At 32.1% G+C, this 72,089-nt stretch overlaps 2 protein-coding genes, 1 long non-coding RNA gene and 1 other non-coding gene across 11 annotated transcripts; 1 reads left to right on the top strand and 3 right to left on the bottom strand.

Moving 5' to 3' along the window:
- Positions 1 to 2,090: 2,090 nt before the first annotated feature.
- Positions 2,091 to 3,646, bottom strand: LOC102631326 (ornithine decarboxylase 1B, chloroplastic-like). The gene is made up of 2 exons (XM_052439845.1): positions 3,590 to 3,646; positions 2,091 to 3,361 (listed from the first exon to the last, which is right to left on the bottom strand). The coding sequence occupies exons 1-2, from the start codon at positions 3,644 to 3,646 to the stop codon at positions 2,189 to 2,191; spliced, it is 1,230 nt and encodes a 409-aa protein (XP_052295805.1). The 3' UTR covers positions 2,091 to 2,188.
- A 22,049-nt stretch (positions 3,647 to 25,695) lies between these two features.
- LOC127902004 (small nucleolar RNA R71) lies at positions 25,696 to 25,799 on the bottom strand. The gene has a single exon (XR_008054409.1). It is a non-coding gene; the product is annotated as a small nucleolar RNA R71 (small nucleolar RNA).
- A 14,422-nt stretch (positions 25,800 to 40,221) lies between these two features.
- Positions 40,222 to 54,131, top strand: LOC102631121 (uncharacterized). 5 transcript variants are annotated; one of them, XR_008054009.1, is made up of 6 exons: positions 40,222 to 40,367; positions 42,316 to 42,410; positions 43,469 to 43,528; positions 48,518 to 50,868; positions 51,441 to 53,074; positions 53,288 to 54,131. It is a non-coding gene; the product is annotated as an uncharacterized LOC102631121 (long non-coding RNA). The 5 variants fall into 5 exon arrangements; XR_008054008.1 differs by having other exon boundaries at positions 51,433 to 53,074; XR_008054010.1 differs by lacking the exon at positions 43,469 to 43,528 and adding an exon at positions 48,351 to 48,402 and having other exon boundaries at positions 48,518 to 53,074.
- DEMETER (transcriptional activator DEMETER) lies at positions 43,634 to 56,511 on the bottom strand. Of its 4 annotated transcripts, XM_052439227.1 has the most exons (21): positions 56,351 to 56,507; positions 54,983 to 55,923; positions 53,288 to 54,175; positions 52,100 to 53,074; positions 51,627 to 51,980; positions 50,737 to 50,827; positions 49,246 to 50,644; positions 49,050 to 49,129; positions 48,873 to 48,957; positions 48,691 to 48,782; positions 48,543 to 48,611; positions 48,382 to 48,418; positions 48,209 to 48,291; positions 47,500 to 47,937; positions 47,090 to 47,126; positions 46,955 to 47,012; positions 46,567 to 46,706; positions 46,398 to 46,463; positions 46,108 to 46,222; positions 45,973 to 46,011; positions 43,634 to 44,021 (listed from the first exon to the last, which is right to left on the bottom strand). In XM_052439227.1, the coding sequence occupies exons 2-21, from the start codon at positions 55,695 to 55,697 to the stop codon at positions 43,906 to 43,908; spliced, it is 5,877 nt and encodes a 1,958-aa protein (XP_052295187.1). In that variant the 5' UTR covers positions 55,698 to 55,923; positions 56,351 to 56,507; the 3' UTR covers positions 43,634 to 43,905. The 4 variants fall into 4 exon arrangements, 3 of the variants coding, with proteins under 3 accessions (XP_052295187.1, XP_006492174.1, XP_006492173.1); XM_006492111.4 differs by having other exon boundaries at positions 52,100 to 54,175; positions 54,983 to 55,868; positions 56,351 to 56,511; XM_006492110.4 differs by having other exon boundaries at positions 52,100 to 54,175.
- Between the last annotated feature and the right edge of the window lie 15,578 nt (positions 56,512 to 72,089).

Below are 72,089 nucleotides of genomic sequence, written 5' to 3'. Positions count from 1 at the left end.
TATGATAATCATGAGTATTTTTACTTCGCTTGATTTATGAAGAAAATAATCATCCTGTACTTTTTCCTTCTTTAATAACGTTAATGATCTCAATAATTGAGTTCTAATTGTTATTTGTCATTCATCTATTGAATAATAAATTGTATAACTAGTAAAATTAATATTTTACATGAAATAGATAAATTAATGGCACAACAATTGGGTGACTCAACTCATAGGATCCCGAGCGTTACTCATACCATCAATAAGGTACCACTACCTTTGACTAATTTACTTACTCTCTGTAAATCTCAACTTTGCACCTCTAACACCAACGATAACATCTCCAAAGACCGACTAGTCATATTAGTAAATCAGCAACCCTAAAGGAAACAACAGATGTTAAGTAACATATTTTATTTTAAATGGCGACATCCCTAGAACTCAAATCCCGAGTTCGAGTCTCACAAGTGTGCATATTCTTGACTTTTAGACTTTGTGTTAAACTTTCTTATATTATATTACCATAATACTGAATTTGGAATCCAACGGATAGCTTGCTTCACCATCTACCGGGAATTAGATCGGGATTAAGAACTGCCATTGCAGATTGCACTTTTAAATACTATCATATTGAAGTAAATCGCTCTCTCCACTCTCCTAGCCCATGTGTAATTTTCTCCTTTAAGTATTTATTTCTCGTCTTTGTAACCCTTTCCTAACGGAGTAATCAAGCACTCATTTAACACGCTTAATAATTACATTAACTAGAACATGCATCTTTAAACTAGAGATCTCCAATAGGGGTACCAGCAGCACTGCACATGTCTGTATAGCACCGCACAACATGAGCACGCTTCCTCAAGGCACGTGTGACAGCACGTCATACAAGCCATCTAATAAGTTAGGTTTAGATATCAAGCACTCATCTAACATACCCTTAGTACATTAATTTCGACGTATACTCTTTACACTGGAGTTTAGAGATGTCTAACAGGTCAAGCTCATGAGGCATAACACGAGTACAACACGCATACATGTAGCATAGCACGGCTCATTGGACATCTCTAAAAAAGGAAAAATTATCTTGTTATTTAAAAAAAAATCAATATCATCTTAGAGAGGTTCATTTTAAAAAAAGAAAATTAACCAATAATTCCTAGGTTATGTTTATTTATTTATTTTGTAATAAACTTGAATTATTATGAATTCTGAATAAACTTGAATGTTTGAATCTAATATATGTATATAGTCTGAATCTCTGAAAATAAATATTAAGATGTTTGTTTTTTCAACTTTAAAAATTAAAAACATGTACTTTTACATTTGTGTCTTTATTAAATTTGAATATTAAATAAATAATATATTTATATCTCAAAGACATAAATACTATAATATTTTATCATATATAAGCAAAATCTCGTTCAAGTGAATATATAATGATTTTGGAATTATAATATATAAAATACCATAAGTTTCAAATTTTATCACAATTTCTCACTATAGTACATAATATAAGGAAAAAAAACTAATAAGATGCTTGCAATAGTTGTTTTGCCATTTAATTTAAAGGTTATCACATGAAATTTTTATCTTCAATGGTTGAAGAGTTGCTAGCATTAGTTGTTTATTTTGATTGCCATGAAAACTTTCTAGCTCAACTTCATCATTTACATATTGAGCAAATAATACATCAACTACTGACATTTTTCAAAGAAAATTACGTATTTACATGTATGCCACCCCTATTTTTGTCTGTGTATTAAATGACTATGGTTCTTTTTAGAATTGGAAAACAGGCCTTTAGCACACCAAAAGTACATTCAACAACATTTCTCAATTTACCATGGGCATGTTTAAATAAAGAAAGAGATTATTAATGGATACATGTGTACGGATGAGTTTTGGGATAGGTATAAAAAATAAATAATAAAATAGAGATATTTTTTACATTAGAAATTAATTGGTTTATTTAAATTTCTCCACTTAATAAAAAGTTAAAATTTTTTGATTTATTTTATTCCATGAAAATTATTTTAAAAATCTCGTTAAACGATAAAGACAAACACCTCCGATTGACTTAACCAGTTACATTAAGTCACCTAAAGCCATTAAATGAAAAAAACACACTCTTAATCATAGAGTTATATATGCAAAGCTGCAATATTTGCCTTAAGACTTCACTAGCTAAATAGTCACATGCATTCTATTAGCTAGTAGGATCCGAGCGGACTACGTAAGTTGGAATGGCAGCAGTGTTAAATCCATTGAAATTGGTTCCACAAGCAGTCGTATAAGCACCCATATCGGAAAACACTAGCCAATCGTTCACCTCAAGCTCCGGTAATTGATGACCTGTAAAAACCTTATCGACTGCAGCACACGTTGGCCCAAACACCGTCGACCTGTAGGTCCGATTATTACTATGAGAGGCGGAAGCAAGAATATGAGCACCGCACTTAGCAATCACTTCCTCGCTTGACAGCCATCCGAATGATCCGTATTTCCCATCGTTAATCCAGTACTCTCTCAGTTCATCTCGGACGCGTTTCCCTATAACTTTAGTAGCTAGCGTGAAAGCCGTGTCTGCCAAGAACCGGCCCGGCTCTGAAATGACACTCAAGTGTCCAGCCGCTGTTTCGTTTGGGAAATAAGTTTGAATAGCATCTTTTATTATTGAAGCCGCTTCATGGAATCCTGGGTTGCATGCAAAGCCGCCACCAATATCCAGGACACGCATTTTTGTCATTCCAAGCCGAGCAGCCGTCTCAAAAACCGTTTTAGCCTCAGCAATGGCTGCATGAAATGCATCTAAATTTGTTGCTTCGCTTCCTATATGGAATGCAACACCAATTACAGCAAGCCCCGAAGCCTGAGCGGCTCCGAGAAGATGGGCGACTTCCTCAGGATTGGCACCGAATTTGGAATCCAACGGATACCTTGCTCCACCATCTACGGGGGATTTGATCCGGATCAACAACTCACATTTCGGATGCCACTTCCGAATCTTGTCAAGTTCCTGTATCGAATCAAAAGTTGTCAAGTTGACTCCAACACTTGCAGCATATTTGATATGAGACACTGGCTTACACGCATTGGCATAAATAATGCGATCGGGTGAAACACTCAGGGCCAGGACAGCTTGAATCTCCGAAGGGCTTGCGCAGTCGAAGTTAGAGCCGAGAGCAGCAAGTGTTTCGAGGATAGCAGGTTCGGGATTGCACTTGACGGCGTAGTAAGGGTGAACCATCGGGAGGTTGGAGATCAACTGATGATAGAGAGAAATCACGACACCTAAATCCAGTACGTAAAAGGGTTCATCGAGTTCTTGTCGTTTCAGAATTATTGACTCCATGAACTCAAGGAGCCTACTCTCTTGCCTCTAACAACTAGTGCCGGAGCATTCAAATCCAATGTGCATGTAATTTCCTTAGGCAACGACCCCATCTGATTAATATTGTGTATGTTGATGATGTGTATGTTGTGTGGCTATTTCCATCATGGACAGCTTAAATTAATAGAGAGAAATTGAGGCCTTAAGGTGAAAATTAATGACGATAGGTGGCCTAAAAAGTTATGGGACGAACACGAGATATTGTCACGGAAATACCGTTCTCCAGACTCCTTTCCCTTTCCCTTTCCCTTTCTCTAGTTCCTTCGTTCCCATTTAATTTTAAAGTGTGAAATATTGCTCATTGGATTCTACATATATATATATATATATATATATATATATATATAATTCATCTCTAATGCGGACGCCCTCATTTTTTTCCATACAAATACGGCTTAGTAAAGTGAGATTTTAATGCTATTAAACCACATGACTTTATAGTGCATTAAAAAATAATTCCAATAAGTCACATGTTTAACGGCGTATCTGTATTAAAAAAATGAGGGCAGTTGCATTTAAAAATTATTATATATATATATTAGTTTCTTCATTTATTCAATATCATGATCCAGATCCTCTTATTGAGAAATTTTATAATACAATCAATTGATGCATGTATGATGTATATTTGAATTTTATATAATCAATTAACCATCAATTCAAAATAGTTCTTTGAAATAAATACACAAATATCATAATATATTTACTTGTTGTATAACTTACATGGTATCTTAAGGTATTCTAAAATTTATCCCTCTTTAGCATATATATATATATAATAAGACTGGCTCTTTGGAGTTAGTAGATTTTATTTTTAATCATTATCTTTAGTAAAATGTTAAAAAGTGCTGAGAAGATTGTAAAATGACAAAATAATAAGTTGATTTAAGTCCATCTTAACCATATATGAATAAAAATACATATGTATTTTAATTAACTAAATAAGTTTACATCGGTCTTATTTTCTGAGCAAAATTAAAAATTTCCACTGAAATTATAGTTTTCAAATGGGTTATAGTCTACTTGAGGTTTTGTTAACAATATAGTGAGCAAAATCATAAGTTTTCTTAACATTGCCAGTTTCTCTGATTGTTTATTATGCAATTTAATTTCAGTGGAATATGAAGAAGTAGCTGGCAAGGACTGATATGAGTGAACACTTGGCTTCGTCCCTGCATCGGGTGATACCTAATTACTACTATGCTTCCTTCCGAAACTATTACTATTGCTGCTTTATGTACATTTCGAAAGCAGTGTATGAGCGCAAAGCACTGTGTTTTTCAAGAAATATGTCAAACAATCCCATTGAGGTTATTCTTTTTCCCTTGGCTGCAATTGTTTTGACATTGTCCAGTTCATGCTATCGGTTAGGCTAGCCTTGTGAATGAGAATGCTCATGTATTGAAGCTAAGTCAAATTTTACTTTGATCATATGCGTATCGAAGCTTGTTTGTGAATATCGTTTTTTGATTGATTGAGCTTTTTTGGGTAGTAACGGCTATAATAATAAAAATAATATGGGCGGTGAGGTTTGGACTCTTTTAGGGATGGCAATGTGCTAGGGTTTGGTTTTGGTGGGTTTGGTTTGACCCACATGGAGATGGGGCTGAATCACCCCATGCTACATGTATGTGTGTGTGTATGAGCCTGCCAGGGTAATGGGTTTCGATTGTGATGATGTTTTGTGTTGTGTGGTTGTAATTTAGGTAGCGTTTACTTTTTGGATTTGATTGGGAATTCTGAGGAGTGGGAATCCTAGGATTGGGAGTGTGGAGTGGGAGTGAGAATGGGTTGTTTACTTACACTGGAATGGAAGTATGAAATAGAGATCAGAATCCAATTTATGCGTTTACTTTGTCTTAGATTGGGAGTAAATAGTTTTAAATTACAATTTTATCCTTATTTAAAGAATTATAATTTTTAATTACAAAACTAATAAAAAATATATTTAATGAATAATATTTATTTTATTATATTTGTAAATTTATTATAATTATTAATATTCTTAATTATGAACAATAAATTATTAATTTTAATATAAAATGAAGCCTTATTTTATTTTATTTAATATAATTATATTAAATTTATTATTATATAAAATAATAATATAATATTATTTAGTACAAAATTAATATTTTCTTAGAATAAACTATTTATTATTATTAATATTAAATAAATATAGTACTATTATTTTTAAAATAAATATAATAATATTATATTTATTAATTCTCTATTAATATAATAATATTATTTTAAAATAATTTTAACTTATAATCAATACAAATTATTATTTAGTTAAATATAATATTATTATTCAAATAAATATAATAATATTATTCAAGTAAATATAATATTTTTTATTTTATTTTATTAATTATAAAATATTAAATTAAAAAAATAAAAGGGTAAAAAAGGGAGAGGTGGGAGTGGATTCCCACTCCCACTCCCCACTCCAAAAATGAGTGGGGCCCACGGAGTGGGATTTCCACTCCCTTCCCATTTTAAGGAAGTAAACGCTGGAGTGGGAGGAATCCACACTCCTCACTCCCACTCCAGCAAGTAAACACAGCCTTAGTGGAGCTAGGTGCATGAATTGGGGACACGTATTCTTGTTGATAATAAAGATATCATCATGTGCTCTGCACTATTAGCAAAACGACATCAAGTGAGATATCATTATGTGCTCTGCATTATCAGCAAAACGACATCAAGTGGTGGGAATTTGCCAATAAACAAACAAATATTCTATGTTTACAACTTGTCCGTGCTGACATCTCTATTAAGGATTTGGTTATGTTGGAGTTGTTCTAAGATAAAATATTTTGTATAATCATATAATTAAAATTATAATAAATTTATTATTATTTATCACTTTATATGTGTAGAAAATTTATGCTACATCGTAGATCTGCTCCAACATAACCATAGCCCTCTCTCAATTATGAAGTAATAGTTGAAACAAACAGTATCATTTAACTTTCGCCATTTTGGCAAGCTGCATTGCAGAGGATAATTGGTAGGCCCGTATTGATTGAAATCTGTCTAATATTTGACAATACAAATAGCGCGCATTACATCTGAAAACTTAGTGCTGCATATGCCGCATTATGGAACCCATCACGCCCCTCAGAGTTATGCCATATGGTATTAATTTTTAAACATAAAACTTATTTAATTTAGGAAAAATAATATTTACACACTCAAAATTCAGAAAAACAGTCATATAGATCTTCATATTTTCAATAAAGAATATCAAGATCCTTTTTTTTCTTATAAAAAAAATTGTTTGACTCTACTAACTCAAAAAATTGACTCCAATTTTTATACTAAATATAAGTACAATATTAAAATAAATGTAACAATATATATATATATATATATATATATATATTTATTTATTTATTTAATATTTAAAAATATTTTACTAGTTTACGATCTTATGTTATATTAAACTAAATTTTGAAATAAATAGAAACATAATATTAAAATAAATATATAAAAATTAAATTATTTTCAAATTATATAAAAATAATTTTAAATTATTAAGACATGAGATATATATTGTTACTTTAAAATCTATTTAATCCAAAGATTTATTTAAAATTTTAATATTTACAGCTAATGAAAGCTCCTTTTCCGATGATACATGTATAATTGTATAGATTCGACGATGATAATTCCAATGGTAAAAAAAATGATTGTCAATAGATGTTAAAATGTGATCGGAGGCAATGGTTTGTGGGGGCCAACGGTGTGTATTATACATTTTTTTATAAAATTTAAATAACAAATTTAAGAAAACAAGAAAAAAAATTGTAAGATATTAATAATTACAAAAATAATTTAATATAAATTATTATTATTTATATAATGTTATACAATGTAACACTAAATAAGTAAATATCGTATAGTCTTAAAATAATACAATGCTAATACAATATACTGTAATGCAATATAGTGTGCCAAACACAACCAATTAGTTAATTAAAGCAACTTTTGCTTTTCAACAAAAAGTCTCGACTACTACTATTATTAGTTATTGAAGGAGATAGTTGTGCCTCCTAACAAAAAGTCTTGTACACACCATTGCATACATCAAGCTGCATTTGAATATGGAACTTGCAACATGTATTTTTGTTTCGCATTTGTCGAATGAGATAGTTGTGCAAAAAGCTTGAAATGAGAAGCCAACAGAGTACTCACAGATTTTGTCTACTCAATCATGCTAAACTATTAGAGTACTTTCTTCAAATATTGCTTCTGAGAAGAGCTAACTTTGCCATAAGCTATATCTTTGCATATCTCCCAGCTATGAATCTTTTTACCTTAATCTAGTTCTTTCATCTCAAATTCTTGATTAAGTTAAGTTTTCAACTTCTCAATCTCGTCTTTGCTCTTAGATTCTATTAACATCCATCAATATATAAGAGCAAATATACGAGGCATCCCTTTTGTAGTTTGCAAAAATACACACAATGATCAAATTTATTTCTTGTGTACATTTACCTTTTATAAACCGATCAAATCGCTTATACCATTACCTCGGAAATTGTTTCAATCCACAAAGAAACTTTGTCAATTTACAAACTCAATTTTCTTTTCTAGCAACTTTGAATCTATCTGGCTAAGTTATGTAGACTTCCTCTTCCAAATTACCATGTAAAAATGCAGTTTTCACATCAAACTAAACTAGTTCAAGGTCAAATTGCGCAACCATGGCTAGCAAAATTTGAATAGATGAATGTTTCACAACTAGAAAAATACTTGATTATAGTCTATTCCTTCCTTATAAGTGTAACCCTTCACTATCAATATAGCCTTGTATTGAATTTCATTCTTATCAGAAAATCCTTCATTCAATACGTATACCCATTTGCACTAAATTGATTTCTTTTCTTTGGGTAGTGTAACTAACTCTCAAGTTCTATTTTTATAAAGAGATTACATTTTTTCATCTATTGCTTGCTTCTACTATACACTTTCAGGATTACTTACTATTTTTTGTAAATGGCAAGAACTTCATTATCTATAACTAGAAGTGCATAAGCCACCATATCGACAAAGTGAGCAGGTATACGATTATATCTTCATGGCCTTCTATATACAAGTGAGCAGGTATACGATTCAATTCAATCTTTTACTCAAGGATGTGCCTTTCAATTTTATCGATGAGTGTTTGCAGGCTTTTAACACTTTGAAAGAGAAATTGATTTCAGCGCCAGTTATTATGGCTCCAGATTGGGATCTACCTTTTGAGGTTTATGTGTGATGCAAATGATTATGTTATTGGGGCAGCGAAATAAAAACATGTTGCATGTTATTTACTATGCAAGTTGAACTCTGACAGACGCACAATTGAATTATGCTACTACTGAGAAAGAGTTTCTGGTCGTAGTGTTTGCACTTAAAAAATTCCACTCATATTTGATTTGCTCCAAGGTGATAGTTTACATTGATCATTCAGCTCTCAAGTATCTATTCACAAAGGCAAATGCAAAACCAAGACTGATCCATTGGGTACTTTTACTACAAGAATTTGATTTAGAGATTTGGGACAGGAAATGATCTGAAATGATTAGAGCAAGGAGAGTGAGGGGAAAATGTAGTGGTTTCAATTACCGAGGAATTTCCTGATGAAAAGCTATTGGTCCTTCAAACTTGTGACGCACCATGGTATATAGATTTTGTGAACTATTTAGCGAGCGCCATTATTCCTTCTGATTTATCATATCAACAGAAGAAGAAATTCCTCTCATATGTAAAGTATTATCTTTGGGAAGATCCGTTCTTGTATAAGTACTGTTCAGACCAAATCATTCGACGATGTGTCCCGGAAGAAGAGATGAGAAGCATTCTACAGCACTGTCATTCTCGTGAAGTTGGTGGACATTTTGGCACAACCAAAACTGCAACAAAAGTGCTTTAACCAGGTTTTTATTGGCCCACTTTATTTAAAAATGCTTATGCTTTTGTTGCTGCTTGTGACCGGTGTCAAAGAACTGGTAACATTTCAAAGAAGAATGAAATGCCACTAACCAATATTCTTGAAGTAGAATTGTTTGATGTCTGAGGAATTGACTTCATAGGTCTGTTTCCATTTTCCTTTAAGAATAAATATATTCTGATAGCTATTGATTATGTTTCTAAGTGGGTCGAAACTGTTGCTTTGCCTTCTAATGATGCTCGGGTTGTTGTGAATTTTTTTAAGAAAAGTATTTTCACATGGTTTGACACTCCAAGAGCAATTATAAACGATGGTGGGAAACATTTTTGCAATCGGCAATTTGAAGCCCTCTTGAGCAAATATGGAGTCACACATAGAATTGTAACCCCTTACTATCCACAAACTAGTGGCCAAGTTGAAGTCTCTAATCGAGAATTAAAGAGAATTTTAGAGAAAACAGTAAATGCTTCACAGAAGGATTGGTCGACAAAACTAGATGATGCACTCTGCGCTTATCGAACAACTTTCAAAACACCTATTGGTATGTCTCTTTATCATCTAGTATTTGGAAAGGCATGTCATCTACCCATTTAACTTGAGCATATGGCATATTGGGCTATGAAGATTTTGAACTTTGACATGCAAGCAGCAGGAGAAAAGAGATTATTGCAACTTAATTAAATGGATGAATTTTGCAATGCAACTTATAAGAATGCTCGAATCTATAAATCTTGCACTAAATATTGACATGACAAACATATACTTAGACGTGAATTTCAGGTTGGCCAAAAGGTTTTGTTATATAATTCTCGACTTCGACTTTTCCCAAGCAAGTTGCGATCCCGTTGGTCTGCTCCTTTTACAATAACACAAGTCTTTTCGTCTGGCGTGGTCGAAGTTTCACATGATACAAAGGGCACATTCAAGGTTAATGGTCATCAATTGAAGCCTTATTTGGATGATGCTTTTAATAAGCACAAGATAGCTATTGAGTTGTCTAGCTCTGAATGACGGCCAGAGACAATCAAGATAATGACTATAAATTAAGCGCTTCTTAGGAGACAACCCAAGCTTTCTAAACTTTATTATTGTCATTTTTTTTATCTTTCCTTATTTTTTTCTTTTCTTTTACATATTTTATTTTGTTTTAGGATTTTGCACAAGTTTGGGAGTCGATGAACATTAACTTTCCACAGGCCTTTCAACGACTCAGCTAGAACTTTACAGTTTCAAGTGCAAAATTGGGGGAGTTTCTCTTTTCCTTTTCTTTTTCTTTATATTGAGGGATAATGTTTATTTTAAGTTTAGGGGTGGGAATATTTGCTTTCATTTTTTTATATATATAAAAAAAGAGATTTTAATGCCTACGATGAGTTTATGGTTGAAAATGAATATGGTTCTTAGAAATGGATGAATATTGTCTTAGTTTATACTTGATTCTTGTGTTAGTTTAATCTTGATTGTGATTCTTTAAATATTTTGCGCACTTATATCGATTTTTTCATAATTTTGACTTGAGATTTGAGATTAATACAGCTTGAGTTGAGAATTTTAGATTGAGTAAATGATTGTTTACCTTGATTTTACATTACTTAAGTACCCAGACACCATAGTCAGAAATAGCTACCTATAACCCTTACAAGTGAAGCTATCCTTGAGTAATTTGGGCTTATGTACCACCAGTATATAGAAGATAATCTACTATGAGAAAAAGGCTACCTTAAAGGGTAGAGTGAAAGCTCCTGACTATGGATAAAAAAAAAAAAAGCATGTGCTTCAAGAAAAATAAAAAGAAAATGCAAATTTATGCCACTGAAAAGAGAGAGAGAGAGAGAGAGAGAGATCAAGATGATGAGGTTAGTATGACATACTCTGTTTATTATTCAATATAAGGGCTGTTGATATTGAAGATTTTGATAATGAATTTTGATTGAATTGATTCACACACAACATAGGGATCCAAGATAAGATAAGGCTAACCATTGAATTAAAATAGAACTTTGCCAATACTTTTAATTTTCTTTGAGTTATATACTTTATGCAATTTTTTAGGCATATTTTATGATGTTTGTGGGTACCATCGCTGGAAACCCTCATGAGACTATAACTCGTCCTTTAGGGCCGCCTAGGGGTTTAAAGGCTTGTTGCATAGGCTAAATGCAATCGCGATCACCTGTAAAAGTGGTTTACTTAGGATTTTCTTTTCATAGTTTTTATTTTTATTTTTGCTCGAGGACTAGCAAATGTTAAGTTTGGGGGTATTTGATGTGCTAATAATTTTCATATTATTTTAATGCTTCCATAACTTAATTTTATGTTAAATTATATTTTATTATATTATTTTTGTCTTAATTTTTATATTTTATCATTGTAGGAATATTGGGAATATTTAAGTGAAAGGAAGCGAAAAGAGAAAACAAATTGGAGCTTAATGGAAATAATTACTGATTGTGGAAGAAAAAAAATAAAAAACTAAATCAAGGAAGATTTAATTTAATTAATGATCATCCATGCAATCATATGGAGGCAAGATTCGAAGATTTAGTTGACAAATGTGGCATGCACGCGGAGAGCATACATTGTAGGGATGGCAAAAATCCCCACGGGAACTGGTACCCTCGGGGATTTTTCCCATTCGGGGAGGGTACGGGGATAATTTTATACCCAATTTTTTATTCGGGGAGGGGACGGGGAAAATATTTTACCTAATTTTTTATTCGGGGAGGGGATGGGGATGAGGTGGAATCCCCATCCCCTACCCATTTCCCCATTTTAATTTTTAATTTTATTTTTATTTTTAAAATTACTAATAAATAAATAACAAAATTATAAATATTGTTAAAAATAATAAATATCAAAATAGTTGTATGTTGGGAAAGTGGTCACCCTTTGCCGGGAATTAATTGAAGAATATTAATTGAAGTTTTCACCAACTGTTTATTACTTTGATTATACTGGTAGTAGTTCTTCTACTAGATCTACAGGGGATTCTTATAAGAAAGCAACCAAATGGATGACAGGTTTTGATGATTATGTAAACAATGGAGATTGTGCAATTGTTGCAGATGAATTAGATTCATATTTGGATGAGAAAGTTATACCTCGGATGGAAGATTTTAATATTTTGAGTTGGTGGAAGACAAATGCTAATAGGTATCCTACATTAGCTCGAATTGCTAGAGATATTTTGGCAATTCCAATTACAACAGTTGCTTCTGAATCAGCTTTTAGCACCAGTGGTAGAGTTGTGAGCCCATACCGTAATAAACTTCATCCAAGCACATTGGAGGCCTTAATGTGCTGTCAAAGTTGGTTACGAGCTTACAATAGCAGTATGAGTTTATTTTACATTGTAATTATATTATACATTTATTAATATTTGCACTTATAAGTTACGTTACTTATATCATTTTCATTGTTTTAGGTTTGAAATCTGAGGCTATCTCTCAATTTGCCACATTTCTCGAGGAAGAACAGGTGGAGCAGGACGAGCAGGAGGTAAATAGTTTTATTAAAAATATTAATTAAGTATCTACATTTATTTCATTTATTTTATTGCCGATATAAAAATAATTTTTTTTTATTGTAGGATTATGAAGATTGAGTCATTGATAAAGATAATTATTTTAATAATTTATATTTTGAATGTGATTTTGTAATGGATCAATATTAATGTAAGATATATTTTGAACTTTATTTTTATCTGAATTTTTTATTTTAATATGATTAATTTAAAATCGAAAATAAAAAAATGTATTAGACTATTAGTTATTCGGGGACTGGGGACCCTCGGGGATCCCCTGTTATTATTCGGGGAAGGGATGAGGATTCTCTCAAGCAATTCTGACGGGGACGGAGACATATGCAAAATATCGGGGATGGGTATGGGGAGATTGGTCCCCTCCCCTCTCCTCTCCATTGCCATCCCTAATACATTGTAATCAATTGAGGAAGCAAATATTTTGCATGGTTTTAAAATGGCAAGCATGTGCATGAAACATGGAGGCGGCTGGCTTTTGTTTTACAACTTTCCATCCAAAAGACTTAAAGGCCACTGATTGAGAAATATAAAAAGAAGAATTAGCAGCCGCAAGAATTAGCAGAGAGAAACGAGGGGAAGCCAAGAGAGAAAAAAAGGAATTGACAGAAGAGAAACCACAAGCCGAAGAAAGAACAAAGGAAGCAGTAGGGGCACCAATTAGAAGAAACACCGAGAGCAGTCGGAAGAGATCTAGAGCAAGAGCCTAGTTTAATTCTTGAGTTTTTCTTTTCCTCTTTTCTATTATCTTACTTGAATGTTTCCAATTAAATTCATGGATTCTCTTTATATTCCTATGAGCTAATTTATTTTACTAGGGCTATGATGTAGCCTAACTATAAAGATTTAATTCCATAAATCTATGTTATTTCTTTCATGGTTGAGTGTTTATTATTGTGCTTAATACTTTTAAATATCTTGCCAATATTTGAATGATTTGAAGATATATAATGAGACCGAGAGGAGATTTATGTATTGTTGCTATGTGTAATGGATGTCATGAATTAAACGAAAGATAGAGATGTGCCAACGTGATTCATGCAATTTTTCTAAGAATTTCCATGGAGCTTAATGAATATTTGCATATTTAAATTCACATAGAGATATAGTGGGTTAATGTGTGAAGGTATTTTTGATATTACTCGAGAGATGATATTGAATAGATTAGGGAATTCACTTTCAACATGGGTAATAAACTTCAATAGCATAGATGTAGGATTAAATTGGATTGGTTATGATGAAATCGGATGTCCTATTGTCTTAATCTCTTGGTGATTTCTATTACTGCCTGCATTCTTATTTAATTTTATGTTATTTTATTTTATTTTAATTTTTAGTCTAAATTTGCTTATTTGATTGTTCAAATAAATTAGAATAATTTCAATAACTAATAGGATATACAATCTTTGTGGGACGATACTCTACTCTTCATTATATTACTTGTGCCGACTAGTATACTTGCTAATTTACACATCATGCCTTAGCCCATAATTCCTTACCCAATCCAACATTAGAGAATATACATCAAACTTTTTCCAATATAGTTTGATTCAAGCATTTTGCCATCCTATTCTGATGTGGTGTATCTTGAACAGTGAAGTGTAGCATAATGCTCTCATCTCAACATATTTGTAGAAACAAATCATTTCATTACTCAGCATCATTGTCTGAGCAAAGTCTTTTGACCTTTTGACTAGTCTGAGTCTCAACTATTTTTTTTTATTTCAGAAATATGTCTAAAACTTTATTCTTAATCTTCATCAAATACACGCACATTATTCTTGATAATCATCAACAAAAATAACAAAATAGTGCATACCTTCTAAAGAAGCTGATCTAATAGGTCCCCACACATCATTGTGAACATAATCCAAAGTTTCTTTTGTATTATGAACTATTGAACCAAACTTTACATGTATCTGTTTGCCTAGAACATAATGTTCATAAAATTCTAATTCGCAAGAATTTGCACCTTTCAATAAGCCTTGCTTTATGAAAGTCTGTAAAGCTTTTTCACCAAAATGTCTCAAATATATATGCCATAACTTAGTTGCTTCTGAATTTGAATCTTTTCCAAGAACTGCTGATGTCGATCTAATAGTTATACTCGCTTAAAAATAGTACAAGTTATTTCTTTTTATGCCTTTCATCACCGTCAGTGCTATAATTGGGAGTCCTTTATATTCTGGAACTCCCAATGAGATGAAATTTTTCTTCAAACTTGGTACATAACGAATGTTCGTCAAGACTTGGATTGAGTCATCATGATTCTTCAATTGGATTGAACTTATTCCCATAATTTTATAAGCATTGTAATTGCCTATAAAAACAACTTCTTCGTCCAGCTCTTTGAACCTAGAAAACCAACCGTTGTTAAGACACATATGATAAATATAATTCGAATCTAAAATTCACTAATCTGAGTGATATGTCAACACCATGCCAACCAAACTAAAGTTTGACTCGAACGAACAATGTCTACGTATCTATTTATATGGATAATGTTTGGGTGATTTCTATTGCTATAGATGTCAATGCGTAAGTGTACATAACAAGTAATATACTGATGAGTATTCAGATCGTCTCCACAAGAATTGACGCTATCAGATTTGCTACAGCAATCTTAACAGTGCAATTTCAAACTAAATTAAAAGAGAATAATAAATAAAACCAATGAACTAACTAAATTAAAATTGAAAATAAACAAAATGTAAGAAGGAAAATTCTCAAGCCAAACACAAAGTCAAGCTCAATGGAAATAGAGTAATTGAGTAATTAAACTCACTTAATTTTTTTACTATTTTTTTCAATTAAGAAACTGTTGATACAATATCTACTACAGCACTTGGTAGAATCCCCCATGCATCCACAACTTTCACATGTTGGATATCTTATATCTAAACACAACCTAACAATGACCAGTTGTTATGCTAACATTAGATATAGCATTATGCGTTTTAAGTTCTAATTACAAGATGAATCCTATGTCTAGTTCTTTACTAATTTTAAATCAAGCATGACCCTATTCAAATTGAGATTAACTCAACTTGGGAAACCCAAGATAAAACCATGTATTAGCTTGATTTGTTCCACTAAGTCAAACCTTCTTGAGGTTGTTTCTTAACTAGTATCCACTAAATAGGTGGTCAGCCAAAATAAGAAATTGCAATAAGTAAAATCAAGACAAAGTGATGCGGCAAATTCATAGCAACACACATATATTAGTCAAATAACCATTAAGCTTGTTTATCACGCAACCAAAATAAAGTTTTGTTCATGATTTACGATAAAACAGTAATAAAAGTCATTTTAGCCATCAAATAAATTCCCATAGATAAAGAAAAATTGGAAAAGAAGATGAGGAATTGAGTTCCACTTAGTCTTTGCAATATTTCCTCCTTTTTCTCCTTGAATCTTCTGTTGCAGCCTTCATATCTCTCTTTTTCTCTGTTTTCTTTTTGTTTTTATTTGTTATTTTACCTTGATTGACGGCTCTCCTTTTTTTTCTTTTCATATGTACTCTTTTTATAACTTGAAATTAAGGTAACCAAAAGCATGTAGTTGTGTATCTTACATTTTTTTAAACCTCGGATCACAATCTTTTAGTTATCGTGCACGAGATCCAGTCTGTCGTTGCTACAGGATTACTGCAGCAACGGCTACAATATCTTCATTGTTTCAGGCTTGTTTTAATTCCTCTACAGCCAAGTTTTTTTGTCATCTCTACAAGTCTGCTACAACAGTATTCCATCCATAAAACTTGAGCTTTTTTATCACCTATAACCATGCACATAATTTGAACACAAAATGATCTAAAATGAAATCAATTTATTAAAAATAAACTTAAATGGATATTCGTGCAAAATGTAACTAATCCAAACTTGCCATATTGGTTTTCATGCAATAAAAACACATCATTTACTCTCTAAGCAATATTGTTTTGAGTCTAAAAGTGTCATGATAACTCTAATTTCATAGAGTTATCAATAATGCACTATGAAAATTCCTAGGAAAGACTGAAAGGATCACAACAGTCTCACTTAAAATCCAGCCTCCTTAGACAATTCTAACCTTGTTGACAAAACTTTCCTAGACATATACTTATCTACACAACTACATTGCATGCTCTTGATACTTCCAATTACAAACTGTTGGCTTTACCGTATTCTTGAACAGTACCATATACGTAAATAGTATTGTATACGTAAATAGTATCATATACCCTAAGTACGAACCGTTGGCTCTGATATCACTTGTTGCGGAAGCCCGAGTTGAGCAATTATCAATATTATGGTGACTGCAACTTCTGAAGAAATATAAATGTGATGATAGATAAACGCAGAGAAAATATGACACAATAATTTATATGGTCTAATGTAAAGCCTACGTCTACGAACAAAAACTGAAAAATAATTTCACTAATAAATGAGAATTTACAAATGTCAGAAAAACTTTCAAAATCCAAAACTTCAAAACACCCAATTGGATCCTCACTAGAACACTCAAGTAGAAGCTCTCTCAAATCTCTCAAATTGCTTCACATACAATTGCTCTTAAAATGATGGGATGGATTTAAAGCTCTTTCTCTCCCTTTTATTTGTAGGTAAGCACCATTATTGAATTTTGAAATGAAAAGATCAACTTTGGTGGTTTGATTTTTCAATATTATCCAATCTTAATACAATAATTATCGATCTTTCCATTTTTAGGTCTATACCCAAAATTATTTAATGACTTCACCCTTTTGTCATCTTAAGATACCAATTCATTTAGTAACAAGTCTTTTCAGATCCTGAAAAATAATCTTCCTATAACCCTTGAACATCGATGGCATTTCTCATAAATTTGCAATGAATAATTTTAACTTTAGTTTGTTTCAGCGTTGTTGCCACTGCCCAAATCATTGTCTAACTTTTATTAACATGCACGCTTGATTTCAGTGGCAGACCTAAAACTTTTATCTAGGACTTCTACAATAAAATTGAAAAACATTCTCAATGAAAAATAATAAGTGTTATTGAACTTGATTGAATTAATGATTCTCAATTGTCCTCGACTTATTTTTAGTTTTAAAAAAGGCACATACTATAATAGTTTCATTGTCAACTTGATCAACTATTTGAAGTTTCAAGAATAGATTGTTCTTTGTTGTTTTCAAGCAATGACTTAAATTAGTATACTTGTTTGAGGCAAATATTAAAAAATTACTACAAATAATGAAGAAATTTTGTTGATCAAGTAACTCCAACTCAACTGAACCTATTTAAGTTCATTTAAGAAAACCTTAATAGTTTCAAAAATAAATTTGCATGATCTCTTCTTACATATAGATCAAAAACAAAGAAGCTATTAAATTCGATTATTTTATAAAAAGAACCGAATAAGAACCGAACATTAACCGATCCATTTGGCGGTTTGATTCGCTTTGGTTTTTTGTTTCTAAGCCTATTTTAAATTCTAAATTTTTAGCCCATTGGGCCTTATTAATGAAATAATTTTTCTCAGTAATCAGTTCATCGTGATTTCATTACAAATACTAATAATAAACATAAAGTATTGAAAACACATTTATCAGTACTGTCTTACTAACTACTACTAACAAAATATGAAATATAATGATTTAAGAATACAAATCTAAACTCCAATGCTCCATCTAAATAAACATACAGTTGTAAAGAAAAATAAAAATAGCAATAGTTACAACACAAAATAAAACTACCAGTTGGGTATGAGCAAGTTTATTATAATCATTTTGCATAGCCAATTAATATATAACACATTTCATGTTTTGGTAAAATTACAAAAACATCCTGGTTCTTCGGTTCGGTTATTCGGTTTAGTTGATTGGACCGAAATCCGAACCGGTACTTATGTTTTTTCTTATAAATCGAATATTCAGATATTATAAGAATTAAAACCGATCCGAACCCGAACAGAGCCATCGGTTCAATTCACTCTTTCCTAGGCCTCTGGTTTTTTGCCTAATGCTATATAAAATTGGTAGGCTAATTAAAAAGCTAAAAATCAGTGACTTTCGGCTTGATATTTTTGAAATTTTAAGACTATGAGATGGATAATTATGTCGATCAATTAAGGTCTTATTTGAGATTAAGGTGTTGTACCTTTGAAGTTATAATTGTTATAGAAAAAAAAAAAACTATGACTATGACACAAAAATTAATAGCATGTAGCACACATAATTTTTAAATAATAATTTTATCAAAATATAGTTTTTCATCATATAAGTGAAAGATCATATTAATATAGCTTTTAAGTTACAACAGTTAGTGTTTACTAAACACTTTAATATTATAACTTTTAAGTTACAACTATCCAACCTTAATTCATAATAGAACTTAAATCATGATTTTGGGCACCACTTTCAATTCTACAATACATATAACAAATAAAGAAATGGGCCAAATATATAACATATTTAAAAGAAAAGGATCCCCTAAGAATTGCGCCATAAAATTTCATTTAGCCCCCTATACTCTATGTTATTTATAATTTATTCACAAGTATTATAAAATTTTCTGCATTATAAAATTTTGTTTAGCCCCTTACACTCTGTTTTAGTTCATTAAAACCCTTAGAGTATCAATTCGCCCCCTATAATTTTAAATTCCCAAAATACCCTCCACTTAATTAAAAAATATAATAAGTATTAAATAAATTATAATTATAATAATTATTTTATTATAACTATAAATATAATTATAATTTTTAAATAGATTATTATTATTATTATTAACAAGAATAAAAAGTATTATAATTAATTAATCTATTAACAATAATTAATAATAAATTTTTAGTTAAATTGTTAATAATAATTATTATTATTATTAATTTTTAAATAATAATAATAACAATAATTAAAATAGAAAATAAAATTTATAATAAAAATTAATTAAGGATTTTATAGTAATTCATTACAATTTATCTCATTCTGATTTTAGTTCTAAGATAAAGTAAACACATAAATGATAATACAGCTCATTCTAATTACGATTCTTCATTTTGATTACAGCTATTCCGATTCTAACTTATTATGTTTCCAACTAATTTCGATTCATGTTTAGGGAACTATAAAATTGTAAACCACTCTATATTCAATTAGATCACTCTATATAATTTATAATTTATTCATAAGTATTATGAATTTTATAGTGGATTCACTAAACATGAATCGAAATTAGTTGGAAACATAATGAATTAGAATAGGAATATCTATAATCAAAATGAGGAATTAGAATCAGAATAATTTATTTACTTCAACTGCAAAAATCGTAATTAGAATGATCTGTATTACAATTTATGTGTTTACTTTGTCTTAAAATCAAAATCAGACTAAGTTAAATTGTAACAAATTACTATAAAATCCTTAATTAATTTTTATCATAATTATTATTTTTTTATTTTAATTATTATTATTATTCAAAAATTAATTATTAATAATAATTATTGTTAATTATTATCATTAACAATTTAACGAAAAAATTATTTTTAATTATTGTTAATAGATTAATTAATTATAAGACTTTTTATTCTTGTTAATAATAATAATAATAATCTATTTAAAAATTATAATTATATTTATAGTTATAATAAAATAATTATTATAATTATAATTCATTTAATAATTATTATATTTTTTAATTAAATGGAGTGTATTTTGAGAATTTAAAATTATAGGGGCGAATTGGTACTCTAAGGGTTTCAATGAAATAAAATAGAGTACAAGGGGCTTAACTAAATTTTACAATACAGAAAGTTTTATAATACTTATGAATAAATTATAAATAATATAACGTATAGGGGCTGAATAAAATTTTACAAGGCAGCTATACCTTACATCAGCTGTAATTTAGGCAGACCCAAAAGAAAAACTTGTACAATTAGGAAGAACTTTAAATTTTAAAGTAGACCAAATAAAATATGTTCAAATAACACTTAAAGTCTAGGAGCCTGTGGCCGGCCATGCTTGATTTGAATTTTAAATTATGTTTATTACTGACATGACTTTTTTTATTCTAATTTCTTACAAAATGATTTTTTTTCCTTTCAGTAAATATGCATTCTTGACTACACATAAATCTTTAGCCATTAGTGGAGGGCATCGTTATGAATTTTTTAGTTTTGCCATTGCAAATCAAGAGGACAAAATCACACAACAGCTTATTGTGAGGCTATTGAATTTGATAATTGTGTATTTGAAAATCAACAATTTATTAATATGATCAAATAGCTAGATAGAATTTTTCTTTTTCCTCTTCTGAATTTGCAGCAATGTATTCGAGCCCTAATGTTGGACACATATGACTACAAAAATGACAAATGGTTGTGTCACGCTTCCAAGGAAAAATGCGAGGATTTTACTTGATTTCTAAGTTATTGATTAGTATATTTCTTGATCATGCATGCTATATATAGCAACATCAATATTATCAAATCTAATGTCTTAATCTGTGTTTCAAAATGACATGCCAGAGACGCTTTTAAGGAAATAGAAGCCTTCTTGTCAGCTAATTATCAAAGATTGTAACATTAATTTTAGAGGGCTACGTTGAGACACCAAAAGGAAATTTTAGGTAATCAAAATGGAGCATGAACAAGAGTGTGTCATGATAACTACCTCTTTATCAAGACATAAAATTTTCCTACCCCAAAAGTTGCGTTTATGTAAATATTATATAATATCTTTTGTATTATAAACAATAATACAATAATCTTCACTATATTGAAAACTTTTGTTAATTTCATGAAATATATTGCTTTTTAGGATGATAGAATATCTCATTAAATTCTATCACTACAATAATCATCACTATATTGTTAACATAACTTCAATAAGATTTGGCTTGCATTTTCCGAGGACTATGTTAACTAGGTCTTTAGATATTACTGGCTCCATGAAGGAGCCCGCCATTTTTTGTCACAGTCGGGACTCTTTTGCCTCTAACAACTAGTGCTGCTGCATTCAAATCCAATGTGCATGTAATGTCGTTAGGCAACGACCCTATCTGATCAATATTAGGTAAAGAAATTAAAGTTTATAGCTTACAAAAGCTTCAAGAGGTTTGTCGATGATGTGCATGTTGTGTGGCCATTTCCATTTGGACAGCTTAAATCCTTAACTGATAGAGAGAAATTGACTAGTTGAGGCCATAAGGGGAAAATTAATGGCGATAGTTGGCCTAAAATTAAAAGTTACGGCCCAGACATGAGGTAGTGTCACGGAAATACCGTTCCGTAGACTCCCTTCTCTTTCCTTTTCTCTAGCTTTTTTGCTGTTGCTAGATTTTATATTGAATCATTATCATTTGTAAAATGCTAAAAAGTGCAGACAAGATGAGGTATAAAATGGGAAAATGAAAAGTTGACTTAAGTCAGTCTCGACTGTATATGAATTAAAATATATATGTATTTCAATTAAGTGAATAAATTGACATCGGTTTTATCTTGTTTATGTCCATATTTTTGCCAAATTTTTCTATCTAATTATCTCTTATTATTAATTTAATAACTTTACACCATGTATTAATTCCGCAAGTTCTTTCTACTATCTTTTTCAAATAATGTGTATTTTTTTAATGCTCAAATAACATATTTATAGTGACTACTTAAAGATATATATAAGTCATGTGACTAAATGCTATTTTCTCTGCACTCACATCAGTTTCTTTGAAAGCAATTAAATGATCGCGCTCTTGCCGTGTTATAAGGATGCAACAAGCGTGTGCCATGCCTCACCTTGCTTAGCCCATTGGATATCTCCAAGCGAACCATCGGAAAGATGGAGATCAGCTGATGATGGAGAGAAAGTACAACACCTACATCGAGTACCTAAAAGGGTTCTTCGAAATCTTGCCGCTTCAAAAATTTTGACCTCGTGAACTCAACAAAACCCCCCATCATTTAGCTATTGCAATTCTTTTCCTGATCGCGGGGCACATGTATAGGACCAACTGGGGGATTGGTCATGGTCTAAAAGATATTTTAGAGGCTCATAAAGGTCCATTTACAGGTCAAGGCCATAAAGGATTATATGAGATCCTAACAACATCATGGCATGCTCAATTGTCCCTAACCTAACAATTTAACCATTGTTGCAGCTTCACCATATGTATTTCATGCCCCCTTATTCATACCTAACTACTGACTAGGGTACACAACTATCATTGTTCACACATCACATGTAGATTAGTGTATTTCTCATTGTTGGCACTGTTGAGAATGCAACCATTTTTATGATTAGAGACTATGATCCAACTACTCGATATAATGATCTCTTAGATTGTGTCTTTCGGCATCGCGATGTGCTTGTAATTTCCTTAGGCAACGACCCTATCTATCTAATCAAGAGATTAAGAAATTAGAGATTGTAGCTTATGAAAGCTTGCAAGAGATCTTTTGATGATCTGTATGTTGTGTGGTCATTTGGACAGCTTACATGGAGAGAAATTGATGAGGTCCCATAAGTGGTAAACGGGGATGCGTGACTTCAAAAGTTATAGGCCAAACAAGGTGTACTTGCAATGAAAATATTAGATCTCAAATCTCTTATTAGTAACCAACCAATCTTCAGTTCAATATATCTCTTATTTTTAGTTTCTTTCTGTTGTGAATTTTAGGCGGCAGTAGTTAAATATGACTGGCAAGGTAAACAATCACACAATTTAGTAGATGTTGAGTGTTAAAAAATGTATATTTATAAAGGAGAAAATCGTCATTTTACACTTCAAGTTTTATTAACACCCTTACTTTTATATATTTAAACTTCTTGTCATTTAATTATGTGTGTTGTATTATAATTAAGTATTTTATGTATTTTAGGGGCATCATAGTCCTTTCACAATGAACAAGATATCAAACGGCAAAACAGACATTACTTTTGAACTCAGGACGGTCGAAAACCTTAGGAGGAGAATAAAAGGAAAAATGGCACTGTTCACATGTACAATACTATTCACATGTACGGTACTGCTACGTTACTGTTCACGATATTGTTCACATAAACGGATCGATGATGTGGCATTGACTGATGAGGTGTTACGATCCTGTTTGACTAAAATTCTTATGCACTGTTGATCGATGATGTGGCAGCATATCAGTGGACCAAAAATCTCGCGTACGGTATATGCATTACACAGGATTATTTTCAACCAAACCGCGTCATTGTTCAAGCTGGGTCAAACCGTGTTATTGTTCACCCGCGTGGTCAAACCGCGTACTGTTGACTGATGACGTGGCACAATCTTGAGCGTCTGAAATGTTTTCAATCTGATGGCCATGATTTACTCAATGTATCTATAAAAAAAGGGGCTCTCTCCCCCCAATTTGATATCTCTGAATCCATTTTTGGACTCCAATTTCTGTAATTCCTTCTCCATCTTGTATTTTCTATGTATTTTAATAAATTTTCATTTTACCCCTAGTTCAATTATGAGTAGCTAATTTTCTTTCAAGCTTGGGTTGAAGGTGAAGTCTCAACATGTGTCATGGGCTTTATTTGGTAAATTTATTTTCTCTTCCCCTCTAGTTTTTATGGATGTTTTGACTTCTCGTCCACAAATAATAATAATCTTGTTTAGTAACGCCTTGGTTTCACCGGCTCCCTAGTACAAGGCTATTATTATTTGGCACGATAAGCCCTTAGCACCATATTGATTAGAGTGCGGTTCATGAGGTGTGGATTCCCCCCTCATGATTCAATTTGTATTAATAAGGAATATTTAGCCCATGGTACATATTGATACGGATCCAGATACCCAAGTACGTCAATTTAATAGATTTTCACCTCAATTTATTCTTGCCATCTTAATTCGAATTTTAGGATAATCCAAATCATTTTCACTACAAATCCAACTACCCATTTAGAAAATTAATTCTACACACAATTAAAATCCACCTCGTCATGGGATCGACACTCGTCACCATTAATCTATTCTACAATAGATTCGTGCACTTGCGAGTTCAATAAAATTTGCACAACAAGTTTTTGGCGCCGTTGCCGGGGAGGTAAATTATTTTAATTCGTAGAATCAATTATTGTGATTAATTTCTTTTAATTTTTTTTTGTAATTTTTTTATTAAAAAAAAGAAAAAAAAAGTGAATCTGCATTTAAAGGTTAGTATTTTTTTTCTTTTTCTCTTCTTTAAAATTCTGTAATTTAATTTTCAAGTTATTTTTTTTCTTCTTTGTAATTTTTGTTTATCTTACTAATTTTTTTAGCTAATTTATTTCACGTATTTTTTTGTATATTTTTATAGTAAGGTTGTAATAGCGCGATAAGGTTAGTATCGTAATTTCTCATTTTTCTTTCTTTTTATTCGTTTTGTTCCCATTTATTTTTTGTTCTTTACATGCATGGTCGTAGGTCATTATTACCTAATCTTGAACCTATAAACCTTGAACTAGAAAAAATACTTCGCACACACAAACAAGTTAAAAATAAAATGGATTTGCAACCACATGAGAGGCCATTTAAGGACTACTTCAGTCCTTTAGCTAATTTGAGCACATCATGCATAAGATACCCAAATGTAGCTGTTAGGAATTTTGAACTAAAACCTAGTGTGCTAAATTATCTCCCAACATTCTATGGCCTAGAAAATGAGGACCCATATAATCATTTAAATTATTTTCATGCTATTTGTCAAACATTTAAATATGAGAATTTTTCAGATGATGATGTAAAACTTAGAGTATTCCCATTTTCTTTAAATGATAGAGTTCGTTCATAGCTTAATACATTGCCTGCTAATAGCATTGCATCATGGGAACAAATGGTAACGAAATTTTTGAATAAATATTTCCCAGTGCATAAAACCAATGCTATTCGCAGGGAAATTTCAGAGTTTACCCAGAGAGAAGACGAGCAGTTTTTCGAAACATGGGAGCGATTTAATGGGCTACTCTTGAAGTGTCCACATCATGGGTACGAGAAATGACACCAATACCAATACTTTTTGGAGGGATTATTGCCGAATGTGCAAGAATGGCTAATGGCAACAAATGGAGGAGAGCTAATGTCAAAAGGTGCATTAGAGATTTGGGAATTCTTCTAACGACAAGCGGACAATTCCCAACAACGGAGTCGATCACTCAGGAATACTAGAAAAATTAAGGGAGTAAATGAGGTTTATGTTGGCGAGTCAAGTTCAAAAATTAAAGAAGTCAAGGAGATAATTGAAGATCTCTCTCGACAAATAGCATCGTTATCGACTGCTAAATCAATAGAGCCATATGACCATGACTTATACTCAGATCAAGCCAATGCCATAGGTGTAATGAGAAAACCATCGAATTACAACCCATACTCCAACACATATAACCCTGGATGGAGAGACCATCCCAATTTTTCATGGTCTCAAGGATTCCAACAGAATGGACCAGGAGCTCCAGCTCCACCAATGCAACCAATTCCTCAAGCTTCTCAGCCACTATTTAGACCATACAATTAGAACCAGAACTACTCTCAACCCAGACCATGGGAGGATGCATTCCAGAATTTCAAGAATGTTACTCATTCTACGATTGAGCAACAGAATCGCACCATTGATGGACTACGAAATGAGTTGAGAGCATGCTTCAACTCACAAGCCCAATTAGTTTCAAGCCTCGAGAAGATGGTAGGACAACTTGCTTCTTCAGTTCAGACTTTGGCAATGACTGTTGAGAAATGTAAATTTCCAAGTCAACTAGTGCTCAATCCTAAAGGAGTACATAAAGTAAGTACCAGTTCACCACAGCAGCATGGAGAGGTCAAAGCAGTCATGACTTTGCGACAAGGAAAAGAAGTCGACAACAAAATAGAGATGCTGGTGACAAAAGAAAATTAAATTGTACCTATGAATGTTGATGACTCACCATCAGAAGAGAAAGAAGAAACCAACCCATGAGAATATGTTCCTAAAGCTCTATTTCCTCAGAGGTTAACTAAAGGAAAGAATGGAAAATCCACAGGTGAGATTCTTGAAATCTTCAAATAGGTAAGTGTTAATATCCCTTTACTTGATGCTATAAAGCAAGTTTCATCTTATACCAAGTTTCTTAAAAACCTTTGTACTAAAAAGAGAAACATTCATGTTCAAAAGAAGGCATTTTTAACAGAAAATATTAGTTCTATACTCCAACACAAAGTTCCTTTGAAATGTAAAGACCCAGGCTCCCCCACTATCTCATGTAGTATAGGGAATCACACAATTGAGAATGCTTTGTTGGATTTAGGAGCTAGTGTAAATTTGTTGCCTTATTCAGTATTTGTGAAACTTGGACTTGGAGAATTACACCCAACTCCAGTGATATTACAACTTGCAGATCGGTCCACAAAAATACCTCGTGGTATTGTGGAGGACGTGCTTATCCAGGTAGACAATTTTTATTTTTCTGTTGATTTCATTGTAATTGACACTCAACCAATACAGGATTCAAGGAAGCACATCCTCATTAACCTAGGCCGACCTTTCTTGGCAACTACGGATGCTCACATTCAATGCAGGACTGGAAATATGAGTTGTCCTTTGGCAACATGACTATAGAGCTGAACATCTTCAATATTGCCAAACAACCTCACAATGCAGATGATGAAATTATTGATGTGGATTTAATAGAAGCATTAGTTGATAATACTTTTGTTTCAAACCTTAGTGATGATCCTTTACAAACATGTTTAACTCACTTTGGTTTGGATTTTGATATTGACATATCGGTCGATGAGGTCAATGCCCTACTTGACTCAACACCATCCATGGACACTAATAAATGGAAGTCAAGAGTTGAACAATTAGCACCATCAGAGAAGAAACTCATCCCATCATCAGAATCACCACCAAAACTCGAGCTCAAACCATTACCCAACACTCTGGAATATGCATTTTTTAAAGAAGAAAGCACTCTGCCGGTAATCATCTCATCATCCCTAAATGACGAACAAAAAGATAAGTTGTTGGATGTTTTAAAAGATCACAAAGGAGCATTAGGATGGACCATAGCAGACATCAAAGGTATAAACCCAGTAGACTGCATGCATTAAATTCACCTTGATGAAAATGCTAAATCTACTAGGAAATTGCAACGTCGGTTAAATCCTAATATGAAAGAAGTTGTTAGAACTGAAGTCCTTAAGCTATTAAACGCAGGTATCATTTACCCAATTTCTGATAGTTCATGGGTCAGTCCTGTGTAAGTTGTCCCCAAAAAGTCAGGAGTCAGAATAGTTACGAATGCCGATAATGAATTGATACCCACTAGAGTAACTACAGGATGGCGTGTATGCATTGATTATAGAAAGTTGAATTCTGTCACACGTAAAGACCATTTTTCTTTACCATTTATCGATCAAATGCTTGATAAATTAGCAGGTCATGAATTTTATTGCTTTCTAGATGGGTACTCAGGATATAATCAAATTCACATAGCACCAAAAGATCAAGAGAAAACCACTTTCACTAGCCCTTTTGGCACTTTTGCATATAGGAGGATGACATTTGGATTATGTAATGCACCTGCTATATTTCAACGATGCATGTTAAGTATTTTTTCTGATATAGTTGAACGATTCCTTGAAGTCTTTATGGATGATTTTTCTGTCTTTGGTGACTCATTTGATCAATGTTTACATCATCTAACACTAGTTTTGCAGAGATGTATCGAGAAGAACTTAGTCTTAAATTAGGAGAAGTGTCATTTTATGGTAAAATAAAGTATTGTTTTCAGTCACATTATTTCGAGCAAAGGTATTGAAATTGACAAAGCCAAGGTGGATCTCATTTCTAATCTTCCTCCACCCAAAACAGTCAGAGAAGTAAGATCTTTCCTTGGGCATGCTGGTTTCTATAGACGTTTCATTAAAGATTTTAGCAAAGTTTCTAGACCCTTATGCAATCTACTTGCTAAGGATGTACCTTTTATCTTTAATGATTCATGTCTTGTGGCTTTTTGAAAAATTGTTGACATCATCACCTATCATTCAACCCCCAAATTGGAGCTTACCATTTGAGCTCATGTGTGATGCATCTGATTATATAGTAAGAGCGGTATTAGGACAAATAGTTGATCGAATTCCCCATGTTATTTACTATGCTAGTATGACATTGAATGATGCACAGCTAAACTATTCAACTACTGAAAAAGAAATGCTAGCAGTAGTATTTGCATTGGAAAAATTTCGATCTTATCTTATTGGTTGTAAAATAATTGTAGTCACAGATCATGTTGCTCTTAAATATCTTCTCACAAAGAGAGATGTAAAAGCTAGACTAATTCGTTGGGTGTTACTTTTACAGGAATTCGACTTGGAATTTAAAGATAAGAAAGGCACAGAGAATGTTGTAGCAAACCATCTCTCTCGTCTTCATTTTGACACAATTTCAGAACCATTAACATTGAATGAGTCATTCCCAGATGAACAATTGATGAGTGTGAAAGTATTACTATGGTATGCTGATATCGTTAATTATCCTGTTACAGGTCAACTTCCAGAGCATTGGACCAAGCAAGACAAGGCTAAATTCTTTGCAGAAATAAAGAATTTCTTTTGGGATGACTCGTATTTGTTCAAGTATTGTGTAGATCAAATTGTTAGACGATATGTCCCAGAAAATGAAATTCAGAATATTCTTTCATTCTGCCATGAACAAGCTTGTGGAGGTCATTTCAGTGCTAAGAAAATAGCTACTGAAGTTTTACAATGTGATTTCTATTGGCCAACTATATTTCGAGACGCTTACACTTTCTGTTCTTCATGTGATAGGTGTCAACGAATGGGGAGCATTACGCGAAGGAATATGATGCCACTAAATCCAATTTTAGTGGTTGAGATTTTTTATGTATGGGGTATCGACTTCATGGGACCCTTTCCCCCTTCTTTTGGCCATCAATACATATTGGTTGCTGTTGACTACATATCAAAATGGGTAAAAGCAATTCCATGCAGAACCAATGATCACAAGGTGGTGATAGGATTTTTGAAAAGCAACATTGTTTCACGCTTTGGATTCCCTCGAGCAATAATCAATGATGGTGGTGCCCACTTTTGTAATAAAGCATTCAAAGCTCTTTTGACAAAGTATTCAATCACTCACAAAGTGGCGACCTCATATCATCCGCAAACCAGTGGCCAAGTTGAGATCTCTAATTGAGAAATAAAGCATATATTGAAAAGACGGTGAGGCCAGACAAAAAAGATTGGTCATTAAGACTCGATGATGCATTATGGGCACGGCTTTCAAGACCCCGATTGGGATGTCACCCTACAGACTAGTGTATGGAAAAGCTTGCCACCTACCTGTGGAACTCGAGCATCGTGCATATTGGACCATCAAGAAATTCAACTTTGACATGCAGCAAGCCAACTCAGAAAGAAGATTACAGCTGGCAGAACTTGAAGAAATTCGCAATGACGGATACGAAAATGTCAAGATTTACAAGCAGTGAATGAAAGTCTTTCATGACAAGCAAATTATGACAAAATCTTTCACTCCAGATCAGAAAGTACTTTTATTCAATTCTCGTTTGCACATATTCTCAGGTAAGTTATGCTCTCGTTGGTCTGGCCCCTTTTATTATTCATATTGTTTTTCCGCATAGGGCAATTGAAATTAAGGACCTAAAGAACGATGTCACGTTTAAAGTTAATGGTCAAAGATTAAAGACATATCTAGAGTACCAATCACATAGAGAGGATATTGAAATAAATTTGAGTGACCCACCAGATTTGAATTAAGTTTTTTTTTTCTTTCTTTTCAGTGATTTGATTTTTTTCTTTCCTTTTATTATTCTTTTGCTAATTGAAATTATTTTTGCATAAGTGTGTTTGTTTAACCATTAAGTTTTTTCTTATCATTGTTAATCATGAGTACCATAGCTAAACAATTCCTCTGGAACATTCTTAAACTACTTCAACGTGTAAAATCTCATTTCAAAAGACAGATTCGATATTGTAAAACACATCGTATTTGGGCTCGGCAACCACCAGAGTTAGTATCCTTTTTTGAGGATTTAGAAAACCAACTCAGAGACATTGAGAGAAGTGTTTATAACATCCAGTTGGAGCTTGAGGTAAATTCGATAAGAGCACGATTTTAATTTTCTTTTTGTGTTTTAGTTTGTTTTTCTTTGTTTGTGTGCTTTAGTTTGTTACCCCGGTGAAATGGCGGATAATGGTACTCCGTGACAATCAAGTCGGTTACTTCAGTTTCCCATAATAACGGATATTCTGAGGCGAAGGTATGGACAGAAACGAGATTCTAGTAAAGCTTCACAATCGATTCCCTTCACTTCCTCAAAATGCCCTCCTTACAATTTATAAAGCTCGGTCCGAACACATGCGATTGCTCATGAGGAATAATATACCTGCTGACATCCGTTGGTTAATCGAGGTGAAAATACGATTGGTAGGTGAGTTACCTCCAAAATTTATTGCATACATGCCTGGTTGTAGTAAAGGAAATTATGCAAGAAAACGAAGAGCTCGAAGAATTTCTGTTGCTTGTCATAAATGTGCCAGAATGAGATGCAATAAAAACCCATATTCTTTAGGAATGGTGTCTGATAACAGGGAAGATAAGATTCAATTCATTAGGGATGACTTGACTAAGGAGTCATTGGATGATATCATTTTGCCTCTTGAAACGCATCCCAGTGGATATGTGCAAGGAGCGATTCTCCAGTTATGGTCATTATTCCAGAAAGAGCATGCACGATATAGTCTCGGGAATCTGACTATAAACGAACCTATTTGCCAGTTTATAAGAAAACTGGATGGGAAGTCTATCCTCGACCCATAGAGGGCGTTTAAGCCGTTTCTGGACGTAAAACCAAAGGAAGATGTGAGCCACAGTCGTAACTACCTGTAAATATCCTTTTACTTCAATATTATTTTATCTTTTCCATTATTGTCTTTAATAATTTTATTTTATCATTGTTTCTTTTTCTTTTTACTGTTTCCTTTTTGACTCGCGATCCATATGTTTTACGCGTTATTTGACACTGACATGCCACCCATACACAGTTGTGACCCACTGTCACCAAGACTCTTAAATATGACTTTTTGTTAAGCACTTACAAATTATTTTTGAAAAGTATCCCAATGGCAGCTACTCCCAATAGACAATTCAAGAATATTTGTGTGCTTTCTGGATTTAACTATGGCAAACATAAAGAGTTCGTTGAGGCAGCCATAGATCTTGGTCGAAGCATAACAGAGAGAAAATTACACTTGGTGTATGGAGGAGGTAACCGAGGGTTATCAAAATTGGTCTCAGAAGCTGCTTTTGTTAGAGGAAGTCAGGTATTAGGCATCATCCCAAGAGCCCTAAAACCTTTGGGCAGTTTGTCTGACCCACCAACTGGAGAAGAGTTAGTCGTCTCAGGTATGCAAGAAAGAATAATCGAAATGCTTAATCATACTAATGCTTTTATTTTCCTTCCAGGAGATCTTGCAACACTAGAGGCACTTATCACACTAGCATCTTGGGCCCATCTACACATTCACCAGAAACTCATCGGTTTGTTAAATGTCAATAATTTTTATGATGACTTTATCGCATTTCTTAACCATGCAATAAAAAATTATTTCGTTCCTTCTAATGCGAAAAAGCTTTTCATTTGTGCTCACACTGCTAATGAGCTACTTGATATGTTACAAGCTTATAAACTGGAGCCAGACCCCTGGACCTTTGTGTTGGAACGTCCAAATAATGATGGTAACAGTAGCCGCAGTAAGAAGTACAAATTAAATCTAACTCTCCGCTTGTAAGTATTTTCTTCTGTGTTGCACCACTCAGATGATGCCTTCTAAACTCTACTTCTTTCCTTTCAAACATTAAGAACAATGTTTCATTCTAGTTGGGGGGAGGGAATAGTCGACAATTATGGAATCTTGGTTAAGTGTTTACTGATTTTTTGTTGTAGAAACTAATTGTTGCTAACTTTTTGTGTTGAAGATGGCTGAATATGGAGTATAGTGACTCTAGAAACACATCTTCATCGTTTAAAAAAAAATTTCAAACATTTTCTTTTTCTTTATTATGTTTTGATGTTTATTTTTCTTTTTCTTTTTAATTTCTCCTTTATAAATATACATTTTCAATTTTTTTGAGTCGAAGATAGCTAAATATGGAGTGTAGTGCCTCTAAAAACGCATCTTCTTAAGTTATAAAAAAAAACCATTTTCGTTTTCTATCATTTTAAGTGTAACTTTTCTAATTAGTTTTTCTGCATTATTTTCACATTTCTACATGCATATTTTCCTTTCATGTTTAGAATAGGTTGGGGGGTAGGATGTTGTTTAAAAAAAATTGTGTGATTTGTTTTAACATTGGATGACATGATTAATTTCAAATTTTAGTATTTGTATTATCTTTGGTTTTAAGTGATGTTACACTATGTTTGCTACTCTATATGTTGACGTCGGAGACAAATATGAGTTGCTTGAAGAAATGATCATGTCATAATAAATACCAAGTGAGTTTTTGAGCTTATTATTTTTCTTGGAGAGTAACCATTTTGCCCATTTTTTATACAGCTTAGCAGTTTATTACTATATACACGATCTCTAGATTTCTTTTGAGTTGACCCTTAAAAAAATATTGTAAAATTAAAAAAAAAATGTGTGTTGCTATATTTGGAGGCCCATCTAACTAGTATATGTGGAAGATTATTTAGAACCCTAAAAGATGATGGAAATGTCATCTTTGATCTGTTTGAGCCTTTCTAACCATCCCTTTTATAAAATATCCATAATTAACCATTTTGAGCCTTTAAAAAAATATATTTTCTTTGTCAAACTTATCATCTTGACCCACTCTAATTTGGAGTATTACCCAATATCTTACATGTTCCATCACCTATTTATGTTTGAGAAAGATGTAAATAATTATTTTGTTCAGTGAAGTTATGCCAAACAAAAACAAAAAAAAAGAAAAAAATTTGTTGTTTAAAAAAAACAATAATAGGTGAAATCCACCTTGCAACTTCCAAAAAAAAAAAATCTCTACATATTTCTCAAACATACACTTTGTTTCCCTTCCTTTGTTAGCCATGTCCCTAACCTACGTTACGTCCTAATAAAAATCCTTTTTAATTTTAGGGAACTATAGTCTAAAGTAGAAGCTAATTATATGGGCTAAAAAAATGTAGTGGTGCATAAAAAAAATACATAAATTGGGTTTGACTAGCATTTTTATTTGACTTGAGATCGTATTATTTTTAAGTTGAGGGCATATTTCTTTCATCTTGGTGAGAGCATATCATATCACTTCTTTATTATTTTCTCTCAATTACCATTCATTGAAGTGACTATTTTTATTGGGTTTAATTTCTTTGTGAGAGTGTCACTATTTCCAGTGAGATTTTGGGGTTTGACATATCATTCTTGAAAGTAGCTATGACAAAGTCTACTGGGCTTATTTATGTGGATGGTTGATGTGGGTGTGATGTTTCTTTAGACTGGAGATAATGCTTATACTTTTATTTGATTACTATAATTAGTCTGATTGAATAAACATGATTGTTAAAAAAAAAATCATTTTGGATTTGAATTTTGTTTTCGCTTTATTTGCTAGGGACTAGTAATAAACTGGTTGGGGGGCATGTTGAATGTTAGAAAATGTATATTTATAAATGAGAAAATCATCATTTTACACTTGAAGTTTTATTAACACCCTTACTTTTATGTATTTAAACTTCTTGTCATTTAATTATGTGTGTTGTATTATAATTAAGTATTTTATGTATTTTAGGGGCATCATAGTCATTTCACAATGAACAAGAGATCAGACGGTAAAACAGACATCACTTTTGAACTCAGGACGGTCGAAAACCTTAGGAGGAGAATAAAAGGAAAAATGGCATTGTTCACATGTACAATACTATTCACATGTACGGTACTGCTACGTTACTGTTCACGATATTGTTCACATAGACAGATTGATGATGTGGCATTGACTAATGAGGTGTCACGATCTTGTTGGACTAAAATTCTTATGCACTGTTGATCGATGACGTGGCAGCATATCAGTGGACCAAAAATCTCGCGTACGGTATATGCATTACAGAGGATTATTTTCAACCAAACCGCGTCATTGTTCAAGCCAGGTCAAACCGTGTTATTGTTCACCCGCGTGGTCAAACCGCGTATTGTTGACTGATGACGTGGCACAATCTTGAGCGTCTGAAATGTTTTCAATCTGATGGCCATGATTTACTCAATGTATCTATAAAAAGGGGGCTCTTTACCCCTAATTTGATATATTTGGATCCATTTTTGGACTCTAATTTCTGTAATTCCTTCTCCATCTTGTATTTTCTACGTATTTTAATAAATTTCCATTTTACCCCTAGTTCAATTATGAGTAGCTAATTTTCTTTTAAGCTTGGGTTGAAGGTGAAGTCTCAACATGTGTCATGGGCTTTATTTGGTAAATTTATTTTCTCTTCCCCTCTAGTTTTTATGGATGTTTTGACTTCTCGTCCACAAATAATAATAATCTTGTTTAGTACCGCCTTGGTTTCACCGGCTCCCTAGTACAAGGCTATTATTATTTGGCACGATAAGCCCTTAGCACCATATTAATTAGATTGTGGTTCATGAGGTGTGGATTCCCCCCTCATGATTTAATTAGTATTAATAAGGAATATTTAGCCCATGGTACATGTTGATACAGATCTAGATACTCAAGTACGTCAATTTAATAGATTTTCACCTTAATTTATTTTTGCCATCTTAATTTGAATTTTAGGATAATCCAAATCATTTTCACTACAAATCCAACTACCCATTTAGAAAATTAATTCTACACACAATTAAAATCCACCTCCTCGTGGGATCGACACTCGTCACCATTAATCTATTCTACAATAGATTCGTGCACTTGCGAGTTCAATAAAATTTGCACAACAGTAGACACAAAGGTTCAATAAATTGCCTACCTCCACGATGCATAATGTAAATGCTAACAATATAGAATAATTGTACAAGCCTATTGCTTAAGTTTAATCCTAGAAAATCCTTTTATCCCTTGTAAACCGTTCACTCAACTCACAAAGAAAGACTCTTAAAGCTTATACACATGCTAATTTTCCATACCTCAGTCATATATTTTATTGCCATTAGAAGTTGTCATTGGATTGGTTTTCTAGCACTTGAAGCCAACTAACTGGGAAGTGATCTCAGCAAATTTAACGAATCAACAAATTCAGCAACTTGAAGATGCTCTGAATCAAGTGAGGTGCCATCTATTCGCAAGTTGTTGGGCACTTGTGCCACTTGTGCAAGTTCATGGCCTGCAAGCTAACATTGTAATGTTGTATTGTACTAGTACATTAGTGCAAATGATATTCTCTCCCTTTTATTCCATTTGTTTTCCCATTTTGTTAAAATTCACATAATGATAGCATATTAGTTATGTTAGATAGTTTTAGTTCTAAACTCTTATAAATAAAAAATAAAAAATAAAATGTCCACGAAGAAATAAGAGATCATAAAATTGTTTTAAAAAAATGTATTTTAGTAGCTTGCTTCTTTTTGATGTCAACACTTAAAGGTGGCCAACAGGTCAGACGGCATGTGGCATGGCACGGGCATGACATATGTTCGTATAGCGCAGCATAGTACAAGCATGTTTCGGTACGACATGCGACACTGCATGGCACACACGAGGGTTGGGCCAGGCTAAGAATTTTAGGCACATGAGTCTTAAAAGCACAATACGATTAGAGATGTACCAAAGTACGGTACACGAAAAGACAAGTGATAAGCACGCTTCATTGGTGGGTTAGCATACAGCTCATTGGCCATCAATAGAATGTAAAACAAAGTATATCAAAGCAAAATTTTTTTAATAAAAATAAACATAAAATACTATGATTTTACAAATATCTTGAAATTAAATTATTTAATATATTTTATTAGCATAGACTTATAAAATTTAATTGAAGTCTTAGTTTAAAAAAATTATAATCGTTTAATGTTTAAAATTTATTAAATGAATAAATGATATCGTGATTTTAATAAACAAAATTATAAATATCATGATTTTATAAATGATAAATCTAAAATTTTACAGCATTAGTATTTTATTTATGAAATCATAACTTACTTATAAAATAAAAGAGATATGTTTCAGTTGTGAATGAAATATTGTTGTTGTTGTTATTACTATAAGATGATTATTATTATTATTATTATTATTCCATGGGTTGATGGGTTTGAAAAAACACACGAGACATGTGGACATTAAAAAAAAAAGAGGAAAATCGGGTGGTGGGTTTTTTTGGGCATGGCATGCATAGGTTCATGTTGTGAACTAAGGATGGCAAAAATCCCCACGGGGACGAGTACCCTTGGGGATTTTCTCCATTCGGGGAGGGTGTGGGAATAATTTCATACCCAATTTCTTATTCGGGAAGGGGACGGGGATGAGATGGAATCCCCATCCCCTACCCATTTCCCCATTTTTATTTTTTAAAATTACTAGTAAATAAATTATAAAATTTGAATTATAAAATTATAAATATTGGTAAAAATAAAAAAATATCAAAATATTTATATTATTAAACTTTTAGGCCTAATTAATTAATTAAAGTCCTAAATTTTTATTTAGGACATTAAAAAAACCAGGTAAATTCTATTAGCCCAAAAATTTTGTTTTAATTTTAATATTCATTAAATGTTTTAAACTTAAATCTATTTTTTATTTATTTTTAGATATTATAATTGCCCACAATGAATCACAATTTTAATATCTAATATAATATAATCTAATCTAATCTAATCTAATATTTGCTCTTAATTTGCTCCGACTTAACTATTGTATTGTAAAGGTAATAGTTCACATTTATAAAGTGTCCACGCCACCATTGAAAAAGTTAATTTTGAATCTAAATTCGATTTTATTTGTAACAATTTTGTATTAGACTATTAATTTATTCAGGATAGTTTGTAAAAGAAGTTTGTATCCCTTACATGCTGCGTTACTTACTAATTTTAATATCTAAACTTAAATCTAAATGTTTTTTATTTTAATATTCATTAAATGTTTTAAACTTAAATCTATTTTTTATTTATTTTTAGATGTTATAATTGCCCACAATGAATCACAATTTTAATATCTAATATAATCTAATCTAATCTAATCTAATCTAATCTAATATTTGCTCTTAATTTGCTCCGACTTAACTATTGTATTGTAAAGGTAATAGTTCACATTTATAAAGTGTCCACGCCACCATTGAAAAAGTTAATTTTGAATCTAAATTCGATTTTATTTGTAACAATTTTGTATTAGACTATTAATTTATTCAGGATAGTTTGTAAAAGAAGTTTGTATCCCTTACATGCTGCGTTACTTACTAATTTTAATATCTAAACTTAAATCTAAATGTTTTTTATTTTAATATTCATTAAATGTTTTAAACTTAAATCTATTTTTTATTTATTTTTAGATGTTATAATTGCCCACAATGAATCACAATTTTAATATCTAATATAATGTAATATAATCTAATCTAATCTAATCTAATCTAATATTTGCTCTTGATTTGCTCCGACTTAACTATTGTGTTGTAAAGGTAATAGTCCACATTTATAAAGTGCCCACGCCACCATTGAAAAAGTTAATTTTGAATCTAAATTCGATTTTATTTGTAACAATTTTGTATTAGACTATTAATTTATTCAGGATAGTTTGTAAAAGAAGTTTGTATCCCTTACATGCTGCGTTACTTACTAATTTTAATATCTAAACTTAAATCTAAATGTTTTTTATTTTAATATTCATTAAATGTTTTAAACTTAAATCTATTTTTTATTTATTTTTAGATGTTATAATTGCCCACAATGAATCACAATTTTAATATCTAATATAATCTAATCTAATCTAATCTAATCTAATCTAATATTTGCTCTTAATTTGCTCCGACTTAACTATTGTATTGTAAAGGTAATAGTTCACATTTATAAAGTGTCCACGCCACCATTGAAAAAGTTAATTTTGAATCTAAATTCGATTTTATTTGTAACAATTTTGTATTAGACTATTAATTTATTCAGGATAGTTTGTAAAAGAAGTTTGTATCCCTTACATGCTGCGTTACTTACTAATTTTAATATCTAAACTTAAATCTAAATGTTTTTTATTTTAATATTCATTAAATGTTTTAAACTTAAATCTATTTTTTATTTATTTTTAGATGTTATAATTGCCCACAATGAATCACAATTTTAATATCTAATATAATCTAATCTAATCTAATATTTGCTCTTGATTTGCTCCGACTTAACTATTGTGTTGTAAAGGTAATAGTCCACATTTATAAAGTGCCCACGCCACCATTGAAAAAGTTAATTTTGAATCTAAATTCGATTTTATTTGTAACAATTTTGTATTAGACTATTAATTTATTCAGGATAGTTTGTAAAAGAAGTTTGTATCCCTTACATGCTGCGTTACTTACTAATTTAATGTATGTGACTTTTATAATGGATATTAATGTACGATATATTTCAAACTTTACTTTTATTTGAATTTTTTATTTTAATATGATTAACTCAAAATCGAAAACAAAAAATGTATTAGTTATTCGGGGATCAGGAACCCTTGGAGATCCCCTATTATTATTCAGGGAGGAGATAGAGATTCTCTCAAGTAATTCTGACGGAGATATACGCAAAATATCGGAAATGGGTACGGAAAGATTGGTCTCCTCCCCTCCCCATTGCCATCCCTATTGTGAATTGTGCGGCCTTAGAAATTTTTTTTGACATGTATTCACTTGGTGGGTCATGTCGTGCCGGCCTATAAACCCTAGTGGTCCTTAATTTGATGGGCCTTCCGTGCGTTGGCCAACTTTTTCAATAGAATCCAATCAAAATTAATTTTTCAACTTCTTACATTCTTTTAGATTTGAATATAGAAAATAATATTTATTTGAAGGGTAACCGGAACTGGTTAGTGGCCGGTTCAAAACAAAATTCTCTTTATTTTTTTAATTCATCCCTAAGGACATCCCGACAAATCCTTAAGTAATATAAAAGTTGACATAATTTTTAATTGATCCCTAAGGGCAGCCTATTTCTTTGACTTTGTAGCTCAATATTTCCTTAACTTTAGAGGAAAAAATTATTTAATTATTGGATAAAAAAATTTCATCGATCTTTCTTCAGTTACATATTTTAGAAGACCTTTTTTTTTTGGAACACTAAGATTTTTGAAAAAAAAAAAGAAATTAGAAGTACCTCAACAAATCACTTTTTTTAAAATTACATAATATTCAAGAAATGAAAATTTAAAGTTAAAAAAAAAAGAAAAGAGAGAAAAAGTAAATTCGTAGAGGCCAAATAATCCTTAAAAAACGTGTACAATTAATTTAAAAACAAAACAGGAAGAGAGAGAGAGAGAGAGAGAAAATGGAGGGAAGAGGTAAAGGCGGCAAACTTTGCCCCAAAATAAAACCCTCTCTTTTCTCCATAGTTTAAACTATCAGCTATCAATTTCTACACACACGGGTACGCTCTTTTTATTTTTAATTTATTTTTTAATGTTTAATTAATATTTCTCTAATTCTCTTTTATGTGAAATCTCTGTTTGAGTGAAGCATCAATGATAGATTTCAGATCAATAATTTTTTGATATTTTTTTTTTCTTTTCCTTACGTTGGTTTTTTTCGAAGTGACCTTGAAATTGTAAAGATTTGTAATGTTCATGTGGATTATGCCTTATTGTTTAGATTTGAATCAAATAATGGCCGATTGTGTTAAAATTGCTTATTGAACTATTTGCCGTTTATATTACTGCGTTTGCAGCTCATGTCTCGTAAGATTTCACAAAGTTCGTTAAAATCACAGAATATTAGTAAATATTTAGTTCTGGGACTGAATTTATTTATTTGTAGACAATTATATACTTTTTTGAAAATTACAATCGTTTGATTTGTAGCAGATTGATATATTCTTCTTGTTTTACCCATGAGCTAGTCGATGAGTGAAGAAAGAGGATGCAGGAATAGGACTGCTTGATAAAGTGAGAAATTAAATATTAGTTGATAGTTGAACAAGGATAATTAATTGAGAAATATAAGTAATTTTATTAGGCTTAATTTGGCAACTGAAGTAATGTGAGTGCGTCAAACCACAAATCATGCAGGTCCTGATATTGAGCATTTGGTTACAGATTCTAATTTCAATGTTACAATGTTGATGTTCTATATGGCAACTCATTTATGTATAAGGTTGGCATTCAATGCTACAAGTTTGACATGAATTACGACATTACAAGTGTGATGTCCAGTGATACAAAGTTTAATGTTCCTTTGTGCTAAATGCAATTATTTTACATTTGCAGTTATAAAGATACCCAATATCAGTGGTTATTGGACTTAAGATGTAGAAAAATTCAATTAGGAATTGATAAGTATTATTTGAAACCATAAGATCAGTGGATGGATATTTTTGATATAGAAGGTTTGAGTGTTTTAAATGGAATGTGGAAATCGATGGGCACTACAAGCACATACATGTCAAATCGTATAAATGTATCTTCGCCACCTTGCAAGATCTGTGTTTGTCTTGCTTGCATACATTTATGTTTGTAAATGTTTTTTACTGTATGTAACTATGATTTTATCAATTCAAAAGAAATAGTGAATTATGAGGAGAATTTAAAGTACCGGAGAGGCAAGTGAAGGGTGGAGATAGGGGATGATGTTCAACTTTATTGATCTTTTTTTGTTCCGCTAGACCGAACAAGTAATCTTATAGAGCTCAAATTGACAATTCTTAGGAGAGACGTTGACAGGTGGAATTAGATACCTTGCAATTGTTAATGCACTAGGTTTTGTTTATTTTAGTGAATTATTATGTTGAGTTGGTTAGCATTACCAACTTCTGCCATTGTTCAGTTCGTTGTGAAATGAAGCATTCTATTGACTATCAATTTAAGATTGTTGTTGCTAGTTACATCATATTTAAAAATTCTAGCCATCACAGGAATCACCAATTAAGGCCGTATGTTCCATGTCCCTAGACGATTTATTTTATTTGGTGCCGTATGTTCCATGTCCCTAGACGATTTATTTTATTTGGTTAAGTACGAGAGGGTCTACCATGAGGATCAAAAGCTTTTTATATTAGTCAAGAGCAATTTTGGTTATAGATTGTGGAGAAATGCCTATGCTTCTCCTATCATGAAATTGATATTAGAAGAGTGAAAATTATACAGGCATTATTGACTTATGGTTTATATTAACTAACGTGGTGGAGGAAAGATGGTGGATCCGAAAATTACATTGGGGAGATTTTCTGAGCAAGATTGCCAATTTTTGGAAATGTAGCTGTCTAGGTGCCAACTTGTGCTTGGATTTCCACATTTGATATTGAGTGACATTGACTTGTGAACAAATATCGGTTACATATTCAAGATTTGAATCTAAAGGCTTGCATATTTTCAATGTGATAGGTTGACGAGGCTCGTAATCGTGACAGTTTAATTGAGATTTGTCCTAAATGAAGTTTGAGAATTGGACCAAGCTTAATTCCAATATCTATTCTCAGGTTAGTGTGCTTGTCTCTTTTGTCTTCTTCAATGATAGTGGTGGACATTGGTGAACATATGTTTGTATTATTGATCTTCCAATATTAATTTTCAACAGTTTTTGACCGTTTTCCAGCTTGGAAATTTCTCATTAAGAAAATACTCAGAAGTAAATACACATTAGCGTGAATGGCTTGTTTTTTTGTCTTGTTGCTGGTGGATAATTAGTGTCTCTTTCTATAACACAATAGAAATAATCATTTAGGCGTAGATCCTTGGAGGCAAAAATTTAGAGCTGAAAATTTTAGCATTAAAAAAATTGTGTAGATTTAGGGATTTAAATGGTGGGACTGAATAACTACTGCTATTATTCATTGAACCACAAAATATATATATATATATATAATTGAAATGAAAGGAACAATAATTGAATCATATGAAATCTTATGTTTGTGGTTATGTTGACAGCAAATTATGAAAATTGTGGTATGGCAACAGCATGGATAATTGGGATAGTTAGTCTTCTCCGAATTAAAGATGATGGTTGGGTGTGATGGATTGATCAGTGGTGTTAATGTTTTATGATGATAAAGGTGGGGGACCTGGTTGGTAGTGATGTTAGCGAATGGTACCAGTTGATTAGCATGCTAGTTAAACTTCACATGGAGTGATAATCAGTCTTCAATTTTATAATTTCTAGACTTCCTTATATTCTTGTTTGGATGCACTTGTATACTTGAGTTGAAATTTAGTTTTTGACCACTTGGACTTCTTTAAGTAATTTCAGGTTGCGATACAATAGAATTGTGTTTTAACAAAATACTCACAGAATTCAAAAGTTTCTAAATAGATGCTGAAACAAATTTGGGTAATAGAGCCATCTTCAAGACTACTGCTCTTGAGGTGGATGATTCTTTCCATGTCTATGAATCAATTATACTGTTCAGTGTCTTTGCATCTTCTCTGTGAATATGAACTTGCATTTGTTAACAATAGAGGGATGATTTATATAGCATAATATGATAATCATTTGCAGATTCTTTCTCAAAAGACTTGATAGCTTATTGTCATTTTCCAGGTTCTTGCAAATGTAGTTTTGTTCTGTAGAGTAAGAAGCAATCACTAAAATATAGGGCAGGTAATCTTAATATTCTCTTCCTCTATGTTCTTTTCTCAACTGCTAAATTAAACATGCAACATTTTTCTTGCATAACTCATGCTGTACTTATTTATTTGCTAGCACTTAAAAAAGAATCGCTCGTTTGAGCATGAATTGGAATTAATAATGTACAGTCTTACATCATGCTTAGCATGAGATCTCACCATTCATCTTAAAATTATTTTTCTGGGATTAACATGCGGTGAATGCATTTTATGTTAGGAAAAGAATAATTGAATGTACAACAATGTGTTAGTTGAAATTCATTTTCCTCCCTGAAGTCAACAATCTTTCTTTCCTGTCTGCTGGATCTTTATTGGTTTTCCTTCCGGCAATCTTCTCTGTGTTATGCCTGCTTATGGTTTGTTTTTGTTTCTTGCTTTCACCAATTTACTTGCCGGAAAATGCAATCTGGCCATAAGAGGTCGGGGTGCTCTTGATTTTTGGTCAAAACCCCTCACACAAACAAATCCTGCAAATAAATTTTAAACAGTTAGTGACATGTCTGAATTACAACTTTTAGAGCATGCCAATGTTGCTTGGGCCCGAATAAGATGAACACATGCTATGCGCTCAAACAGTGATAGTTGGAAATGGTATGTGTCAAATCACAACATTGGCTTTTAGAGCTCTAATGACGTTTTATGGCTTGACTAGTATAATGTTTGCATGTTCAATATTAATTTTAAGACTTCAAGGAGTCATTTCTTCACTTGCCTATGTCGAAGATGATAGAAGTTTTCCTTTTCCTATCTAGGGGTTTGGTATGAGCCATGTTATATTAGCTTCTTATTTCTCAAGAATATGTGATCTTTCAAAATTTGGGAAGTAGTTTAATTTTTGCTCACAGCACTAAATGATTAAGGATAAGCTTAGGTTTTGATAAAGTTCTTTTGTATCTATATTTAAGAGGAGATAAGATAAATTGCAGAATAAAATATAAAGCTCTCTTTTGTGTAAAAGATTTTTATTTATTTATTTTTTTAATTTTAAAAGGAGGAGGTAATTAAGGAACAGAAGAATGGAGGCAAAAAAGTATACACTTGAATTTTAAAGGAGACTTTCTTCTTTGTGCTTTGTGGATAAAATTATGATGGACATAGGATGTATTGGGTCTTGTACTGAAGTTATTAAAGCAATTGGTTGGTCAATGCATAAAAGGTTTTTGAGTTGAACCCGTTGATGTCTTCAGAAATAGGTTGTAATCTAATGGGTGAATGAATTCAAGGTCAAAGGTATCTGGAAGCATAAATAGCTATGTAGATTCATTTAGTTAAAATGATTTGTTGCTATTTTTTTTAACAGATTTTCCTATTATATACAACTAAATACAATTCTTTATGAATACAAAGAAATCACAATAGGATAGGTACGTAGGTTAACTTTAAAATAATTTTATGTTGAAAAATTTTCTCTATCTGTTCTTTTCTTTACATACTTTCGGTTTTGTAGTTGGTGAATAAAACTTTTGAAATCTTGAAGAGTGAACCATGATCGTTGTATAAAATCATTAAAGAAATGAAAATTGTGTTATTTATATCATACCATTAAGATAAGTTAAAGCTATATAGAAGAAACAAAGGAGAATTTAAACTCAAAACAGGAGTTATTGGACTTGGCAATTACATTTTAAATAGTCATATTGTGTTTTTATTTATTTAATTTATTAATTTATTTATTTTTTGACAAAGGAATAGGCACATTGTATTGGTCAGCTTGAAAGTGATAAATAACAACTTTTAAAGTCCATTTTGGCTGAATTTATATTTATAGTGTACAATGCCCTATATATCTATCCCTAGGGTGATTGATATGTTATGTTGGCATAGGCTCTATTTAAACTCATAAGTTATGTTCTTCTGGATTGCGTCAGTGAAGATGGAGAGTTACCATATTGCAGTGGAGTTAACTAGGCTACCTACTAGTATGTCAACTTGCTGATAGTGAAGAGTAAACAAGGGTTATCCATTTTAACTCTGCAGTGCAGACTCTATTTTTGATGATCCACACTGATAAAAAATTCCTCTTTTTGTACTCAGCCAACTGCTGAGTTAGCTTGTGGGAGTATATACCTTATTTAGTTGTTTCTTTAACCTCATTGCTTTCTGGTCGTAAACTGATGGGTGTTTATGTAATATATGAGTTCTAGGTGACCTCAACTTCCTTACAGGAGAATATTTGTTGAGCGAGAACTAACATAAAAATGAGTTGATCAATGCAGATGGGAAAAGAAGGACATGGCTGTTGCTTGTTCTCTGTAAGTGATGTACGACTTAAGTAGGATAATCTATTTCTTTCACCGAAAGCAGATAAGATTATCGAAAGAACTAGAACATTTATGCAGTTAATGGGTATTGTCATTTCCTCTCAACCAAAGCAGATAAACTAATATAATGATTGAACAGGGATTTCATAATTCTTACCTTTCCAAAAGCAGAACTGTATCCCCTCCGTTGAAAGGCCTGGTGGACAAATGTTTCTCTAAGTATATCCTTTTCAATTTGATTACTAGATTGGGAATCAATTGGAAAAAGCTTAACTTTAATTATCGGTCTCACCTTTGAATATTGATGATACAGATGTTCCAAAGTAAACCATACGTCTAGGCAGATTCCATAGCCATTCTCTTGGAACATCTATGGGGTTGAGGCTTGAGTCATGATCTGCAAACACCTGCATCATAATGGACTATGCAGTTATATCTTGAATGGTAAAACATTACTCTTTTTAGGGGGTTGGGTAAGCTAGGGTGCAGTGTTTACAAACCCATACATTGTCAGTTTAGATGGGGTTGAGTTTTATCTAAAATCTTCCAAGAAAATAAGAGTTGGCGCTTAATTAGTCTTACCTCATTAACTTGAAAGTACGTGCCATTGAGTGGAAAGCTTCCTCTCATTGCTGTTCTGCAAGGAATCTGAAGATGAGGAGATTTACACATTAGTGAAGGATGAAGGTAAGTCTTTGAGTCAGTTTGAATGGTTATCTATGTATGATGAGATCAAAATGGAGTTCCTTACCAGAAGAGTTCCTCTGACAGTCTGTGAATTAGTTTCTCTTATGCTATTGCATGAAAAACAAGTCTTCTCATCGCACAATTTACCAGATTCTTTGGACCTGCATCTACTTTCAGGAAGTTGAATGGAATTGGCAGTTTCCCCTAGTAACATGGTTCAATAATATGAGACATTACTTAGTAATCATGCAAAATAGTTTCACCTTACAGGCTAGGAACAAGCATGTATAAGCACCTATCATTTTCTATATTTCACTATTACTGGGCTGACATCACATTAACATGTTCTGTATATCTTATATATCCAAACAAAGCAGTACAGTGAATTGTTTCATGCTCAGTATTGCTGAGAACACTTTTATATCCGGGGATCAACTATGTCATTTGCGCACCTGGGGTCCATATAGCAAGGAGGTATGGACTAGGATCATCAGGTTCCCGTCTATCCATCTGTAAATTCAGTAGACTCATAGTCAAACAAATGTCATGTAAAAACACTTGACTTCTGGAATTAGAGAGAAACTAACCCCTTCTAGTAGAGGATGTGAATCTGGAAGTTCATACCTGTATCATACCAGGGAGTTAGAAAAAGTCATGCAGGATTCCGTTCACTATTAAAGCTTAATAATTGTTGAAATGGACCATTTTTCAGTTATTGATAATCGATATTAGTTATCTGGAGCTCTTGTATTGACTAGAAACTGCAGTTTGTTGTGAGCCATTTTCATGTGCTACTTACCATATGTTGAGTAACAACAAGCTTTTCTTGTGCTAAATTGAACTTGCTTCAACTTTATTCAAAGCTAATTTATATTGGGATTTCAGTCACATGGATTAATATGAACTCTACTTTATGCAAATTAGCCTATCTGAGATGTAATTCTGATTCCTTTTGGAGAAATTACTTTTTATCAAATTATGGAGGATATCCACTTACACTTGGTGCTCTGTACGTAGCCGACTCACGTTCTTCAGTTTGGGTGCTGGAATAGAAGCAGCATCTGGATTCAAAGCAACTAGAGCCTTGGACATGTCACATTCTTGTAGTTCCATTTTCTCTTGCATGTAGCTCTGTAGATTCACTGTGAATTCTTCAATATTGAGTTTTATTGTGGGGATTTCATCAGGATCCTCATAAAATGCATCCTCAATGTCACTTTCTGTTATTTCTGTGCATTCTTGTTCTGGTGTTGCTGGTTCTTCAATGATGGGTTCACACTTGCCAATTTCACGTCGTACTTCAGCGAGTGAGCTTTTCTCAGGTGAAGGTAATGGCATAGGATTGATAACTACAGAAGGGTTTCTTTCAGCCATAGTAGGCATGGTTGAACTCACTATACTCTTCTCCTCTGGTCCTGGCAGTGCAAGCCTTGCACTGATCAAACCAGAGAATAACAGTTAGTTATTACGAGCATGTACAAATCATCCAAATGGGAAGAGGAAACAAGCTGCCTAGAGGAGAGAATTTGTCTCCCTCTAACTAATTAAATAGCTGATATGGTGTTCTCTACTTTATTCTATCTGCACTCAAGGCTTTTGTGACATAGTTTTGATTACTAGGACATCTGATAACTGTCCTTATATGTTTATCTGCCAAAATAAAGTGGCAATAAAAATATTAATTGGGCAGGATGGGGGATTCAGACCTTGCAAAAGCACTAGCAAAATGTCTGCATTCTCCTCTCATTGGACATGCATTGCAATTTGGTTTACTCTTTGTACAAAAAACCTGCATAGATGTTCAAGTATAAAATGTTTATTAACAGTTACTGTTTCTTATTGGTTCAGTGGAAAATGCCAAAATGAACTGACAATATACCTTTCCAAATGTAATCAGCTGGTAGTGTAGCTCATACCTGTGTTAGATAGTAAAGCAATCAGTAAAATGTTTTGCAAAATGAAGAGCTATTATTCATTTACTTTATTTACAGGAAACACTAATCTTATGAATACAGGTGTTTCAAAGGAGCATTGTATTACAGTGTTCGTTGATCTAGCTTGCACAGTCTTGGCCAGAGATACTTCTGTATTGATTCCAATACCGGATACCTACAACAGGAATCTGATCAGTGTTTCTCAGTGGAAAGAAAATTCAGGGTTAAAAGATTAGTTGACAAACAATACTTACAGTTCCAGGAGATGTAACTGAAGCGACTCAGGCAATGGTTGAAGTGGGACCCATCCCAATCTAACTGCAATGCGTCCGACATTTGTGTCAACCTTCATTGAAAATATAAATATGACACAGATTGTCAGATGTTGATCTAGTCTCATAAGCTTCACATTTCTGTCATCTTAGTTTAACCTTACCGGAAAAGCAAGATGATGAAGTGTTAAAAGCCGCACACATTCTACACTTTTCAGCCCCAATCCGCGTATACTTAACAGATAATCTCTGCAGCACAAATCATAAGAGAAATAAAAGTATTAGTCCTGTAGAGCAGAAATCTGGAGATTTGGGAAGTTCTATAAACTTTGAGAATTTACTTTGCTTTATCAGGGGGGACGTCTCTTAACCACTCAAGGTCAATGCTTCCATGTTCTCTGACCAGTCGGTTTAGGAATTCCTGCAACATGGTGCACTCATAATCTGTCTCAAATATATCTAAACTTATATCATGATATATTTCTATAAACTCATTTGGAGTGGATCATACTTTGAGGTAGAACAGAATATGTATACCTTCATTCTCTCAGCTAGCATATTGTTCATCCCTCTTTCTTTTATAGCCTCAGAAATCTCTTTAACATTTGCACATCTCAATGCTTCATAATCTAGAGAGTCCATTCTGTCTCTGCTTCTTTCTTGTTTTCCACTATTTCTTTGAACCTCTTTTCTTAAACTCTCCCAGTCAATTGCATTCTTCTTCTCACCATCAGCCTTTCTCTTTTTTGATTTCGAAATGTTGGGATTTGTCTCATCATACACTTTATGGGCAGAAAGTACTTGCTCCACTGAATTTGGTTCGATCAATTTGTTGTCTGAGAGCTTATTTGCTACAGAGATATCATCCCCAAGATTACGAGTTTTTTCTGCTAGCATTGAACCACTTGGGACATTCTGCTCCTTAGCCAGGTCAGTATGATGCATTTGCTCTGCGATTGATATGCTTTCACATTGAAAGGTTCTCCTCTCATGTTGGTAAATATCACAGCAAGATTGGTCATATTTCGGTGGACTTCGTGTCTGAGAAGCATTTGGTTGTTGCATTGTGGGCTTCTTCAATAAAATATATGGGCTTGCTGATAGCATTTTTTCAGGTGTTGATAGTCCATTCTGTTGGACCATTGTTTCACCTATGTCCTCTGCCGGTTGTTGAGCTCTTGCATAGCTTTCATTTTTCGCCTTAGAAGATTCGGAACTGATTGAAGGCCAAGAAGAGCATTCTCCATTATATATTTCAGAACCTTCTCCTTCTAATAGTTCTGAGTATGAAGTCATGTGCGGCTCATAGTCACTGGAAAAACCCACCTGATTTTGTGGGCTGTTAAAATTGAGCAATTGAGTAAATGTTAAAGAGCTACCGAGGTTGTCTATGCTTTCCAATCCGGACTCCTGCTGGAAATTTCCTCCGTCTTCTGCTTGCTTAAACCTATGATACCCCTCTTGAAATAGTGAGCTATCATTTATGCAGCTGTAGAAGTCTTGAAACAAGGTGGCATTTCCAACCTGTTGGAAATTTGCAGAACCATTATCCAGTTTGCACCCAGGAGGAGAATCTTCTGCTTCAGAGTTGGAGCCTGAGCAGGATCTAATTCCTACATTGCTTTGGAGGATAGTCGAACTAAGAGAGTCTTGTGATGATATGATTTCCTCTTCCAATCCAATACCATGTGGCTCTGGTAAGCTTGTTTTTCCTACCCCTGACATCTCTCTTACCCTCTGATGTTCTGTCGGTTCATGGGGTGTAATAGAGCTTTGGCTGCTTCCTGGATGCCTCAAAAGTTCATGCCATTGGATGCTTTCATTTGCACGTATACACACTTCTGGTTCTTCAACCAATATGTTTGTACCATCTATGTTACATGTTCTCTTGTTTGACTTAAGAGGAAATCGTGCTGCCAAGGACATGAATGCAGAGCTGCATAAAAGGGAAGAAGTCAAAGAAATTGTCTAATTGCAAAATTTTTTTCCTTCTGTAAGTTTGGTAAATTGTACTGAACATTGAGTTACCTTGAGAGATGGTCTGAAACATTCTGGGTCAGGAAAACTCCTATCACTGAGTCAACAACTGATCCCTTCCATTTTGAGAAGCATCTATCTCCTGTAAGAAATTGGTTGCAATTTCCGTTAGCAAAAATGAAGGTAACTTTTATATAGCACTGATTAGCAAAACTCATGTTAATTTTATGCTAATTATTAGTGCATATTATTTTTTAATCTATATAAAAATATGGCCATTGCAATTACAGAAAAGTACAGAGGCTACCTAAGAAAGTTTGTTGCATATGCCAGAATGAGAAAACTTCTTAGCAACTACCAAAAATTTTTAGAAAAATTAAAAAATAAAGAACAAAGAATACTTCTAGACTATCTGCAGATTGATAGTCAAGTTCAATGTTGTTTTCTTTTATGCATTGATCTGACTAAAGAATCCCCCTGAACCCAGAAAGTGTTTTTCCTGACTAGTAAATTTCTCTCTTGCCATCTACTGACATTTTATGAAAACATAATATGATATTTACTGTCAAAATTTGCCTTGAGTAAATTATATTTGCTAGAAAATCGATGCTAAAACATAGAACAGCAAGTGAATTTACACACATTTCATATCATTTCCTTATCTGTTTTTTGCTAAACAATTTATCTTCACAAGGACATCGCTCAGTGTATGTTCATGCATTGGTAATTTCCTCTCATCCTCTTTAGGGGTGCAGGGATACTGTGGAAAACTTCATTCTTGTTTAATTATAATTTTGTGATTATAAGAGCATGTTGTAGTGACATTTCAAGTTCAAAGGGACTTAAGGTGGAGAAGGTAACTCAAGGCTGCATATTATTATTATTGTGGAGTTACTTTATAATGATATGAATTTGGAGGCCAAAAGTATAAGGAACCATACCTTGTACAAGATGCATCCGTGCAATGAATGAATCAGCTCGTCCTTTGAATATCCTCCTTTCCTCTTCCCACCACTTCTCCTTTCCCTTATCTGTTTCTTCAAGGCCTTCACCTGCTTCCTTGCCCATCAATAGATTCCAGATTCTATTTGTCTCTGGATCAAGATCCACTTTTGGCCTTGGCTTACGTTTCTTGATGAGTTCAAAACCTTCATATGGAACAACTGTACCACCTTGTTTGTATGGAACAATTGCATATTGCTCTTGGTCCTGCACCTGGTTAATATTAAGATCTTTGAATCTATGTGTGATCTCATCCACTGAAGGAATGGGGTAAATCTGTTTAATTTCTGGCCCTGCATCAAACAATGATAGAAATTTATATAAGAATTGATTGTAGAATGTTCTGAGAAACTAAGTAGCTTAGCCTGTTGATATGCCGCAGTTGAACAAAGTCCCTTATCATGGAAAGTACCTCCTCTTTTTGCTGAATATTGCTGATTGTCAAGGAAGGCTTCCCTCTGTACGAGCTTTGCCTGATCCATTTCTGAGGAAACTGATTTACCGAATGCGGATTCCAGATTTTTCTTTACCGAGATATTAGTATGGCAAGTTTTAGGTTGCCTGTCTACAGGAGCAGGAGCTCTGCCAGGGGGAGTCAGTGGGAACAAATCACAATTTTTGCTTGGAATTGATGATGCAAAGGCATGTGGTGAAGTCAATCTGTTAGTCTCACCCATTTTTTCTGTGCTTGGATGTTTCTCAGAAGAATTATGTTGCTTTGGCATGTTAGAAGCCATAGATTGAGTATTCCAGTCGAAGAAAAGTTTATTGTACCCACTCTGTTCTCTGCTAGAAATGTTACTGCTTCTGAGGCAAGATTTCAGTATATCATAATGTGCTTGATACATAAATCCATTTCCTCTGACATCACTCACAATTTTGCTTTGAGTTTGCTTTGAGCCATCTTGAACCGCTGTAATACCAGGAGGCTTGCCTGTTATGATTGTAAGTAGTTCATTGTCAATTTTCTTTTTCTTGTGCGTCTCTAAACAATCAGCACCCTGCATGCACGTGTTCCTGTGGCATCCATCTATCTGAACCATATTTTGGTTCAGATACGACAATCCTGTTACATTTACAGCATAAGGCTGCATCTGACCCATTGCATGAGAATACAGTCTCTTTGATCCGCCAACTTCTTTTGAACTGAACGAAGTCGATGGTGCTGATTGCAGAGAACGTTGGGTCATCAGTTGTCTAGTCCTCCCTAGGTTTTCAAAATTGTCATTTTCTGGGCAGAAAGTGTGGCCAATTCCTTTTGCAGATGTATGTTGCTGGATACGAGTGTAACCGGTTCTGTGACACTGTTGGAATGGATCGGCAATGCTAGTATCTATATTACTTGGATTGACTTTTAAATTTTCCATGTGCTGGTCTTTTCTTGGAGGTTGTGAGGCTGCAACCGGTTGTCTAGTCCTCCCAAGGTTTTCAAAATTGTCATTTTCTGGGCAGAAAGTGTGGCCAATTCCTTTTGCAGATGTATGTTGCTGGATACGAGTGTAACCGGTTCTGTGACTCTGTTGGAATGGATCGGCAATGCTAGTATCTATATTACTTTGATTGACTTTTAAATTTTCCATGTGCCGGTCTTTTCTTGGAGGTTGTGAGGCTGCAACCGGTTGCATTTCCTGCATTGACATGTAAGCTGGGATTTCATTTACCATAGAGGTATCGCTATTGTCTGTTCCTGGTTGCTGGTTTTTCGTGGGCAATCCTTTATGTTGGTCTATAGGCAGAGTCAACTTCGCTCTGCCCCCACTGTTAGTTCTGCTATCCATTTCTGTGGTTTGGAAATCCAAATTCAAATTAAGAGTCCTCTTGTAACTTTGTTGCATCTCTGCCTGCTCACCAATTACTTCGATCTGGCTTTCATCTACAGGATTTTCCAAGTCAAAATTCAATTCTCTTCTGCATGATCTTTCAGCAAGTCTTGCACTAGCATCGGTTGTCTCCCTGATAATATCTGCCTTTTGAGTTGCCGATTCTTCCCGGCCTTTTCTGCGCACATACTTCCTCTTTCCACCAGGGTTAGCCCTTTTAGGAGTTTCAGCCTTTGGAGTCCCTCTGGGTTTGCCTTCTTTTACTACCTTTGGCCTGTGCTTTCTTCGTTTGGGCGGTTTCTGCTGTGGTGTCTTGTTAAGATCAATGCCTTCATTACTTATATTCTCAGAATCCCTTTTTTCTTCAAGTGGTGTTGAAATGATCTCAGATGGCACAACATTTTGCAAGATTTCATGGTGATTGTGCTGAATAGTCTCATTTCCTATGGATGTGACCAAATGCCATTGCTTGTCTTTCTCAGCAGGCGAGTTTCCTGCTGTTGGGAGATTTTCTTTCCTTGAAAACTGGTTGTTCTCCCACTTCTTCAATGGATCAGGTGTTACAGGTGAGAAAGGCAATGCGGCGGTGACGCTCAAAGCTGCATCAGCTTCTTCTCTTGATGATGAATTTTGTTTGTAGTTGGGCAGGTAAGTTACAGGGAATCCATCTGCAGAAAATGCATATTACTTTAAAACGATGAGATAATTGGAATCATGTGAAGATGAATTCTAATTTTCTTATGCATGGTACCGAAGTAATCTTGTTTTTCACAACTATTTATAATACGGTGCCTTCTATATGTTTGTCAATAAGTAGTTTCACCTTACAGGATACTGAGTTGTAATGACTAACAATATTGCGTATGCTACCCAACCTGCGAGGTGGGAAGTGGGTACTATTCTCTGCTGCATGAGATATGGAATCAATGTGTTTTATGGCAATTTATGATCGTATGTGTTCTAGGCTGTGTCCGAATGGATTTCAGCCAACCTGCTATTTTCTTTGCTATCAGACAAAACTAGCTGCATCCTATGGATTTTTAACAGAGAGGTATTCTTGCCAAAATAGTTATGATTATTTATTCTCTGATTGGTTTTTGAATGATTCAAGTTCCTACAATTCCTGAGAGGCTATCAGAAAACAATGAATAAATGAGTGAACCTCCATGGTTGATTGAAATGCACCATGAAGAAAATGATTACATCTGTAAGAAATGCTTCAATCTGTGTGGTTGCTTAGAAATGTACCATGAAGAAATTATTTCATCTGTAAGAAATTATTTTATTGTAATTTGGTGACAATTAGTTAGTACATGCTGATTCTAGTAGTTGTGCGCTTTGACATAAAATCAAATGCAGGTAATTTTCTATTCTCCCTTTATGCTTGTTTATCGTCAATACATAATTGGTAGATTGTGGCCTATCAATCATAGCAACATATATTGGCTTAAAAGACAAATGGATAAATCACTTACATTGAGGTGTTTGGTGAAAGCTGTCACCGTTCTGTAGAAGGTTTAAACCTGAGTGATGAGCTTGCGGTGTCTGGTAAAATATGTCACTGTTCAGTAACATGTCTGAACCTGAGTACGGAGCTCGGGGCATTTGATGGAAGTTGTTGGTGTTTCGTAACAGGTTTGAACCTGAGTTTTGAGTTTGGTTGTGAAGCAACAAATGACTCAAGCTGGACTCCCCCCATTTATTGGCTTGAGAGTGCGAATTCAGAAGCTGAGATCGATTTACCATGCCCGCACTCAGGACAACATTTCTGTTTGCAGAGGTAAGTGCAGCTGCATTCGTTCTTGCCAACATAGGACCTAATTGGTTATTGTTCCAACCTCCATCTTCATTATACAAGTCCTGTCTGAAGGAGGCTGCAATGTGATTGATTATTCGCTGTCTGTCAGTCACACGCATATTACCGCCGTTATACCCTTCAGTCTGACCTCCTTGTCCAATTGGACTTAAATTTGGGACAGCTCTGTTGTAATTTGGCGTCTCTTGAATATGTCCGCCAGGAAACCCTGCCAACTCTCGCCAATTTGCTCTTCCCTGGGATTCTGCATATCTGTCAACTTGCTGGGGATTGGATCTTGTTGCAATCGGCTTTTCTGGTGTTACTGGCATCCAAGGGCCCATCAACTGGAATTCTTTCTCTCGTGGAATAGGAAATCCATCCCCAAACTTCATTTCCCCACCCTCACGCCCAACAGAAAAGAATCGCTCTTTCTTCTGCTCTTCGACACTTATGACAACCAATATCTCTCCCTCTCTCTCCCAGCTCTAATTCGTTAATTGGCTAAATTTCACTGCAAATTTCTGAAATTTTGATTTTACTGCCCTTTCCTGTCACCCCATTGCCTAAATTTATCCGCCAAAACCCAAAAGCACATTTGTCAATTCACACACTCCCCGCCTAAACATACCAAATAAACAAGAAAATAGGCAATAAAGAGAAATAAAAAGCTCCTCTTAGTTAACAAACAAAAAAAACGTAAATTTTTGTTATAAATGCCGCATGATCATGCCCAGATTGCTCAACTAGAGACAGCTATAATCCTTATCCTTAGCTAGAAAACATGGAAAACATGAATAGCAATGGAAATAAAGAAAAAGCAAACAAGAATAATATAGCAAACAACAAAACTAAACAGAATCAGATTATATTAGCTGAAACAATGAATAAGACTGTAAATATAAAGATATTGCCAAAATCTTGAAAGAATCTTTTTCTTTGATACACAAGAAATGTAATAACTGAGATGGGTATCAGTTAATATGCATGAATTAAGTAATAAAATAAGAAAATATTCAAAAATGTAAACATTAGCAGGTGAGCTCACCGATCTGACACTGAGCCTGGTAGCTGTTATTGGAAATGCCGGAGAAAAAAAAATTTGAGTCAGTCTTCACGGTAACTAGAAATAAGAAAGAAAGAAAGTAGAGAGAGAGAGAGAGAGAGAGAGAGAAAGGAAACCGAACTGAAGCCTATATTCTTTTATATATTAAAAATAAAAATAAAACAAATTATACTAGTTTGGGCACCACCTTCTTGTTTTTATAAAACGAGCCCCCCCCCCCCCCCCCCCCTTAATACTTTTTAGTAGGGGAAAAAATGCTTTTGCTGTCACGTACGTACATGCTTATTATGCTTTGAAGATTAAACGTGAATAGGAAGTAAAGAAAAGTAAAGAAAAAAACACCAATGATAACAGTTTCATGTACTTTTCAAAATTTTGAGCTTTGAATTTTCTTTAAATAAATTTTTGTTGATTATGTGAAGCTATTTTGTGGAGAGCTTCAATCTATCATATTATATTTGTTTAAAATAATTTTTTTTTTAAAAGTCTTCCTTTTAAGATTAAAAAAAAAAATGATAAGTTGTTTTTTCTTATAAGGTAGGTGGTAATTTTTTCTTTTAAATAGAAAGTTTGTATTAAAAAAAATATAAGAGCGTATATAGTAATACCACTGGAAAATCCTCTAGCCAAATTATAAAATCATATGAGCTAACTTTGTCAAGACGTGAGTTAAAATATTGTTATGTTGCGAAACATCTAAAACTGTTTTATGACGTTGCTATTTTTAATAAAATCTCGTAGATTACACAAAAGTCTTATTTGATAGTTCCTTAATTATTTTTAAGAACATTGTATGTTATATAATATTTGTTTTCAATAAATAAAATAATCTTTCTAACTTAAAATTATAGGATGCATTTTTTTTAATTAGGCGTTTTTTTTTTTAACAGTGAGCTTGTATTGAAAAGGATATCTGAGAGTACATAGTAACACAACTGAAAATCCTTTGGCCAATTATAAATCAGATAATTTATGAACTAGCTTTATCAACATTTGACCAGAAATATTACAATGCCGTGACACTTGCAGAATTTTTTTTAATAATTTAACTTTTTGGGAAAAAAAAAATAGAGGGTGAGATAAAATATGCTGAACTTTGTTTTATTTTTAATAAAAAAAATCTGCGGAACTTAAAACTAAAAAAGTAGGCTATTTTTACTTTTGAAGTAAATGATATATAGTTCGTCAAGAAAATATTAAAAAGAAATATTTTTTTTTTTGGTTTTTTTTGTTGGGGGGGGGGGGGGGGGTTTACACATCTTTAAAGAGTAAATTCTAAATTGAAATAGAGTATAAGATTTAAAACCTAATATGATAATAAAATAGTGCCTTGTAATAGAATTTGTCCTCTAATTTTGTTTGATTTAATGAACATCTCCTCTTTTAAAATTTTTGATAGAAAAAAAAATGTTGTAAATGATAAGATCTAATTTTATTTTTGGGTCAAAAAAGGAGTGCTCCTTCTATATCAATGGATTGTTTGAAAATGACTCAAACAATTATATCAATTATCAAGTATGGCCAAGGATATACAAAAGTAACATCCTTGTTTCCTTGTCTGTAAATTTATTTGTATTAAAGGAGTTTGTTAATAAAAGTAAGATATTTAAATTAAGTAAATATGCTGTAAAAACTGACTGTCTCAGTAACTCCAAAGTTTTTGGCTAGCTTTCAGTAATTAATTCGAGACAAAGTTATGAAGTACATGCCGAATCTGAATAAATTGGGTGGGGGTTATTTTAGTAAATTCATAAATATTTGCCATAGTTTTTGTGTATCGTGTGGCCTTCAAAGCGTGTTTTGGGTGGGGTTTTGACATGAGCCAAACACGTGACTTGGTCTTTGCTGCCTTGAAGTTTGGGCAAAACTAAAACCTAACAAAGAGGATCCCACACAAGAGAGAAAATATAAATATCAAAGAATTATAATGAATAAAAACAAATCGGCAGTTGAAAAAGGGAGTGCCCATATAAAATCTGCATGAGTACGTATTATTTTTATTTATATATTCGCGGCGGTTTTACGTTGCACGGTGCGTTTGAGAATATTTTTATAAAATTTTTAAAAATATATATATTTAAAATTTTATGTAAAAATATTATAGAATTATTATGACTTTTGAGAACTAAAAATGACCGTAATGAAATCTCTACCGGTATTTTATGGAGTGATTTGTTTAATTTTATTTACTTTTAAAAATATATCAAATTATGGTTGTCCTTATCGAATTAGTCTAGATTAGTACATTATATTTTTGCAATTTCAGTCTATATCTTTTTTACTTCAATCCTTCTTTCCAAAATAAACTGACTCCAGCTGTTTTCTGTTCTGGTGCCCACTCAGATAAGATGATTTTAGATTACGCCACATTTACTATTGTTGTTACTTCGTTGTGAAGATTATAATTCCAATTATGCTTTCATACCAAATTCATATTAAGACACTATATTTTTACTGTTTAAGGTTTTTTTTTCAATTTCATTTCTGTTTTTAGAATGAGCTGGCGCCATCTATTTTTCTCTTCTGAAGCACACTAAGGTGGCGTTTGTTTTTTTGTTTAAAATCTGAATTCTGAATAGATCTGAATGTCTGAATCTGAATAATATGTTTGTGTTTTTGTCTGAATCTCGAAAAACAAGTATTAAGTTGTTTGTTTTTTTCAACTTAAAAAGCTGAAAATATGTACTTTTACATTTGTATCCTTATTAAATTTGAATATCAAATAAATAATAAATTAAATACCACAATATTTTAACATTTATAAGTAAAACTATATTCAAGTAAATACATAATTATCTTGGAATTTTAATATATAAAATACCATAAATTTTAAATTTTATTGTATATAATATAAGAAAGAAAAAAGAGGGATATTTTTATGTGGGGTAAATGTCTATGGGTGAGTTTTGGGATAGACATGAAAAATAAATTATAAAACAAGGATATTTTTTACATTAGCAAGTAATTTACTTAATTCATATTTCTCCATTAAGTAAAAAGTCAAAAAAATTAGCTTATTTTATTAAGTCAAAATTATCTAAAAAGTCTCACTAAGTTATAAAAACAAACACCTCTAATTAACTTAATTAATTAAGTTAATCACTTTAAGTCATTAAGTTAAAAAACAAACGCCACTTAAGAGTGATTGAGTTTTGGATTACACCACGCTTGGTACTGCTCATACTCCACTGTGAGGATTATGATTCTAATTAAGCTTTCTTACCAAATTTATACTTGCAAAATAAGATTTATATGTGCAAACGTGCTTCTTGGGCCCCTTTTGGTGTTGAAGTGAAGTTACAATTGTTGTGAAAAAAATTGTACTTATGAAATAAAAATTGATAGTATGTGATGAAAATGACTTTCAAATAATAATTTTGACAAAAAAAGTAAAATATTATAATTTTTTATCAAACAAATGGGGGATAAAATTAATTTATCTTTTAAAATATTTAATGATGCAGCTTTTAAGTTACAACCGCTAATCATAATACCAAACAGGACATTATTAAAATCATGTTGAGCTAATCTTATCAATCTTCTCTTGAATGAATTTCTTATGTTTATTATCCTCTTTGAGCATATAAATTTGACTATCATAGAGAATGATTTTTCTTTGAATTTATAGATCCATAAACTCTTAAACATTACTTGAATATTGTAAATTCATTTTAATTGATGCATCTTAAGTACTTTTCAATAGTAGAGAGTAAAAAAAAATCTTATAAAACAATGAAGCTATATGATCACTTGTAGGTTTTTCCAATTTAGTATAATAGTAGTTTACTCTCCTCCCATCCAACTGGTGCAAGCAAAGTTCAAATCCCAGTTCTCTTATTTCACCAAGAAATTTTTAGTTAAACAAATTTACAAACTTTTTCAAGGCACTACACAATACATAAAAATATGATATTTTCCAGAAAACATTAGTATTGTATTACAAATACTATCTAACATTATCTTGACCAGTTAACAAAGCGTAGTCTGTATATTTTTGACTTTATTATTTGGTGTCCGAATGAGACAGATTTGACCTTATTAGTCTTCTTTTCAATTAAGAAAATTTTCAATTGAGCCCTTGCTGTTTGGCTCAATACCGTTTCCTCCAATTTTGAAATTGGCCTCGAAAACCCCTGCCATTAGTTAAATTAGTACAGAGTTAATATAATTAAATTTTCAATGGTTTCTCTATTGTTTTTTTATATGTAGTTATAATTTGAGGAAAATCATTAAGCATTATTAAAAAAATTTGCCAACGTAAAAATCAAAGTCTCAGTATTCAATTCTTGACACGTTGACATCAAATTTTGACTGTGGAGTATTATTTTTCTTGATATATTATGACAAGCAACTGATATTGTTGTATTAAAAATTAAAATCGTGACATATCTATATGAACAAAATGCACACCCGAACAAAAATTATTTCTAATACACTCACTTGCCAAAAAATTAAGTAAATGGTATTTAAAATAGGTCGTGTAATGAGAAATTATTTATGGAGAATGAATAACATGTGAACCAATGACTGAAATGACTTGGTTTAGTGAGTTATGCATTAGATCAAATGTAACTTAGCAAGATCCTTTAGAATAACAAATAAAAAATTTATTAGAGTACGACTGTAAAGTTATTGTCTAATTAAGTGAATAGATTCAACGTTAATGACAAAGACATTGAAGGCTAAATAGTATAATAGCTATAATAGTATGGATCCCCCTATCTTACAACTAATGTAAGATACACCCCTCACATGAACAGTGAGTGGATCCCACACATACACTGTTCATGTGAGAGAGATGTATCTTACATTAGTTGTAAGATAGTGTTTGCCTAATAGTATTAGTGTTAGTTGTCAGAAAGTACTCTATAGCACAATTGATCATATGAATTTTTTATTATATTGAAACCTTTTGTATTCAATGCTTTTATTAAATCAAAATCAAAGTATCACCCCAATTTCCTAGAATTAAATATGTACCAATTACTATGTATCCTCATGTCTTTTTATTGATGATAACTAAATCCTCTTCTTCTTTTTTTTAATTGCTGATAGTTAAATTTATCAAATAATATTTTGATTGTCCACGCATCTGATCAATGGTGCTCAAGTACTAGGCAATTAGGCTGAAGCATTGGTAAGACTCAACCTCTGTTTTAATAGTTAAATATTTATATTAAGGTGGCTAATATATACAATGTCCTTTCTCTAGTATACTCTTTTTCACATTGGACATAATTTAGTTTTTTAGTAAATGTCAATTGTAAATTCTCTCTTTATATACTTCGATTTATATTTAATTAAGGATTCTTTAGTATTATTGTAAGGCAGTTGACACATGTGCTTAGAAAAAATATATATAAATGTTGCTAATATATTTAGTAAATAGTTACAAATTTATTGAGAAGACTGTCTATTTATTTTTTATGCAATTAAAGAAAAATAGTCTAGGTCATTTCTTTTGATAGAGAATATGTATTTACACACACATATCATATAACCTTAACATGTCACAGGATTAGAAATTTAACAGAAGTCCATAAAATTTGACTACCTAACAATGTCTGAGTTATAGAGATATAATATCCTTTATATCGTCTATTAAACAATGCTCATCATAAAAATTACAAAACTAGTACCATAAATTATCAAAAAAAAATTGTGAAAAAATATTCACTTCGTGTCAAATACATGCAATCACAATTGAAATTTGTAACATTACTTATAATAACATAATTAAAGTGTAGTAGTAGTATATTGGAAAAGGTTTGGTGAATTGTGATGTAAATTTGGCCACTGTCAAGTCTTTAGTATTGAAAAATAAAGTAAAATAGTATTTGGCTCGAAATTCTAACTGAATGAATGGCCTGAAATAATGAAATGACTAGAATCTTCTAATAGAAGTAGAATTGTGGTCAAATGTCACATCATTTTTAAAAAATAATAAAAAACTAAAAATATCCACACGATTAAATCAACTGCTGTTAATTCCTAAAATTCAAGATTTTTGGAATATTTCAAAATTTCGAAATAATTCGGTCAAGCTCTTTACAGTACTCATTAAATATTTTCAGTGAATAAAGCAGAGCTCCAGCATTCCAGGGATAATTTTGCAACGGATTTTTTGACGGTTAACACGAGCGATAAATCACACTAAATGGATGCAATGAGCACGCTTCTTTGCTGCGCTATCGTTCTCGGATTCAGAGTAATTAAAAAAAAAAAAGGAAATTATCATTTCCCACCAAAACTATTCTAACATATCAAATCAATACTTTAATTTGCAGAAATATACATTTTACCACTAAGTATTTATTTATTTATCATTTTATCATTAGTCTGTTAAAAGTACGGTAATATTTAACAGAAAATGAGTTAAAAGTCAATTTTACTACGGGAGCAAAGATCATAATATACTAAATTCAAGTATTAATTACAACTTAAAACAATTTAATTAAGGAAAAAATGTAATGGACAATAAGTAAAAAAAAATTGATAAACCATGGTGGAGAGAGCAAATGGCAATGGAGACAGCAATAAGTTAGTGACAACACTACGGTGGATAGAGCAGTGAGTGAGAGAGAGAGAGAGAAATAGATCGGAGATGGAGCTAGAGAGAGGCAAATTTTTAGGGTTGCAAATTTCTTTTTTTTTAATTATTTATCTGATAATTTGTTTATTATTTATTTTACCATCGCAAAAGTAGTGTTTTAGCTTCAAAGAGAAATGTCTTAAATGCCCCTATAATATCAGCAAACCATTAGCAAATTTTTAACTAGTCTAACGGAATGGTGGGAAAACAATAAAATAGTAAACATTTGGTAGTAAAATGTATTTTTTGGCAAACAATGATACTGATTTGATATGTCAGAATAACTTTGGTAGGAAAATAATAATTGCCCTAAAAAAAGTTTATTATTTAAAAGTGTTTTTCATTTATTTTATAATTTTCAATTAAACATTTGAATTGAAAACTTTTTGAAGATTATATGGACTTTTATTTTTTCAATGGGTAATTTTTTGTCCAACCCAAATGAATTGACGTATAGTATCGTGCACCAACTTCTTTCGACACTAAGCCCTACGCTCCTCAAATCTACCGTTAACTTAACAAAAAAAAGGGTAGAAGGATAATTTTGTACAAGATTAAAATAATATATAAAATTTTAAAAAGAATACATTTTTTCCTTCATTTTTTATCATTCTCTTTTTTTTTTTCTTCTTCTTCTTCGCATCTTTTTCCCTTCAATCTTATTCTTCTTCTTCGTTGTGTCCTTCGCTCTTTTTTCTTCTTATTCTTCTTCTTTTTTATTTTTTTTCTTTTTCTTGCCTTTCACTACTGCTGCCTGCCGGCATTATTTGCCTCCATCTTGAATGGACAATAATAAAAATGTGCACGTGGCGTGGTCTGCCACCTTAGTCGCCGTTACTCAAAAGCCTCGCCTTTGCTGCTACGCAAAACTACCGACGCCACCATTTGAAGCTGTGGCAATCTCCGCCACTTTTATAATTTAATTTAGGGTTTGATATCTTTAGTTTTAGGATATATTATTATTGGGTTTCTTTTAGTTGAATTTTCTTGGCTTGGATTTCTTTTGTAATAGAAATTTACAATTAGGGGTGTGGTATCATTATGTTAGGGTTTCTTCATCACTAGGTTTTGCTTGTTTTGGTGAAACTATTGGAACTATTTTGTAATGTGCTGATGATTTTATGTTTGATTTTCTTCTCTCATATTGGAATCATGCTTTGTCTCTAATTTTCTAATATACTAGGTTTACGATTTTGTTTTAATAATGAAATCCATTAAAAAAATCATTTCAATGTAATTTAAAAATACAAAATAAATATTATTATAACAAATTTGTATATTCTGATGTAAATTTTATAATTTGTAATGGGTATTTTAGTACTAACATACTCAATTCATTTCAAACTAGGGCAGTATAGTCTTTTAAGTAAATAACAGTCTAAACATTTAGAATTAACTACTTTTTAACGGAAATAAAAGCACAGTGCAGAATGATGTAGGTGCGTGATGTTATATGTCAACTCATTTGGGTATGAGTAGTATGGTGCAAAAAATTATAGCTAGGAATTATGACTATAGAATATCAGGAGTGCCATATGTCATAATTTAAATATTTAAAAGTGCCTTTCATTTATTTTTTAAATTTGAATTAATCATTTGAATTGAAAACTTTTTGAAGATTATATTGAACCTTCCTTTTTTAGCATCAAAAGATGGGCAGAGGACTGTGACTATAAGTATATCAAGGTATTATATCTCATAATTTAGACTATTTCTTGTAATTAATTTTTTAATTATTTGATTGTGGGGAAATTTGTAACCTACCCCCAAATAAATTGACATTTTGCACCGCGTCCCCAACAAATTTGACTTGTTGCACTGCGCACCCAAAAAAATTGACATTTTTGCACCACGCCCCCAATTCCGTTATTTTCTTAGTTAAGTTTAACGGCTCCGTTTAACTTTTGATTGAATGACAAAAATGCCCCTCTATGTAAAAAAACAAAATTTTTAGCTCATTTAATTTTTTAAGGTTTTTTTTTCAATTGCAATAAAAAAAACAATTCTTCTTACATGTTCATTGTCACCACTATTATTTTTTCTTTAATTTTTTAAAGATTTTTTTTCAATTTTAATAAAAAAAATTCTTGTTACATGTACATTTGTCACCACTATTATTTTCCTTTAATTTTTTTAAAGATCTTTATTTCAATTGCAATAAAAAAAATTTCTTGTTACATGTACATTGTCACCACTATTATTTTTTCTTTAATTTTTTAAAGATTTTTATTTCAATTTTAATAAAAAAAATTCTTGTTACATGTACATTTATCACCACTATTATTTTCCTTTAATGTTTTAAAGATTTTTATTTTAATTGTAATAAAAAAATTTCTTGTTACATGTACATTGTCACCACTATTATTTTTTCTTTAATTTTTTAAAGATTTTTATTTTAATTACAATAAAGAGAATTCCCATTAAAATTAATTTAAGGAATAAACTTCCAATTTTACCCCTCCACCGTTAAACTTAACTGAGAAAATAACGGAATTGGGGGCGTGGTGCAAAAATGTCAATTTTTTTGGGTGCGCAGTGCAACAAGTCAAATTTGTTGGGGACGCGGTGTAAAATGTCAATTTATTTGGGGGTAGGTTACAAATTTCCCTTTGATTGTGCCCACACAGTAAGGTACGATATCCTAAAAATATTGTACCCCACAATCTAGTCAACATCAAATAATTAAGTTTTATTAGCTTTTTGTTTATTTGATAAAATGCAGAATATATAGTATGATACCCAAAAATGTCATCCTATAAAATTCTGAAAAATGGTGTTACGAGAATATACAACATCCCAAATTAGTTTTGCCAATGAAATATGAAAATGCACTTTTAAATTAATAAATGCATTTTGCATAAAAATTTTAGCAGCCATGAGCCCATGACCATAGGTAGTCTATCATATGACCATCGGTGACCCTATCATGTTTCCGGATGCTAAAAGTAATTAATTATAAACTATAATCACAACAAACTTCGACGCACGTAGATTAGACTGGTCATTTAGCGGATCTTTTCAAAGTCAACATCAAGAATTTTCTTCCCACCAATCATGATTTATTTAATACAAAATTTCATTAAAAAAACTTAACGGTGGGTTTCCTTTTTTGTAGTTGGGGAAAGTGTTTTGTGGGTTATAGTTTTTCTATTGGAGGATGAAACTTTTTTTACCTTGCAAAAAGGGAGAAAAAGGAAAAAGAATTCTAGGTAATTGTTCGGTCACTTTATGTAAACGGTGGGTGCTAATAAATTTTAGAATGATTTAATCGTTGTTTAATTAAAAAATCGACAAATTAGATTAAATTGGAAGAGTCATGCTAGAGTCACAAACGACAAATTTTTCATATAAATTGATGTTTCATTCAATTACTAATTAGATGAAAGTATAAAATTCAATGTAATTATTAAAAATAAATCTTGTGGACCCATGAAACATTCCATACTCAAACACTAAATTATATAAAGTTTGAAAGCGATAACAAGAGGTGATGTCATGTGCAAGGAATGCAACTATTTTGTCTCTTTAGATAATTTGAAAATCTATTAAGAATCTCAATGAATCTTAGTTGAACACTCTAAGTTCATATTAAATAAATGCTTTAATAACAAAGAGTGAATGTAGGGGATGATATAAGAGGTTTAGAGTGAACCCCTCGCATGAAAAAAAGAAACAAGAAAAAGAGGAGTTATACAATAGTTATATCTTGCACATATAATAAGATTAAAAAAAAAAATTAAACATAAAGAGTATAAACATGGAAACGATATAAGTGATGTCATGTCTAAGTAGAGTAAATGCCCATTTAGTGTTTATATTTTAAATGAAGTGTCCGTTTAATTTCTATATCGTAAAAAATACCTTAAAGTACCTCAACAGTTAAATATGTTACATTCTTACTATCATTTTTCATTCCTTTACAATAATACCCTTCCAACAATATTCTTGACATTAATTAATTTATCTATAAAAAATTAATTAGAAAATTAACCAATAATTATTTATTAGTAAATTAACCAATAAATATTAGTGTGAAAGAACTATTTTTTTTGTACCTGTGCAACAGTCTTATGAATGACTATTTATAAATTAATATCAGCCAACTTAAAACAATGTTTAATATCCTTAAAACAAAATCTTGTAAATAATTATTTTATTAAAAAATAATTTACCAAATTATCTTTGCTAATATAAAAATTTGCATAAATTTTTATGTTACTTTTAAGGTTTACTTAACAAATAATCAATTTTTATTAATATTCCTAATAATATTATTGTAAAAAAAAGTAAGGATTGGATCATAATATATTTAACAGGAAGGGTGTTGAGTTTTTTTTTGTTAATATAATAATTAAACAAGTATTTAACTCAAAATATATAGACTAAACAAGTATTTATCTTGGCTTAGCATGTTTATCTTTGCTTTTTCCTCCAATTTGGATAATATGGTTGTTTCCAAATGTGTATTTACAAGTGACTACACCCCCACGGTAGAATCATAAATTTGATTTAATGAAAGGCATAATAATAAAAATTATAAAACTATGGAAACCAAATTCAAATATATGTAAATTAAGAAGGTTGAAACATAAATTTTCCAAAAATTTGAATGAATTTCACTTGAACATTATACATAAATTATTCTCATTATTATGTTTCAACTATATTGCAATATTTGCCAAACCCACCCCCCCCCCCCCCCCCCTTGGTAGCCATGAATGTGTCTTTGCACTCACGGTTACTTTAGTCTAATAAATAATAAGGGACAAGAATGGGTGTTTACTGGGTTAATTCCATTCTTTATGAGACCGGAGAATTTATTAGTAAGTAGGTCTCAAATAATTCATCATGCCTTAGCAATAACTAATGAATGTTTACATATTTTTAATGGGTTTAATTAAGCAAAAACAATATTATCATGATAATTTAATTTAGTAATGTTATATTTGGTTTAACTTAGTTTTTATAGAGTAAAGTTAAAAGTTTTAAATTTTAATAGTGTGGGCTCATTAAGTAAACGAGTTTAGGACTTCAGGGTTGGACAAGAAGCGTGAGCGGAAAATATCATCACCATCAATTTTACAATGGATTGAATAAAACTCTCACAAGGCTCGCGTTTGTATCTATGAAATTTTAGGGCTCGAATCTTTTGCATGAAAAGTAATTCTTGTTTGATTCTTTTCAGCATTTATTCATTTATTTATTTATTTTTGTCGATTTCAGTCCCTCCCTTCAATAACATAAATCAAAAGCCCATTTTTTAAAAAATAAATAAATAAAGTAATTTTTAATCCCAAAAGATTATAGTCCTCAAAAATGATTGAAAAGCAAATAAATGGTAAAAACACAAAAAATATGCGGAGTTTGGTCAGTCAAGTTTGGGCTACCGATAATTGAAAAAAACATCATTTTCCCTCGTGGGCTGTCTCCTTCAGTCTTCAACTCTGATCCAATTCGGTCCCCTATCTTCTTGCCCCCAAAAAACAATCAAACTGAAATTATTTCACCTACGGCAATGATAATTTTTATGCAGATTTGGTTTTATGTATATATTTATATATTTAGTGTAATATTACATTATCTGTGTACAGTACAAATTGATTGATAACGTACGTAGAAGCAGTCCCGTCGGGACTTGAAATTCAGTCTAATACGTTACACATGAGATGTTCGATTTGTCAAAGTTGAAGTCCAATCCGTCCGCTTTCAAGAAAGGAAGAAAATGAATGCTTGACAAATATCAGAAGACTCTGCATATTTTGAAAGCAATTGGACAGCTTAAATCATTTTGAAACTTGTTTTCATTTCTTCGGATTCCAAAAAATTAAAAATCATTTCTATTTGCAAACGCATCGTTGACAAGTCAGTGTCGATTTCGAGCACATATTTCCAATCTAACCAACCTAATAACTCAGGACGCTCACTTTCTGCAAGTATCAACAACACCAAAAGCATATTATTTATTTATTTTGTCCATTTATTGAAATCTACAATGTTATACGTGGGGCTGAGTGTTTTAGGCGAGAAATTTAAGCATCTTGTTACAGATGGCTGATATTATGGATGGCAATAGGGCAGGTTTCAATGGACGTTAGTATTTTTAAATCTGTTCAAACCATTATGGATGTACGTGCAGATAAATTAATTAACAATCAATAACAAATCTTAATATGTAAAAAAGAAATTTCTTATTTGCATTCCAAAATGGATTGGGGGTGTCGTAAACCTCATGTAAGACATTTTTAGGTGTATTATTAGCGTATTTTAATTTTCTTATTTTGGTTGAACGTATTTTAGTTAGTTTTCACATAAGAGTCGTCTTTGTTATTGTAGTTTTACTAGAACTCGAGATTATTTGTCTTATTTATTTGAGTAGAATCCCAATTAGTCTACTATAGACAAAGTTTAAAAATTCCTTGGATATTTATATAAATCTCACTCTGTGAAGTCTTTTAAACTATAACATCATCTACTTTTGTCTAATAGAATATTTACTTTATCGATTAATTTGGATTAATGTCTACAAAATGATACTTAAACCATAATTTTAAAGAGATAAATTTATATTAGTATACAACAATATATCTTTTATTTTGCTTTTATCATTTCTTAGTTCTTCTTTTATCATAAATATTAGAAATATTTTTAAAGATTGATGTTGATACCAAAATGTGGCTCAATGAAGTGATCGAGTTGAATGGGGGCTATAAAACCTCCTTGAGATAGAGTTGTATGACTTCAAAATTTAGGCGTTTCAATTAGAAAATAGTAAATGTGTTAGGGTTGATACTGACATAGACTTTTTGATGTTTAAGTCAGAGATTGGGAGCCTTGTCGATAACAACTGGATGAAAAAGAGCTAAGGGATTGAGAAAGCTCTAGTTTACTTTTTTTTTTACTTGAAAATAGAATAATTTACCTTGTAGGTAGGGGTCCTTTTATTAAAATAATTTTTTGAGTCAATTACTTATTTAGAATACTTGAAGAGATGACACATGTACAAGGATATATGGAATTCTCTTTAGAGTTAGATATTATAGTTAATTAGTTATTGTTGTATTTGATAGAGACTTTGTACCGACGGGTTAGGTCGGGATATAGGAGATAACAACTGATATTTTTGGTATTAAATGAGGCTCATTTATCGAATGTTTAGCCATTATGAATGGGGGTGAGCAATTACTCGGGGGAAAAAAAAAAAAAGGGATGGGGCCGAATATATCACCACCCCTCTCGGCCCATTATTTCCTTAGCGTGAATGCAGCCTGTGCTTGCTCACGGAACTTGGAGATGGAGTTGTGTACTTTGGAATAAATGGATTTGACTGATTTAAGCATAGGCCTATTCGCACCCCTACAAAAACCTCTTAAAACCCCTTTCCTTAACGGCACCCCATTAAATAATTTAAATAAATTATAATTTCTGTTTACAGCCGCTTTTATTCCTTAAATACATCTGATGTCACCTTCTTCCCTAATAAAAATCCCTCATTTTCTTGCCCAAAGTACGGGGTACCAAGAAATTAAAACTGACCTTTCTTCCCAACGAATTTTATTTATTAAAACAACTCATTAAAATTTTAAAACATATCTATGTTTCTTTTCTTTGATTCCTATGATTCAAACCCATATGACCATTTTCTTTAAAAAATAATAATAATAATTTTGTGAAATTATGAAATAACTGAATCTATCTTATATAAGCTCAAAATAATTTCAAGAAATTTTTACGATTTGATTGATAAACGTAACATACACACGCACAAGATATTAGAGCATCTCTAAAAGTCTCTATAAATTTTAGTCTTCAAATATTTATTTGCTTACCTATGTAACAAATAGAAAGGTGAAAAAATATGATATTCTCCAAAAGACTCTTTAAATAGAAATAAATTAATATTATTTTAATCAAATAATTAATTTTTTAAAGGAAAAATCAATAGTAATTAAAGCATTTATCTCTCTTTCTCCAATGAAAAGTAATGAAATATGAATTGAAGAGAGAGAAATCAACTCAAATTTGAAGAGAGAGAATCATTTCTTAATTGAAGAATTCTAATTGGAGTGTCTTTTGGAGCTTTAAATATTGATGTAGCTCTTCAAATAAGTAATAAAATCTTATTTGAAGAGTTTTTTGGAGATGCTCTTACATCTCTGTTTTGAGAAATTTTTTTTATAAAAACACTTAGTCTTGTTGGGAAATTGATGGGTGAAGCAGACACGCACCTAAAGTGAAATTAAGAAATAATGAGATAATAGAATCACACAGGGACACTAGAAATTACGTGGTTCGACTTTTAGCATACGTCCACGGGCGAAGATATAATGAAAATATTTTACTAATGAAATGAAGATTACAAGTATTGTTATATTTTGGCTCACTATCCAGAACTCTAATACACTCAATCTCTCAAATTACTATAATAAGAGTTTAAAACTCTGACACTCTCAACTCTCTCTGCTCCTCACTCTTAAGAGAAGAAATAAGCTGAAGAAAATGAGATAAATAAAAATAAGGTGAAATTGGCTACTGTTCATTTAATGTTTTTTATTTTATTTTTTTCTTTTCCTGAGCGGCCTGCCACTTTCTTTCTTTCTTCTCCTTTTTATTTTTTTTCTTCTTTTTTCTCTTTCCTTTGCGTCCACCGCACACTAACTTTTTTACATTCTCCTACATGGAGATTAGATTGAGAACCAATCAATCTCTACACCATTCTTTTTGCTTCGCCATTGTCATGTTGTTTATGTCTCTGTTAGGCCACAACAGGATCTACTCCAGATAAACTTGTCTACATTGATTGGTTTGGTCAAAACATTTGCTAGGTTCTCATTCATATAAATTTTTCGCAAATCCACACTTCCGTCTTCCATTACTTCACAAACAAAGTGATATTGTAGCCATATGTGCTTTGTCTTTGAATGAAAGGCTGGATTCCTTACAATATGCAAGGTATTCTGACTGTCACAAAACATGTGTATTTTCTCTTGTTTGTGCTCAAGCTCCTCCAATAACATTTACATCCAAAAAGCTTCCTTCCAAGCTTGTGTAGCTGTCATGTACTCTACTTCTGTTGTAGATAAGGCCACAATGGTCTGCAGTTTTGAAACCCAGCTTACAACTCCTCCTGCA

Source organism: Citrus sinensis, chromosome 4, assembly GCF_022201045.2.
Source record: "Citrus sinensis cultivar Valencia sweet orange chromosome 4, DVS_A1.0, whole genome shotgun sequence".
Classification (NCBI taxonomy): Eukaryota; Viridiplantae; Streptophyta; class Magnoliopsida; order Sapindales; family Rutaceae; genus Citrus; species Citrus sinensis.
The sequence above is the reverse complement of the archived record's forward strand: the minus strand, read 5'-3'. Positions and strand labels throughout refer to the sequence as shown.

Bases quoted from the DNA above. Each gene is read 5' to 3' on its own strand.
- LOC102631326 (XM_052439845.1), bottom strand. From the start codon at position 3,646: ATGGGAACGAAGGAACTAGAGAAAGGGAAAGGGAAAGGGAAAGGAGTC. The intron at 3,362-3,589 runs GTATTTCCGTGA...ACTAGTTGTTAG, and splicing joins GGAAAGGAGTCTGGAGAACG to AGGCAAGAGAGTAGGCTCCT.
- DEMETER (XM_006492111.4), bottom strand. From the start codon at position 55,697: ATGAAGTTTGGGGATGGATTTCCTATTCCACGAGAGAAAGAATTCCAG. The intron at 48,958-49,049 runs GTAAATTCTCAA...TTTGTGCTGCAG, and splicing joins GTCCCCCCTGATAAAGCAAA to AGATTATCTGTTAAGTATAC. The intron at 48,292-48,381 runs GTATATTGTCAG...ACATCTATGCAG, and splicing joins AGCTGATTACATTTGGAAAG to GTTTTTTGTACAAAGAGTAA.